Here is a 60,325-nt window from a genome sequence, read left to right on the forward strand (position 1 = left end):
GTTCTGATATATGTACTTGTCCTTGTATGGATGTTTACTTCTTTGTGTGTGCATAATCATGTCATTTATTTGTCGTAATTATGTTTGTTATGGGAACTGAGAGATAATATATCGATAAAATTAAAATGAAATTGATCTGGAATAGAAAAAATTCTTGTCTTGTGCCTTTCTATATATGAATATTTGAATCTCTGTTCTCTCCTCCAGTCATATAAACCCCTCAAAAAAAGTTCCGCAACTCAAGTTTGAGTGCTAATAAATTTCTTAGTGTGCCATCATCATATGTAAAAGTGGTATCATTGGAAAGTATGATTATTCCTCTTTACGATCATGTGTCATTTGTAATGCTAGTGTTATCATGAAAAACACAGACATGATAAATATGCAGCAATGTAAGAAATGAAATGTTGCAAAAACTCGTTTAATACCATGTCATGTTTGAGTTCTGCAACTCAAACTGCAAGTTTGAGTGCTAATAAATTTCTTAATGTGCCATCATCATGTGTAAAAGTAATATCTTTAGAAAGTATGATTATTCTCCTTTACAATCATGTGTCATTTGTAATGCGAGTGTTATCATGAAATACTCAGACATGATAATACGCAGCAATGTTAGACATGAAATGTTGCAAAATGCGTTGTTTCAAATGCGAATTTCAATTGTTTCGAGGATGGACCGAGTGCATTCACTGTGGTGGAAATTCTATAGAAATGGAGACTCTTGTTGGAAATCAATGCATTTTGCAACATTTCACTTCTGACTTTTCTCGATGTTCAGGGTGATTGCATATTCCATGATTACATAATCACAGCAAATGGCATGTCATTTAAAGATGAACAATTCAGCTTTCCAATGATACCAGTTTCATCTTTTATACTTCATTAACCAAAAAGATATCATCCCCAAATCCGAGTTGCAAAACTTTTTTTGAGGGGTTTACATGGTTTGGGAATAAGATTTTGGCCAAGGAAAGAATGATTGCAGCAAAAATTCATAGTCAATAATTTAAGCAATATTTAGTTTTATACTAAAACTCCCATAGGGTTTGGGTTACAGAGCCTTAATATATAAATACATTACTCTCACAATGTATCGTTGGAACAGTTCTTACATCCAAGTGTGAGGACTGCTTCAGAGGTAACAATGCCATATACATGTAATTGTTATAATTCCCAATCAAAATGATGAGTATCATATTTTTTTATAAAAGTGATGTGGATGCCTCTTATTTGATGAACCATTCTCATCTTGAAACCATGTCAAAAGAACTACATGGACATGTAGTCATTAGTGTTGCTCATTAAGCATTTTTTTTCTGTTAGCAAAAATAATATAACTGGTCCATGGCCGTACACAGACATGGGGGGGGGGCAAGACATACAAAAATTGTGTAGAAACTTGAAAGTAAGGGAGCATAGTCAAAAGTGACCAAGTTTTTCATTCATGTGGGTGTTTTTTCATTTTATAACATGAAATTGAAAGATTTTGTTCACACTTGGTGAATTGTGTCAAAATTTTCAGTAAAAATTTGCCAGTTTTAAAAAACTTGAGGGGGGACTGTCCCTACCCCCCCCCCCCCCCCCCCCCGTTGTGTATGGCCATGGACAAGTCATGTGGTAGATTTCAGAGCATCACTATTACAAAAACAAGAGGTCAACTTCACTCGTATTGGTCTACACCCGCTTCATCTAGTTTCCATTGGAAATCGGTCTCGTCCATTATGGTCTAATAATATTGTGTCAACAACCACTTCATCTACATGTATTTAATGTCTAGTCTAATTGCAATTTATACCATTTACCATTTTGTTATACTTCCAGTCAAGCTATAACCATTTTGGGATATAGCCTGTGATACAACTTGGTCTAGCACCATAGTCTAATCTGATTATGATTCAAATTCCCATTTGACAAAAAGCAAAAATTGTAATAAGACCATCTGGGTGTTGGAGTAAATGAGGACTGAGACTCAGAAGGTATAAATTTTCTTTTTAATCATCTCTTCCTGACCCAAATAAAAAATCATGACATGTTGGTGGCTCTAGATCAAATAATAATTAGACCAAAATTGATGAATCGGGTTGAGACTATCTGAGAAGTCTTATACCATCAGCTTGTAGACAAAGTGATTCTACACCCATGCAATGGTCCACAGCATCATAACCTGTCAATAACTGGATCGTCCAATATGGCTGGACCTTGCATGAGTGCCAGCAGGTTTCCATAGCAACAAGTTCAAACTGTTCACTTATTCTCCCAGATTTCGGAATCAGGGAATCTCTGCTTTAGTTTTAATATGTGACTCCTCCTCTTTCTCCTCTCCCTACCGCCACGCTTTATCTCCTGTTCATAGAAGCGGGATAGATAACGCCCGAAGAAAGGATCGTACCACTTTCTTTTCGTTGACCACTGCGGATAAAGACAAGTGAAAGAGCATGGATCATTGTTAGCAATATATTTCAACCAAAATGATTGATCAACGTGGAAACTTAATTCCAACAATCTACCGGTATTTCAATACACAAATGAAATACAATTTAATTGTTTTTGGTAAGCTTAGTATGGAAATTCATTTAGAAAGAATTGTGCAATCTCAAGCAGGCTTTCTGTGTACAATACTTGGAGGTATCAAATAAATTATTAAACCTAACAATTACAGACTATAAATCTATTCTAAATATATTTCCATTTTGTGTTTGAATCAGCGTTGTCCTAGACAAGGGGTATAATATTAGCTTTGTTAAAGTGCCACATGAGCATTCGGAAATCTGTGCTGCGCTACTATCCGATATGCATAGTGAGAAGCACAGCATCGGGTCAAGGGGCCCCTAATAAAGGTTGGAAGTTTTTTAATATGAAGCATTTTATTAGGTCCATGTAAACAACATAAAAAGGGAGTAAAAATTCAACACAATTCAATGAAAGATGAAATTGTATTGATTTAATTTTCTTTAAAAAGCACCTTTCATGAATCACTTTGCAAGGAATGCTGGGCCAAATGTGGCATGCACACCAAGCTGAAGACCCCCTATGACCTACAATGTAATAATAATAATAGTTAATAATAATAATAATAGTTATAACTTAATCTTAAATAGTGTTTTTCATGAGGACACCTCTGACCTACAACGTAATAATAATGATAATAATAGTTAATAATAATAGTTACTTATAACTTAATCTTAAATAGTGTTTTTCATGAGATCCATAGAAAAAGGGGAAGCTAGAAGAGAATTCCAATGACGTGGAGCAGAGCTTGAAAAGGATCACCCAAAATTTAGTGTTTGCTTCTTTGACAGTTAAACCTTTATTAGGAACTTACCATTTTGTTCATGTACTTTGGCACTTTGTACTCTTTTGGTTTGACGAATCTCTTGTAGCCAAATGGAGTATACTGCCATTCCCCTGGGTGCTCTTCTTTGTGGCCTGTCTTAAGTTCCGTCAAAGCTTCTTGTCTCTCCTTCAGAATAACCTTGAGGTTTTCCATAGAGACTTCCACCTAAAATCAACAACAAAGAGAATGAATGTTATTTGGGCAGGGCATCCAGGTGATAGTTCTACACTAGACCAAAAGCTTCGGACTCTGTTAAATTGGTTGTTCCACTGAACTCAGTTGGCTTCACTCACCAAAAACAGAGACCTGGAAGTTCTAACTCGATCTGTACAGGGACTCAATGGCCTTAAGTTTATGTATTAAAGTGATTGGTTAACATTGGTTTGACTTTGAAAAGATCTGAGCTAGAAGGTCACACTTGTCACCTGTATCTGTGATATGTTACAAAAATGAAGCCCAGAAAAAAATTGTGTTCGAAAATAATTATTTAGTGCTTCAAAAATTGAAATATAAAGTGACCGGAAACACCATCTTAATTTCATCCCATACACTTATGTGTACTATGTAGGTGTCTATAAGACGCCTATTTACAAAATCGGGGTTTGCCTTGTAGTTTTAGCTTATCATTCTCAATATTGGTTGTTTTCAGGGTTTATTAGTTCTAATACATGCACTTGTGCACTTGTTTCATCTTGGTTTGAGAATTTTTTAAATCAGCTGCTCACAAAGTTAAACAATACCTTTAAGTTCTGATAAACGAGGAAAGTGGGAGTTGCGCGACAGCCGAAGTAAGTCACTGTTTTTTTTTCCTTTTTCCCGTTTTGGTGCATTTCAGGCCAAAACGGAATAATAATCTTTATTTTGGTCCAGTTGTTGTTATGTATTTTTATGAAAAAAAGAAAATATTGATAAGCTCTGTCGGGGTATTTTGCAGTGTTAACCCCCTAATTAAATTATGAAATGTTAAAAAACTCCTCGAAACAGACGGCTGCCAGCTGTCTAGTTCTACACCAGCTTCATCTACTTTCTCATCAGACATGGTCTACATATAATCTTACTGCAGCAGCTCGAACGTGAAGTGGCGAGGTCCTTGGGCGCAGGGCTGGGTGTAATTCTACTTCATCTACAACCAATTTGTCTACTAAGGCCTGTATTCTGAAGTCGGGTGTAACTTAAACTCAGGTTTAAAGTTGTGGTTTAAGTATGGACAGCCAATTGTCACATAATCACTAACAGTAAAGATATCATACTTCAGCTCATTCGGTTCTAAAATCATTGACTAATTGTGTAGGAATAAATGATTGTCTCCATCATCGATGAATCAGGAAATAGCACAGTAAACATAAGAAACATACAACATGATGAAATTTTGATACTTTTGGCCTTCCATACTTAAACCACAACTTTAAACCTGAGTTTAAGTTAAACCCGACTTCAGAATACGGGCCTAACGCTTTGGTCTTATAGCCATTTAGCCCATTTATCACTTTAATAATTTCAACTTTAATAGGCTATAGCCACTGTTCTAGCTAGAGTCTTTTAATGGTGGTCGCAATTTCACAGTAATACAGTTTTTTATGGCCGAGTAAGTGGTCTTAAAGCAGAAAGCGAATGAATATCATGTAAAGACAACCTGACATTAGCAAATCTCTGAAAATAAACTAATAGTTATCAAATATAATGATTATTGTAAATTATGTAAATAAATCAAGGTCACAGATGAAAATCAACACTGTATGTAAAATTCTTCTTTGCAGAAGGCATGTTTGAAACACTTATCATTTGAAATTAGTGGTGGTCGGAAATAGTCTTTACGAATTATTGGGTGGTAGTCAAATATCTTCTGTGCCGTTTAGACAGACCACTGCTAACCACTGAAGCTACATGTACATCACTGGCTATACCCATTTTATCCATAACCCACTTGGTCTAATACCACTTTATAGTCTACGGCCCATATTCTGAAGTCAGGTTTAACTTAAACTCAGGTTTAAAGTTGTGGTTTAAGTATGGATAGCCAATTGTTACATAGATCTCTAACAGTAGAGATATCATATTCAAGCTCAATTGGCTCTCAAATCATTCATAATTGTTAGGAAGTATAAATAGATGATTGTCTTCACCATCGATGAATCACGAAAGGGCACAGTGAACATAAGAAATATACAAGTTGATAAAAATTTTGACACTTTTGGTTTCCCATTATTGTACCACAGAGTTAGACCATGGTCTAAGTTAATTAAACCTGACTTCAGAATACGGGTCTATAAGGCTACATGAACCACATATACATTTTATATTCAAGGTAAAAAGTAATATGTAGACAAATTGGGAATAAGATCAACTGGGCATTAGACTAAATAATAATTAGACTATGTGGGCATTAGAACAAATACACTGGGAACCAAAACATGATTTAGAGTAGACTGAAATAATAGTATACCAAATGGGTTTAGACTACCTGCAGTGTATACCTACTGCTTGTAGACCTAGTAAATATAACCCTATACAGTGCGTATAAAAAAAACGGGACAGATTTGAAAAGTCTATAAAGTTTTTGTTTCAAATCATAATATCTATATTTTGGTGTCAATACGTGCTTTGGAGTCTTATCCTTCAAATACCATTAAAATAATTTAGTTTCGTTCATGCTTGAGCGAACACGGAATGTTTTTTGTCTGGGGTAAAAAAGGAGGCTTGCGCCAAAATGGCATAAAATGATAAATATGATGGTCGGACTTCTTGCTAATCAGCAGACTTCCTCTTAAACTTTTTACTATCTTTGCCATAATTTTCGAATTATGCAGTCAAAATTCATTTCCAAATCTACTTATTTGCTTGAATAGTTATGTTGTTCCTTTTTAATATGTTCTCTTTTAGCTTTGAATATTCCTTCTTTAGGCAAGAACATTTTTTTAAACCAAAGTATGGGAGAGCATGTTTTTTTTTCAAATCCTTTCATTGTGTGCTTCAAAAGTTATGGTGCCTATGAACAGTGGCATACTGAGGGTGGGGGCTCGGGGTGCTCCCCCCCAAATGAAAAATTATGACCAAGGAAAAAAAAGTGGAAAGGAAAATCACAGAAAACATAGAAAGTGAAATATGATATCATTTTCTGAATATTATGTCAAAATCACAAGATTGGATATTTTGATAAAAAAGTGGAAATTTTTGCTTGCTCGCTTCACAACTTTTTAATACATTTTATCCGATCTGCCATATCTTGCTCCTTCAAAATTGACTCAATACACCATTGCCATTGAAAGACATGAATCCTTTCCTGTTTGTCCTGTCAAGCACATAATTAAACTTGGTGAAGGATTCAATAACCCCTTGAAAATAGGATTCATGTCTTTTATAGGTTCCATAGCATAATTTGTTTCACCTAATAATTATTAAAGGTACCATTACATAATTTGTTTCACATAATAAAAGGATTTGAATAATTACAAATTCTCCCAATTAATAATGCAAATCTTCTTACTTGGGTTGACAAAAAGTCTCTTCTTTTCTTACTTATGAAGGAAAAGTCAAAGGTAAAAGAAGTTTAAATGAAAAACAATATAATTCAGGTAAATAAATAAATTTGTAAATGAAATTTGACAGCATAATTCGAAAATTATGGCAAAGATAATGAAAAGATTAAGAGGAAGTCTGCTGATTAGCCAAAAGTCTAATCATCAAATTTCTCATTTCTGCCATTTTGGCGCAAGCCCTTTTTTTGAACCCCCGACAAAAACGTCCCGTGTTCACTCAAGCATGAACAAAATTTATTTTTTCAAATGGCATTTCAAAGAAAAGATCTTAGAGCATCTATTAACATCAAAATATGGATATAATAATTTGAAACAAATTTTTTTATAGACTTTTCAAAACTGTCCCATTTTTTTTATACGCACTGTATATGAGGACATGTCTTAAAATCTGTCAAAGAATTTTGCATAGAACTACTTCAGAACATCAATAAGATTTGACAAAGGTCCGTATTCTGACGTCAGGTTTTACTTAGACCATGGTCTAACTCTGTGCTAAAATTATGGGAAGCTTAAAGTGTCAAATTATTTATTAATTTGTATGTTTCCTATGTTTACTGTGGTCTTTCATGATTCATCGATGGTGAATACAATCATCGTTTATACTTCATAGACAAATATGAATGATTTGAGAGCCAAATGAGCTGAAATATGATATGTCTACTGTTAGTGATTTATGTAACAATTGGCTGTCCATACTTAAACCACAACTTTAAACCTGAGTTTAAGTTAAACCCGACTTCAGAATACGGGCCATAGAGTTTTGAGTCCTGTTGAAGCTTGAAATACCAATGACCAATGGGCACAGCCACTACCCTAGAAGTAAAACAACTGATTGTAGGTAAGTGTAACCACTCAAAACAGACCTTGTTAATCCTCTCGGGACTTGGAAGAAATTTTTCTTGCCTGTCAGCCTCAGTCTGCATGGTCAAGAGCATGTTCTTCTCTTTCAGCAAGACATACCAAAGCTTATGTAATGTGACATAGTCCTTCAGTCTCAACTCATCTTTACTCCATGCTCTACCTGCAATTCAAGTGTAACAAAACATACATTAGTCACCGTTTTATAAGTCAAATATTTGCCCAAGTCAAAGCACCTGTGCAAAGCATGTCATACATGTTGTAAACAAGTCATGTACCTCTTCCAAGTCTTATTTATCCTCAGTAGTCCGGTACGGCCCTGTCTTACAAGGAGTTGCGATCAACTATCATCCATCGTTGTCATAATTTTCGTATGGGAATTTTGCACAATGTCCATTGTCAACAAATAGGAGCACACTGGATTGTCGAATCAATGGTGAATTTATGGGTATACATCTTATCTAGAACTTTGAATTTTTATAAACATGCATTTTAGATGTCAACATTGCTGGCATTATATAGTTGTGGTTGATCGCATCAACCGCTACTCACTGGAAGGTGGGAGCCCAGATTTCTATGGTGCCAAAACATATGTTCTAAGAAATTTACCTCATTTAAAATGAAGGAATAATTTCTTGATTTTTCTGTTTTATTCTTGTCAACTGGTTCCAAGGGTTTCCCTCAAACAGTTGTTCAGTTACTGTGAGAATACAAACAGCACAAACAAACGCAAAACCCCAAAGTCTAATTTATCCCCGGCAAACACATACGATGGGCGAAGGGAAAAACGAAGCTAGTCTTCAAGAACAGAATGAGATTTGACAAATAATATGAGGTCTAGGATGGAGACTATACTATAAAACTGATGTGTCAAAAAAAGAAGCAGTCACCAGACTGAATCTAGTCTCACTACTTCAGACTAGCTTTAGATGCTTGATACTAACTATGCAAAAAACCAAAGGTCTGTGCCTGTAGACTAAAATAAAGGAGGTCCTGGCTTTTAATGCATTTCAAGACCTTCCAACCCATGTAACTGAATAGTGATGGTTTTGCTTAAAAGTAGGAAAAAGGAGGCATTTCCCATAGGATTTAGCAGTAAAGTTATCAAGAAAAATAGATTAATGGGTCATTCCATGCCAATTCACCCAATGAATGTGCAATTTTGCACCCGACCGTCTCAGAATTCGTTGTAATTTGGTATACATAAAATTCAACATGGCCCAACCACAAAACAAAAAAAATTAGTCCAATCGGTCCGTCGGTTCTCGCGCTACGGCCCGCCCTTTTCTCCTTGTTTTGACAAAAATGGGCGTGACCTTCAACTTTCAATGGCCACTGCATCGTTACGTGTTGACCAATTTTCATGAAACTGGTACCATTTGATAGGAAATTCAGAGAGGAATCCAAAACATGCATCGAATAATGTATTGGAGCAATTTATAAGGTCATGACCTTTGACCTTAACTTTGACCTTGAGTTTGACCCCCGGACAAATAATTTTTTAACTTGATTTTCGTGTATGTTAATTATTGGTATGATATTGACAAAATATGTTAAAATCAATGATGATATTTTATTTCTTCACCTTTAAAAACTCTTCCAAAGATACCATGAAATTTCACTCTAGTCCTACACACTGATATTCATGTTAGTAAAGTGTTTACCAGTTACATGATTTCTTCCAATCTTAAGTTACAGTATGCAAGCACATGAAAAGAAATTCAGCTTAATCAGTTTACAAATAAAAGACTAAACCTTTATGCTAATGAATAGGTATCTGTTTAGGCATTTTATGATTCAGCAATATATATCATATACATATATATACATGTATATATTTTGATGATAAAAGTGAAGACTTTACTACTATGAATATATATGATATATATTGCCGAACATCAAAATGAATATATATTGATGAACATCAAAATGCCTAAACAGATACCTATTCATGAGCATAAAGGTTTAATCTTTTATTTGTGAACTGATTAAGCTTAATTTCTTTTCATGTGCTTGCATACTGTAACTTATGATTGGAAGAAATCATGTAACTGGTAAACACTTTACTAACATGAATATCAGTGTGTGGGACTAGAGTGAAATTTCATGGTATCTTTGGAAGAGTTTTTAAAGGTGAAGAAATAAAATATCATCATTGATTTTAACATATTTTGTCAATATCATACCAATAATTAACATACACGAAAATCAAGTTGAAAAATTATTTGTCCGGGGGTCAAACTCAAGGTCAAAGTTAAGGTCAAAGGTCATGACCTTATAAATTGCTCCAATACATTATTCGATGCATGTTTTGGATTCCTCTCTGAATTTCCTATCAAATGGTACCAGTTTCATGAAAATTGGTCAACACGTAATGATGCAGTGGCCATTGAAAGTTGAAGGTCACGCCCATTTTTGTCAAAACAAGGAGAAAAGGGCGGGCCGTAGCGCGAGAACCGACGGACCGATTGGACTAATTTTTTTTGTTTTGTGGTTGGGCCATGTTGAATTTTATGTATACCAAATTACAACGAATTCTGAGACGGTCGGGTGCAACCACTGGGTGAATCCAGATGGAATGACCCCAATACATATTTAACCACAAAACAAGAGCTTAAAATGGTCAATAATTCATATTCTTTCCTCCAAATTCAGAATGTAGGTCTGCATTTAGCAGTACAGGGGCCCGTTTCAGGACTTGCAACTGTTGTAACTTTGACATTATGGCAACTAACATGGAAAACTTGATTATGATTGGCTGTTGAGCCCTGTTACCATGACAGTTGCCATTATGGCAAAGTTACAACAGTTGCAAGTCCTTATGAAACAGGCCCCTGAACTGCTCCATTAATCCAACTTACCAGCCTTGACAACAGGTTGTCCCCAATTCTTTGGGTCATCGAAGAACTCCTCAAGTCCTCTGATAGCGGTGGTCGAATGGAAGGATGCAGCCAAGAATGGTCGGGCTGCAAGAAATGAGTGCTGCGGGTGATTCTTCCCAGACAACAAGATCCGTTGGCTTTAAAGGAAACAGTTACAATTAGACTGAAATCACAAATAGCTTTTCTTTTGCATCATTTCTACCATGAAGAAAATAGATATCCATCCTTCTTTACTAAAATAGGTAACTGATGACATTTTATATTCCCTTTACTAGACTGATATATCCAGTGTTTCAGGGAGTTTTTAAAACATTTTGTTTTTTTTAGTCCTCCTATACAGACGGATGTCTGTCATTGGGCTTGTAATGGTGGAGGTTCGACTAACGTCTATCCAAAGATCGTCTATGGAGAAAAGGGTGCGCTAGCACACCCTTGATTACTTCATAATTCCTCCTTTTGATGGACAAAAAGAGGCGCAATTATTAATGAGAAATTAATAGTGAAATTGAAAATAATCAGCTTCAATACTACCTTTCCGAAATATATGCTTGAAAATAGCAAATTTTGATGACAAGCATTTAGGATCAGGTTCCTCTTGGATCGCTCGGCATCATGTTTGTATAACACAGCTGAGCGTACAAAGGCACCAGTCAATTACGTTCGTGGTACCATTTTCAGCACCACCCAATCAGGTTCGTCTTACTATGTTTTCTCCATAGATACTGTAGTTAAGCGTCAGTCCAATCTCCACCATTCCGAGCCCAATGTCAGTCATCAGTCTATTGACCGAGGGGATACCACAAAGCCAGACGAGGTCTCAGCGGAGCATATCCCTGGCAGAAATAGACCTATTTATCGGTCTTACATGTACCTTGTACTAGCTGCCGAAAAAATTGACTCTTTCTGTTCATAATAAGGCAAGTGAAAAATTTGGTAATAGAGACAAGAACTAGACTATCGAGAGAAGGGATGGCAGGTTATGGCAAGGTTGACAACTACGATATTGTGTAATGAATAATCATTGTGTATTTCCTCAAACATAGCAATGGAGAAAATCCAAGAGTTGATTATTTTCTTCAATTTCGTAACATTTTCACCATTTAACTTAATGAAGAGCTGGTTTGGGATTGGTCATTTAAAAATATGGCGTCGCAATTATCTTCTATTTTATGTCTTGATATTATCTCTTTTGCATTTATATTAAATATCACCCATGGGTGTATTACATGCTGCCATGCACAGGAAAATCGCAGGCATGGCACATGCAACACTTGCATGGGATTGTGCGAATTTAAGAATAGATTTCTTAGATTTTAACAAGAATAACATCATTCTACAAAACTTAACCAATGATATGAATAAAATTTTCGCTAATACTACATTTAAGCGCTGATTTCTCTTCTCATTGACCAACTGGAGTTTACTCGCATTTCCAAAAATTTTTGTCTATAGAGCGCGCGATTCATATTCATATCAAAGACACTACAAGGGAAAGACTAGGCACTAAATTTTTTTTACACGTAAATCGATGCAAAGCGTTACCCAAAGTCAGCGAAGTGTCCAATCTTTTTTTTTTGTATAGACTTTGGTGGAATGTTTGTTGAAAAATGAATGGTACAATGTAGCTCGCACTGCTGGCTTTGAGACACATAGAATTTTCGATTTTTTGTTTGTTTCATATGTCATTGCTTTGAATGTTTTCCAAAATATTTGTCGTCAACAATAATAATCTGAATGTAGTCTTTTTATTAAAGGTCAAGTCCACCCCAGAAAAATGTTAATTTGAATTAAAAGAGAAAAATCAAACTGGCAAAATGCTAAAAATTTCATCAAAATCGGATGTAAAATAAGAGAGTTGACACTTTAGTTTTGCCTATTTTTCACAAAACAGCGATATGCACAACTTAAATGAGAAGGTCGATAATGTACCTCACTCACTATTTCTTTCTTTGTTTTATTGTGTGAATTATACAATATCATTTTTCATAGATTTGACAATAAGGACCAACTTGACTGATTCATATAGTATGAAAAACAATGCTCATTTCATAATGTTCAGGGTCTCACTTGACAACTTGAGAAAAAAAGAATATTCTCTAATTCATATAATAGAATACAAAAGAAATAGTGAGGGGATGACGTCATCAGTCTCCTCATTTGCTTACCCACCAGGATGTGTATTAACTGTTTAGTGAAATTAAGCAAAACTTTAAAATGTCATAACTTTCCTTTTTTTTTATCCGATTTGGATGAAATTTTCAGTGTTATGCTTGTTGTTGGATTTTTCTCTTGTTATTCAAATTAACTCTTTGTTGGGGTGGACTTGTCCGTTAAGTCACTGCATTTATTGGTGTCCATATTTTATCAAACAATCACAGGAATTGTGTATACAATAAATTTAGATAAAATACTGACCAGCTGAATTAAGGATGTGAATTGTATTAGCGCCTCCATCGAGCTTCCTTTATTTCAGTGGAAGAGACATGCCAAGCCACTTTCCAGGCCAAGGTAAGCGATTTCGCTCTTTTTATGTACTTTATATATTGAAAAATAATTTTGTTAATAAAAACGGATAGCCACACACCGGAAACAGCCCCAGTGAGTAGCATGCAGAAGTAGTTTCTGCAAACATAATTCCTGTTCAGGCAATGCTAACCAATTACTAAAAATCCATAGTGAAATCACATTCATAGTGCGAGGTTATACATGTACCTACAGCATACTAACCTCGCAATCATGTGAGTGATTTTGGGTGCAGTTAACTTGCATAGATTCAGGAGGTGCCATTGCCGAGTGGTCTAACTTGGTTTTAAATGGAAAGTCCAGCCGCGTTCGATCCCTGGCCGCGGCACCTATGCACGTGAGCAAGGCATTTAATCTACAATGCTCTTTCCTCCTGCTTTCAAATAAATGGAAATGCTATATGCATTATTGGTAACTACAATGAATGTAGGTGTGCACTTGTTTTAATAAAAAAATTGCATTGATTCATTTCAGGGGTCCGGGGCCCGGGTTAAACTCGGCAGTTTTGAAATTGAAATACCAGTAGAGGCACTGGTCCAAAAAATTGGGATTGTCCCAGAAAACAAGGATATCCTCATAAACCAAGACAAATAATGTCTTGATAAATTGAGACTCCTTGTTTAAGGGGACGTTATTTTTTCACTTCCCCCTGCAGGACAAAGACAGTACATGAAATTATGGAAATTGAGAGTGCTAAAAATAGATTCAGGGTCCTAGATTCTCCCCAGTTCACCGTCTACTTTTTATGACTTGCCGTCTTCCAATAATCTTGTTATGAAACCTGATATGTTTACATTGACTAGCGCACTTGACTGGTGTCAGCCATTTACAGGTGAATGACCTTTCCTAGATTTCTTGTGTGGAGAAATCTTTGAAAAATGAGACAATCCCTGTAAACTGGGATGATCCCACCCATGGGTTCAATTTATCTCGCGTGCGAAGGATTATCATATGCACCTGGTGCACGCGAATATTTCATACCCTTTTTGCTCAAATAACGTATCATTACATTTATATAGCAAAGAATTCAAAATGGGCTATGACACTTACCGAACCATATGGATCATTTGTTGACTTCTCTTTGCTGTTTTTTTTAATATAATAAGAGCATTTTTCGTGATCTTCACGTAGAAACCTTCTGCTCAGCGCGGATATCAATTTTTGCCTAGAGGGCGCGCGATATTATTCACAAGCCGGTAGGCACTTAAGAACCAAGTTTGAAAGGATACTCGTAAAATACGTCACTCTTGCCTATGAATATTCATTAGATCGTGGTCGTGCGTGTTCAATTTACACTGAGTGCATGCATGCAGAGTTTGTATTGAATACGCACGACCACGATCTATGAATATTCATCGGCGAGAGTGACGTAATTTTACGAGTGTCCTTTCAAACTTGGTTCAATATTGTCACGCGACAACTGTCAGCGCTGATAGTTGTCGCGCGACAATATTGATGAAACACCCCCCTGGTTCAGTGGTTGAAGCGGGACATTTTAGCACTTGATTTTGCCGCCCTCTATAAGCGTCACGTAACTAGGTTGCATTAACAATGGATCCAAGATGGCGAAGACAACAAATGTGAGTAAACTCTCTTCTACTTTTATTTCTTCATCCCATTTCTGCGATTTTTGTTCCCTTTCATTTAATTCTATCATACCAAACTTTCCTAACCGATATTTATACCCATGTACAGAAGTGTTAACGTCAGATTCAAATTATAAGCACTCCTAGTACCAATGAGGTCCAAACATTAACATGTATGGACCTCATAGGCGACATTACCCAAAATTATGGGTTAGACAATTCAGTTCTGATTTCAAACCCAAGAATTTGGTAAATGTACGCCTTAATACAAATTGGAGTTATGCGATATGACTTTCATTTGGTGGGAAGACTTTCAATACTTAAAAAAATGAGTTGAAATTAAAATGAATTACTATTAAACTTACATTTCAGGCCCTTTTTGTTGATTTTCGGTGAGCATTCCACACAGCTGCGACGAGTGATCAACTCCGAAGTGATACGCGAACTGGTCAGCTGATCGGTCAGGTGATCGGTAGATTATCTTTTTGTCAGACGTTCATAATTTATGTAAAGCGTATCAATCTTCAGTATCTTGATTTCAAAGTATCAGTATTGCAGATAAATGTCATTATTAATTGGAATCAGTGGCGGATCGGGGGGGGGGGGGGGGGGGGGGGGGGGGTGGGGGTGGGGGTGAGCATTTCTGCCCGATCCCCCTATTGAGATTTGTAGTAAATATTTTGTAATTAAATACATTGTTCATACTAGTTATGCGACCCCTCCCTTATGATGATCACAGCATTATTTGTAATGGGGATATTTCGTTCATATTCTTGTCTCTTCTCTTTTTAGCCTTTTTTTTGCTTGTTAAAACCTTTTTTCCCTTTTTTTTTGGGGGGGGGGGCTCGCCAAATTTTACGTGGGTCAAAATTACCTTCATTTTTTTGGTGACAATTTTTTTTTCATTTGTCCAGTTCTACGCGAGACAAAATTACCTTCGATCATTATTATAGTTAAAAACTTTTTTTTATTTTTTATTTATTTATTTTTTTTTGGGGGGGGGGGGTTGCCAAATATCACGCGAACGTTTTTCAGCTTTTACTGTTTTATTCGACTTATAATCAAATATTAAATGGGGCTTACCACAGTTTTTTTAAAGTCAATTCATAAAAATATTCCTCCTCGGGATTTGAGCTTTCTTTCATGAAATATCAATCTTTTTCATGATTACCAAAAATACTTAAAATTTTTATCGGTGTAGGCCTATAAAGCTTTAGGTCATGCGTTGCGCCTGCCATATTTTAATGTTGATCAACTTTATGCTTTTAATGAATTCCTAAAAACACTAAATTCTCAGATCATCAATTTTGTCGCAATCGAATAATTCGATTGCGTCTCTCTATCAGTTTTGAATATTCATAAAAAATATCAGCTCGTGCTTTTTGCTCATAATATTTTGATTAGTAAATTCTTCTCTTATATAATCGAGTCGGATAGATAGATAACTAGAGAGAGAGAGTTGGGGGGGTCCCTCAGCTACTTGTCCTCGCTTATTCCCAATTTGTTATTATGCTCATGTTGTGAGAGCTTTGTGTTTTCATATTTTTTTTTTTCAACCTTTTTATTGTCTTGGAGCTTCCCTCTATTTCTTTACACTATGATGTAGTCCTTTTTACCTCATTGTTTCAATCATTGGCGGCGGAAGCCCCAAATTTTAGGAGGGGACAACCCAAAAAATTTTGACAAGCAAAAAAAAAAAAGGCTCTCAACCCAAACATTTTAGGGGGGGGACGTAGGAAAATAAATTGACAAGCAAAAAAAAAAAAAAAAAAAAAAAGGTCAACAACAAATTTAGGGGGGAACGTCCCCCCCCCCGCTTCCGCCGCCTATGGTTTCAATTCTTTTTTTGTTCTCATTTCAATGAAAACATCATTATTAAACTGACGTAGAAGACTTTATTACGAAATTTTGACATTGTTTTGTCTCATTTGTTTGGCTTTCTTTTTTTCTTCTCATCTTCTTTTTCTTCTTACTTTTTCCCTTTCCTTATTTTCTCTTTTATTTCATTTTATGAGGTATCCGCCAATTTATACAACACCAAGCATATAGAGGCGGATAATCAGTGAGGGAGCGTGACGGTGTGCCGCTCTAAAAAAAAGGAGGAATATTGGAAGAAAAAAAAAGAAGGGATGGGGAAAAAATAAAGGAAAAAAAAGAAAGATGATGATGGCAATGATGATGATGAAAATTATCTTGGTGATGATGATGGTTGTGGTGACGGTTGTGGTGATGATGGTGATGCTAATGATAGTGGTGATGATGATGATGACGAGATGTAATTTTGTTATTTTGTCTTTGAAAAAATTAAGTAGTGCAAAGTTGAATTCATTTAAAGTTTATTATGAAAATAGCAGAAAAAAAACTAGAACTGCAATCGTTTCAGAACGATGTGCATGCATTGACGCCTCTGATTTAATAGAGAGCAAGAAACAAAAAGAGATAGAAAGAAAACTGTAGATGATATACATTCTCAAAATATTAGAGGGCGCTATTTCTTAAAGGAATGGTCACTGATGCGTAAAACACAGTTAGATTATGTGAAATGATACAATTGGCAAACCCTGAAAATATGAGACAAAAATAAATTCAAAGGAAGTTATGGCAATTCAACTATTTTAAGACTTTGCAATAGAGGGCGCTATTTCTAAAGTTATGGTCACTAATTATGGATAACATGTCTACCAAATTAGAATGAATTTTGATGAGGAACGGTGGCAGGGGAGGACTAACAAATATTACATGTTAATCAAATTGGATATTAGCACATTTTGCTGTCCATAGGAAGTTACATTCTCGAGTAAAATTTTTTAGACCATATTGGCGGCCCATACGTGGTTGTTGAAAATGTGTGCATTGTGAGCAGTATACCATGTGTTCAGATTGACTTATCTTGAAATTTTCTGTTGTAACCTATGTCGTATTTGGTATCACTGGAAAGAGTATTCCAATGCGGTGACATTGATACCACTTTTATTTGTGTGGAAGCAATAGACCGGAAGTAAATGCCATATAAAGAAAGACATTAAAAATGAAGGTTTTGCACAATAATTTTAAGCTACCGTCAGCAATTTGTTAGTTTCTGTTACAAAACATTAACGAACTGTTTAAGTATATATCAATACTCATATCTGCCAAGTTAAAAAGAATAAGCTTCAATAATAAGGAAATAAGAGCAAGTTGAAGTTGTGCTGGCAGTAAAGTGCATTTTTGGGTATTTTGCTGATTTTCGGGAGCATTTTTGAGATATTTCGTCAGTTGTAAGGTATATATTTTTTTAAATGGCATGAAAGGGCATATCTTAAAGACCCTAAATCCAAGAAAGGGTACGGGTTTGGCCATGCATGACGCAATGAGGGGCATTCAAAGGTAAGCGTTTTTGAAACTTTAGAGGGCGCTATTTCAATGACGGAAGATCAATGATGCGTGAAAACTTAGTAGCATGTATGTTATGATACCGTGATCAATTTCTAAAAGAATGAGCGCAAAATGAATAAAAACAAGAAAATTATGGCCATTTTACGACTTTTAGACATTACATTTCAATAAATATGAAGTTTTTGAAGGAAGGCTATTTCGGATTTGAATTTAAGGCATGAAGATGGCATTTTGAAGGTCAAGTTATGCGTCGCAGATGATGGAGCAACTCTTGGACTATCTATAGCAATTTGTTAGAAGTCTGTAGCATGCAGGATAACTGAGATATGAAAGAATGAAGAATGGTATGCAAATGGACTTGAAATTGACAAAATGGCGCCTGGATGGTCATGCATGAGTGATTTTGGAAAATGGAAGACGAGAGGCACAACTAGGGATGCTGGACAACATGTGTACCAAATTTGGATGAATTTGGATGAGGGACGGAGTCAGGGTAGAGCTAACAAAACCATGTGTTAAACAAATGGGATTTTGGTGGAAGAAGAAGAAGAAGAAGAAGAAGAAGATTACGGAATAGGAATATGGAACAAGAACAATGCATTGTCGCCATTGGGCGTCAATGCAATAAAAAATTGGTATGCGTTCGAGGAAAATCCATCCCCCACCAATTTTTTTTTAAAAGGTAAGATGGTTTTTTTGTGACGGCGTAGGCCTTTGCAAGCAGCTATTATTATGGTAAAAAAGTAAATGAAATGTCAAGAAATACATGATAATGATTTTTATGGTACATTTAGTATATCAATAGATAACTTCATACTTGTTATCAAAAAGAAAAAAAGTGGGTACGGACCATTAAAAATGGGAAATTTGGGCATTTTATATTTAGGATAGAGCAACTGCTCGTTATAGACGTCACAATAAATCAAGCATTCTAAATTCTATCAACTCCATTTTTTGTCAAATAACACCTTCATCGATATTTTGAAATGATTTTTCTCATATGTTCATCATCTTTTTATCAGGGTGAAATTCCCCTTTAATTTACAAAACAGATTCGCAAACAATATCAAGAGTAGTGGGAGGCAAGGGCGGAAATCTAAGGTAGGGGACCAGGGGCTGGAAAACAGGCAAAAAAAACAACAAAAACAAACTAACAAAAAAAAAAAAAAGGAAGGTTTATCACCCCCAAAAGAAGGTCGTCTCGTCCAAAATACATGTTTTACTTCGATTTAAATGATGTAGGCCTATTTCTTTCCATCATATAAAAGAACAAAAATAGTAGGGGACATTTGATAATGTGCCCCCTACTATTTTGGGTTAGGGGGAAGTGTCCCCCTGGGATTTGCGCCCATGTGGGTGGGGGGTGCCCCGGTGGGGTCACTCAGCCGCAGAGGGGACACGTATGACCGTTACCACAAATGCAAGTGACCCCCTATTGCAGTCAATTTCAAGGACATTTTGTGAAATTTACCCCCCTATTTTCACGCAAAACAAGGACAAAATTGCGGTAAAATGGTACCTTGAAACACCCCTAATTATAAGATTGTAAGGACACTTTTGCCCATTTCGCAAATTTACCCCTATTTACCGTATTTCAAGGACAGGGCATTTACACCCTTTCCTCAGAGGAAATTGCAACACAGGCGCCAGAGTGCTCAGTCCTTAAAGATGACCAAGAGCCATGTCATACTGATACAATAATCCAAAAGAACTTTATTTTTCTTGAAAAATAAGAAAAGTAGAATTCTTTGTAAAAATAAATGTAGAGTTGTCCATATAAAGATACAGAGCATGATGTGACTCGGCGACGGATTTTACTTCCCGTAATCGTTCTCCCCTTTTTCCTGAGCCCTATTTCCATCAGATCGAGGACGGTGAGCACCCCTATTTTCACTACTTCGAGGAGTGTTCTGTCCGCGGACGTTCCGTGAAATTGACCCCTTTTCCCGCGATTTTGGTAACGGTCATGCGGTCCCCAAGTCATATTGAGTGACCCCACCGGGGGGTGTTGCACCTCCTTTCGGAATCATTATGGAACAGTGTGAATAGTCGCTGTGATTTTGATCTCATACCTATAAAAAAAAATAGAACAGAAGAACGCCTTGACCACAGGCCAAAATGCCTAACAATTTTTCCGCGGCATTAGCGACTCTCGTAAGGGGTGCTCCATTTATAAATAAAGTTGCATGTGTAGCTGTCTATGGCGACAGAATTTATCGCAGAATTGCAGCCAGAAGCGTGGGAAATTTCCAGAAAATTCAAGAAAAGAACCGGTGAGTACCGATTTAACAGTACTAATGTAATTAGTAACATTTATTGAATTATAAGATTATTCAATTTTTCGTGAAACAAAGCTTAGTTCTAAGCTAGTGCGGCCCAAATGCGCGTGAGTGGAGTCCCAGTTTCTTAACACGGGTAAGTATTGCGGTGTCGCCTAGAGTGATTATAAGGCGCTGTTTGGTGCATTTGTATAGTTGCATTTTCCTTTCCGACGTGCGGCCCTATACGGGCAAGTGCCTGGCGTTAGGGGTAAAAGGTACGAATAGTACTATGATTTTTACCCCAGAACGCCTCCTGGCTACCCACAACGCCCCTGGCTACGCAGGCTTACGTATAGTCGTTAGCATGCCTATTGAACGTACAACCCCGATACCTTCAAATGGGACTGAACCTAATGAACACTAGCCGTGAAAAAAGTCATTAAAGAATTCTACTCACAATGGATAACACGGTGAATATCTAGCCTCCTGGTCGAGCCTCCTGAACTTCCAGCTAAATAAGCCCAAATCGATACACCGAAAAGTATTGGATAAATTCGTTACAACTCGCGATAAATGTGTTCCTATCCTGAATCTGCAAGTGAGTGATGCCATTTTCTTGTTTCCGTTCGCCGATATGGTACAGTGTTCCCGAAACTTCAAACCGCAAAATGAAAAAGAAAAAAAAGCATATCAGAATGTCAAACAATTTCAGTAATGATTAAATTGTATTTTTTTTCTTTTCAACTTCGGTAGTCTCTGAAGATGTAACGGACGGCATGATGTATAAATGATATTGGCTTCATATGGAAATTAACTTGAAAGGCATATCAATGATAGTTCATACTCGGCCTATTTTTTAAATTTGGTGCTTGGCAGCCTAAATATTTTTGTGGCAATCATATGGGGGGAGGTGCTTACTTTTTATTTGTGGAGTATTTATTTTTCCTGTTGAATATGACTGGAAAGAAAATAATTTTTACTATTATTTCAGTTATATTCATTCATGCTTTAATTATTTCATTGATTCGAGTTCAATCCTATCCGTAGGACCACTAAAGCTGTGAAGGATCTTTATAAGGAAAGTATACAAAGAATGAAAACAGGGAAAGGGGAAGGGATTAATATGTAGGGCCTAACTAATTGTAGCATGAAAAAGTAAGAAAATAATTGTCAAACTTTAAAACTAATACCAGCACAATCTAAACTTTTGTCACGATATCTTGCTTGTATAAAAGGATTGCACGCATTATTTAAAGCCGCGTATCTTTGTTGCACGCTTAAGAGACGAGACAAAATTTTTGACAATTTTTTGTGACAAAAGTTATGACATCCACCGGAAAAATCCACTGAGAAAAGATAAAATACGGAGAAGAGACAATATTCAGAATACCGCCCAAGTTTTCTGAAATAATGACGTCAGAATATTGGTATAGCGAAAATATATCGAGGTCTGACGTCATGCAACATCAAAGTTGAAATATATTTGGTCACATATGATGCTATTTGAACCAATCACTATACAGGATTTAATCTCTGTAGGTTATAATCTACTTTTCACACTTGAACATTGTATTGTAAAATGTAATCAATAATAACATGTATACTTGTATTTTTAACTTTGTAATTCATATGCAATTCAGTTTGTTAACTGCATTGGGTGATTTTGGGGTGATTTCAAGTCCGGTGTAATTGACATTGATGTTGGAAGCACAATGTGGATTGATTTCCCCAGCACTAAAACATATTCTGAGTTTGTAAAACTGATCCAAATTTATTGACATCTCAACCGTATGGGGCGCCAAGTGTCCGCCAGTATATTCTGTGCAATTCAAGCAATTCCGTACACAAAATGTGTTTTTATTCAGACGAAAATCTTTTCGTCATGACGCTGTTTTATTTCGTACACGAAATTTATTTTGTGTCACACAAAATTAATTTTGTCTCAACGAAAAAAATTTCGTCTAGACGAAATGTAATTGCGTCCACAAACTTTTTTTGGCGTGCCATACTCCGTCCAATTCACGCCATTCCGTACACAAAAGTTCTTTTGTTCATATGAAAATGATTTCGTCATGATGCAATTTTATTTCGTATACGAAATTATTCTTGTCACACAAAATAAATTTTCGTCGAGACAAAATGTAATTTCGTCCACAAAATTTATTTCGTACACACGAAATGAATTTTGATCTAACGAAATGGCACCCCAAGTGTTCAAAGGAAAATTCTGTAGGAAAATTTGTGTTTCACTCCAACGAAATTCATTTCGTCATGATGCAGTGTGATTTCGTATACGAAATTTATTTTGTGTCACACTTATAATCAATTTCGTCGAGACGAAATAAAATTGCGTCCTCAAAATTCATTTCGTTGCGATGCGAATATCTATTCCGTCGATGAAATGATTTTGTGTCACATCACAAAAAATTCCGTCGACGAAATGATTTTGTGTCACATCACAAAAAATTCCGTCGACGAAATTATTTTGTGTCACATCACAAAAAATTCTGTCCATGTAAAATAATTCTGTCTCCTCTTTCTGGCAGGGTATATGAGATCGTCGCTGATTGGCTGCACCTTGCTCAAGCCGATCTTCGATCGATCGATATCCGGCCGCGGGACGGTCACACTCACAGGTCGGCATGTTGGTGAACCTTTCCTGTTTAGCTTAGATTTCACGTTATCATGGTTATTCATGCCAACAAGAGCTGCAAACAACTTCTCTAATTAGTAGAATGTGGACGGACATTGCATTCGTAAGTTCAGCTATGTTTGAATTACGTTGAAAACAAAATGGGAAATCGTAGTGGTTGCCATACCTGCTACTTTCATTTGCAAGAAGCTGTGTACTGTAAAAATTATAGTCCCATGTATTCAAGTTTGTGTACTGTAGTCAGACAAAGGGGGGGGGGGATTGGTCTTTTCTGCACACCTAAAATGGTGAGGAATTATACAGGCTGAAGATATTTTGGCCTAGAACTTAGCAAATAATGTAAAATTCATACAGAGCAAAATGCTGAAAATTTCATTGAAATCAGATGACAAATATATTTTTTTTTAATTTGAAATAACAAATTTATTCAACAGTTTGGGCATGTTGGGCGGGCTTGGCCGCAACTTGGCGCAAGTTTACCCAGCCTCACTAACCTCATACCCCGGGGCCGGGGCACTTGAACAAAAAAGTGGTGGGGGTGTGCCGCAGGAGAGACAAAAACGGGGGCCTTGGGCTTGGAGCATGGAGCGGGAGTATTGTAAAAAGGAGGGTCCTCGGAACGGGGTTTGGAACTAAAATTTTGTGAAATGGGGGTCCTTGGAAGTTGGAACGGATCGATCGCCAGCGTGTGAGTACGTGCGTATGCATCCCTATGGAACGGGCATCCGTGATGCAGCTAGCGCAGCCTCCGCCGGGTGCGCTCGCTCAGAGACGATGGTCGGACAGCGCTCTGTGGCCGCTTTTCACCAAAATTGCAGCAGATCAATGCGACCGGAATGGCGTAACGAAAAATATGCGAAGCTTTGGAGCGAATTTCTTCTTTTTTCTAGATAAGAACAAAATGCTTTGCCTTGGAGCAGCTTTCTTTGTTTTTTTCTCAATAAGACAAAAATGCTATGCCTTGGCTTGGAACGGAAATTTGGGTGTAAAAATGGGGGTCCCCTCCGCGGCACATACCCACTATGCATTATATACTGAGTGCCCCCCCCCCCGGGCCTCGTACTAGTGTGAGTGCCCTAGCCTAGGCTACTCCACTTACACGTATTGCGATGTTTCAGTCTTGATTCAGGCCCTCTTCAAATTCAGCTCCTCTGTAATTATGCTCTCGCAGACAAAGTCCGGAGGGGGCATTAAGCGTTCCATCTGTCCATTGATTTGCCTGCCTCCCCCCCCCCCCACCCCCACTTGGTTTCAGTGCAATAAATTGAAATGTATTTGTTTTTTTTTTAAATTTAGGTGTGTTGGTAGATGACACTCTAGGCACCGTGCCTATTAATTCCTGTGTTAAAAAAGTGAGTGCACGCGAATTAAAAGTTGGACTTAAATTACTAGATTTTAACATGGAACTCCATTAAGAAAACTATTTTTAATTAGTCCCTAGATACTACTTCTTTTCTTGGGGTATTGAAGCCTATTCGTCCAGAACTTGCTCAACTTTTGCGACTAGCCTTGTCGCCATAGGGTTGTACACATCCTCGTTTAATACTGATTGTCACGTGACACGGCAATGTGTGTGTGTGTGTGTCGTTAGGCTGTTTGGCCTGTATTCAAGGCGTTCTATCCGTTATGATTTTATATTGAAGCAGAATACATCAGGTATAGGCCCATGTCAAGTCAAATCGATACAGGGATCGAGGAGGGGGGAGGGGTAGAGCAAAAAATTCCCAGTCACATGGTATGAAAATGATATTTTTTAATGATTGTTCATGCATTAGGGCAAACCCCTGTGTGGCAGGAGCATGATGAGTAAAAAAAATGAAATAGTAGAAAGAAAGAGGCCGAAACATATGGCACGTGGGAATAAAGTTGCTTTATATGTTCCAAGCGAATGAAGCAAGCGAGAAAAAACCTTTCGTGCAAATCTAAATTTGAGACAGATATCTTACCTTACACTTTTCCTAATTTTGGTTTCTTTAATTCCCTTCATTTTTTTATATCTTGGTTGTACGTAGAACATTCGGGGGGCATGCACTGGGCATAACCCTGGCTTGTGTACCCCAGTGCTAAATCAGCAGGTGGGTTTTGATATCTCTGGATCTTTAGCAATTTTAAAACTTTTTATAGAATGGATGAGAAAATCCCTGCAATCTGATTGGTTGAGAGCAATGCAAAAATTTTACTGGGCTGCATGAACGATATCCCGATAATCAAAACGCAACGATATCCACTGTAAACAAGCAATCGCCCGAAAAGGTCATTGTGATGTCATCGCGCATGTACTGTTACCGGGACTGTTACCGTCACTTGTTTACGTCAAAATTTGAATTTCGATCAAAGCAGAATGAATCAAAGGATGCAAAATGATCTGTAAGTACAAATACGGTACCGTAATTGTCATTGGGATTAAAACTGCCCACATACTCGTTAGTTGAGAAGTCCAGACATACATGTACGATCTAACGTTAGATCTATACTGCCCTGGGCTGGCTGTGCACAGCGAAATATCCACTGCAGGCCCAGGCAGGCGCTGGCCCCCGGCGCGGCCCGCATACACACACACAGCTACATGTATTGGAGGTCGGAGGCTGCCTCAACTGCTCAAGATATAGTCAATGCAAAGCTGTATCTGGCATTTTGGGTATAACAATATCTTTGTGGCAACATTATCCAGTTAAGCCCATATTTATGTTGTCCAGGGTTATCAAAGTGTCTGCGCTCTGCATTAGATTTTGGAATTTTCATGCATCGATCCGGTAAATAAATCATGCGTCCAGTAAATAAATCATGCGTCCGGTAAAAAAAATCATGTGTCCGGTAAATTAAATTTACCGGACGCATGAAATTATCATGCATCCAGTAAATCATTAATTTTTGTGGTTTATTAAAAAAAAAATTCCATTCTATAAAACAGATGATGCATGGGTTTCTTTCGTGGGTCAGTGGAACTGTGTGCATGTGGTTACCTTGTACACAGAGTTCCTACTGACCCACTCTAACGCATCATTTGTATATAGATGGCTACTATTTTTTATTAAATCGCGAGTGTAGACCTAAATGTAATTATAGAAAAACATTTCGTTAAGGTTTTTATTTTTTTGACCCCCCCCCATAAAAGAAGGAAAAACAATTATAAATGAAGTTATAATATACACCCCTTTAATGATTTCGCTTTTTCTTCTCTCTTTTCCCCTCCTTTTTTTGGGGGGGACCTTTTCGTTTATTTCCCAGTCTTCCCTTTCTCCCCCCCCCCTCTCTCTTTCTTTCTTTCCTTTTCTCTTATCTGGATTTTTTTTCCGGTGAAATCCACTAGGGATCAAGGGCCAGCCTGCATGCCCCTGCAGCGGTTTACGCCTCTGCCGTGGTATACGCATGATCTTAACCCTAAAAAGACTGAATCAGCCCCCCCCTCGACATTTTTCGTGATAAATCCGCCGCGCAAATCTTTTTGACCGCGTTGCTCGCTGACTTTTTACTTTCAAGTCTCGCACAACTTTTGAGACCAAAATTGTGACCCCCGGGTACACAGTTTCGAAATTACGCAACATTTCGTTCGTGCATGCAGACCCAAAATTACTCAAAAACGTGAATTTGTGTACAAATCCAATACAAATAGTGTTTTTAGCCAAAATTCATAAATGTATTATTATTTTTCCTTTTACTGCTTAAGATCAATTTATTTTATCTTTTTCATGGTCAAAATAAAGTCCCTGACAATTTCCATTGAAAAAACAATGAAAAACAAAGTCGAAAAACAATGAAATACATAAGAAATTTAGAAAACAATAGAATACATAAGAAAATAAACATGATGTTGAAATTTTTTAAAATAAATTTGATCAGATGCCTATCTAGAGTAGGTGAAACAAAAATTAGCATTTCAGGGGCATTATTTTATTAATTAGAGCAAACTAATGATTTTACGCAAAAATTAGCATAATTAATGAAACATGAGATTTTTTGCATAATTTGATGTGATAATTTGGTAGATTATGCCATGGGTAATGTGTGCCAATTTTCGTCGCGATCGCGCAATCGACGTCCGAGATCATAAGGGGGCGCTGAATCAGCCCCCCTCCCCAGTCTTCTTAGGCATCGAAATAGCCCAGTCTATTTAGGGTTAATCATGATTAAAACTAGAGGTAAATCCAAGATTTTCCAAAGTAGGGGGGGGGGTGGGGTGAATTTTCTCAAGTACAATTAGACAACTCCCAAAAAAGGTTCTCACTTAAAAAAAACCGGTCATTTTGTCTCACGTAAAGTGATGGTCACTAAAAATGAAAGTCATTTCGTTCGCGTGATATTCGGCAAGCTCCCCCAAAAAAAATAAATAAGAAAAGGGAAAGTCATTTTGTCCATGTTATATTTGGCAACCCCCCCCAAAAAAAAATTAAAATTAAAAAAAAGGTTTTAACTGTAATAATGATCGAAGGTAATTTTGTCTTGCGTAAAATTTGACAAATGAAAAATAAGATTGTCACTAAAAAAATGAATGTAATTTTGACCCACATAAAATTTGGCAAGCCCCCCCCCAAAAAAAATGAAAAGGTTTTAACAAGCAAAAAAAAGGCTAAAAAGAGAAAGAAGAGACAAGAATATGAACGAAATATATCCCCATTACAAATAATGCTGTGATCATCATGAGGGAGGGGTCGCATAACTAATATAATTCCAAAATATTTACTATAAATCTCAATAGGGGGATCGTGTAGAAATGCTCACCAACAGTGAGCATTAATATAATCCATTTTAATTTCAACTAATTTTATAAAGTATTAAATGTCTTCCCACCAAATGAAAGTCATATCGCATAACTCCAATTTGTATTAAGGCGTACATTTACCAAAGTCTTGAAGTTTGAAATCAGATTCAGAACAGCATTGTCCAACCGGCAACCCATATTTTGGGTAATGTCGCCTATGAGGTCCAAACATTAACATTAATCATTGGTACTAGGAGTGTGTGTGTGTATTTTGAGTTTTTGACAGACGTATATCAATCAGGTTTGATTATTTACGTCTGGGACCGACCTTTAATGTCACAATCCGAAAGACGTGATCAGGGCTCGAACCTCTGCATCAATGTGTAACTTCCCCACAGCTTGGAGTGGGTGACACCATAGTAATAATAATAATAATATTCCACATATTTATATAGCGCTTAATGCATCGGAACGACGTCTCTAAGAGACTAAGCGCTTTCCAGACTCAGTATTACCACGGTCATCAGAACCTTGTATGCCTGCGTACAATGTATGCACCTTCTCCACTCCCTGGGGAGCACTCCAACAAGAGTTCCAAGACTCAATTGCTAGGCATACTACATTATACATAGGCTTTCACATCCTACCAGGTACCCATTTAACACCTGGTGGAGAGTGGCAAAGTGGATTAACGCCTTGCCAAAGGACGCTAGTCCATGGCGGGATTCGAACACACGACCCTCTGATAGTACAGGCCAAGTTTGAATTTGGAGTCGGCAGGTCAAAACACATTAAATATGCAATTTAGTTTCCGCATGATAATGTCTTTTTTATGAGTTATGAAATATTCTACTTATTTGAACAAATTTGGGTGTGTAGGTAGATGATACCAATACAGGCTAAGTTCGAATTCGGAATATGCTGGTCAAAGATCACAGCTCATTAAATATGCGAGTTGGATTCCTCACGATATCTTATCAAAAGTCATCAGATTTTTTAAAATTTGGGTGTGTTGGTAGATGATGATGCACAGCATTTATATAGTGCCATATATCTGTTAAAGACATTCCAAGGCGTATTGGAGGAGCCAGCCAATCTGGGTCGCCTACAAGGGTGCGCACACAGAACTGTGACCCGCAGGTATCTCCTCCCAATTACTGGTTGGGGGTATCCGGGTGGACCACTACACTGGGTCATTAAATATGCGAGTTGGTTTCTTATAAAATAACATCAATATGAAATAATCACGTAGGCCTTATATAAAAAGTGCAAAGGCAAGCAATTTTTTTTCTTACTTTTTTTGGAACTTTTATATATGTATTTAGGATGTATTTTGTCCTGAAAATTTAACATTCTAGGCACCGTTTGTGATCCTGAACAAGATGTGTGTGTTCTAGATAATTACTGAGAATGCCAAGCACGAACATAATTTTTAATAAGTGTTCTAGCATGATCCTGTTAAGGACTGTTTAACCATGAGGATGGTACATATTTCAATAATGGGAATGCGAAGCACGAGCTGAAAATTGTTGACATTCCGACCTAAAAAAAATGGTCATTTGTTCTATGCACTAGATCATAAAATGATAGGTACGTAACTAAATAATTGATGCGAGTGCAAATTGGGAATTTGAGTGTGGCAAACTGATTCTGTTTGGTTCTGCTTGCGTAGACTGGGGCCCGTTTCTCAACACCGTTAAGTCTTCTAACTTCTTAACTAAATTGGAAATAGTTAGCTACCTGTTAGCGAACTGTTTCACGAATCCCTCTTTGCCAAGATCGGGGACAACTTGACCAAATAGTTATGACATCTCCAAACCTGTCATAACTTACTTCTTTCTTAAGGATCAAGTCCACCTCAGAAAAAATGTTGATTGGAATCAATGGAGAAAGACCAGACAAGCACAATGCTGAAAATTTCATCAAAATCGGATGTAAAATAATAAATTAATGACATTTCAAAGTTTCGCTTATTTTGAACAAAATAGTTATATTAACGAGCCAGTTACATTCAAATGAGAGAGTCGATGATGTCACTCACTATTTCTTTTGTTTTTTTATTGTTTGAATTATACAATATTTCATTTTTTACAAATTTGACAATTAGGACCTCCTTGCCTGAAGCACAAAATGTTAAAATAATGTAATTCCACGTGTTCAGGGAGGAATGACACTTCATTTCACATGACAATGACGAGAAAATAAAAATAATTCATATTTCATATAATAGATTACAAAAGAAATAGTGAGTGATGTCATCAGTTTCTCATTTGCATATCGACCGAGATGTGCATAACTGTTTTGTGAAATGAAGCGAAACTTTAGAATGCCATAACTTTCTTATTTTACATGCAATTTTGATGAAATTTTCAGTGTTATGGTTGTTGAATTTTTCTCTTTTTATTCAAATAAAGTTTTTGTTGGAGTGGACTTGTCCTTTATGTAGTGATATCATGTGGATAGACTGTGACATTCAAATGAGCCTCGAAATTTGAAAATTTTATTACGTAATAATTTAAAGAAAAATGAATTATATAGCAAACAAGTGGGATAAATCATTTAATAGTAATTGTAATGCACAGAAATTATAACAAGTGTTAATTTAAGGTAGTAAAATAATTGAATTGACAAAGATTCTACCACTTCAGGTCATCCATAATTGGACTCGTTTTCAGACCCTTATCAAAATTTTAATAAATTCTTCCTCTAATATACGCATAGCATTCATAAAATTGTGCGTTTAGGTATCTAAAGAGTTTAACAATCCATGATAATATATTTTTTGATGATGTTTGGAATCCTGAAAATCTGTTTGATTATCATCATATTAAAGGCAAAAAGAAGCTGCTGAAAACTGCTTATCTAAAAAAAAAAAGAGCCAATGGAGTAAATTAGAGAGTCAAAAGGGGGCCTAAGCTTTCGATCCTAGCAGAATCTTCGTCGGAGGCAAAATGACAAACATAAAGTGGAACAACCATGATATAGACCACAAACATCCAACAGCAACACTAGAAACCATCATGTTAGGAAGAAAGCCTTATGGTTTACTTACGTAAACTATTCAAATTTTATATCTTGGGATAAATATCTCAATGTCCACTTACATGTGATTTTTTTTATCATGATATGAATTAGTGTTAATTTCATTTCCTCAGAAATTTAATGCCCATGTCTGCATGTTTAAGTACTTTTTAAGCATATTTTGCCTCTATTTTTTGCAACTTTTGGAAAATTTGCTATTTTGTGACTAAGGCTACGTCTGGTATGTACTTTCCACCAATAGTATCAATATGATATTAATGGATTCTAGTTAATCCTTTTGGGTAATTTTGGAACTAATTCTGTGTTTGGTAGATAAATAGGACTAACTTGTCCAGGTGTTGAGAAACGGGCCCCTGCTGATGAGTAGGCCTAGAGTTTTTATGCCCCTGCAGATGAAGCCCGGAGGGGGCATTAAGTGTTGCCCCTGTCAGCCCCCCCCCCCTTGGTTTCCGCGCAATAACTTGAAAAACATTCAATGGATTTTAAAAAATTTGGTGTGTAGGTAGATGTCACCAAAATACAGGCTAAGTTCACAGCTCATTATGCAAGTTGGTTCAAAATTTATTTTTTTGATTATATTTATATGCGTATTGATTTCTGCATGATATTAAGTTCAATCATATTGAATAGATTTCTGATCGCGTTAACTGGGGCCCGGGTTGGCACGTTTTAACCAGTGTGTTTTAAAACACATTTTTTTTACTTGTGTGTTATAAATAAATCCTCTTTCTCTTCCCCCTTTACTCTTTCTTGATTGCTTTGTCATGTTCCTCTTCTCCCTGTTCAATCTTGCACAGCAATCAATATTAAGAATATCATTTTAACAAACAAATCTATGTGATTAGCTCACTTTTATCTACAATAAATTCGTAAACATGGCAGGGCCACACAACATTCAAGACTATTTTTGGAATGCATGCATGGTTACGCAGTTATGATATACACAAGTGCATATTATCAGATTCCGAATTGCTTAAAAACTTGATTTCATGTACAACTCAATGTGAGTCATTGCCAAAATTTGTATCTGTATCATTATTTTCAGAAATTGCTGAAAATTTCTATTAGTAATAAATTTGAAAATCTGTACATAAGAAAAATGAAAAAGTAAAAAAAAAAAACATTACCAGTAACCTACATAGACTGGGCTATTTCATTTCCTAAGAAGACTGGGGGGGGGCTTTATGATCTGGGCAGTCAATCATGGGATCACAGCGATGATTGGCAAACGCATTACCCATGGTATATTCTAAAAAACTATAATCAAATTTTGCCTAAATCTCATTGCTAATTTATGCGTAAAATCAAAAGTTTGCTCTAATTAACTAAATAATGCCCCTGAAATGATCACTTTTGGTTCACAGACTCAATATATTTCAACATCACACTTATTTTCTTATGTGTTTATTGTTGTTTCAATGGAAATAGTCGGGGACCATATTTGACCGTAAAAAAGTTGAAATTAATTGATTTTAATCAGTAAAAGGAAATATAATGGCACATTTATGAATTATGGCTAAAAACACTATTTCCATAGATTTGTACGCAAATTCACATTTTTCCAGCAACTTTTGGTCTGCATGCACTTCCAAAATGTTGTGTAATTTCGAAAACACATACCAGGGGGTCGCAATTTTGGTCTCAAAAGTTGCGCGAGACTCGAAAAAGTGAGTGAGTGATGCTGTAAGTCTGTGAGTGATGCGGTAAAAAAAATTGCGCAGTGGATTTATTGCAAAATATGACAAGGGGGTAAATCAGCCCCCAGTCTCATAAGGGTTAAAAACATTATATAGGCCTACTGATTGTTTTTAATATACATTTGATCAGAATTCCTGAATTAAAAAAATAAGTAGTTCAAGGGCTATATTTATAGGTTTGAATTGAATTTGTATTTTATGCCCTAAAATTGGTATAATTGATTCAAATGAAATAAAGCATATTGATTTACCCGAAATGAAATTAAGCTTTGAAACCCAATGTATATCAATTTTTCCATTGTGCAAATTCTCCTCGCCCCCCCCCCCCCCTCGATTGACAAGACTCAGGATACCTAGGGACAACACGTATATAATCATGTATTAGGAATGAAATGTCATATTACTTATAAAGTGTTTTTTTTTGTAGGCATTCAATTTCCATGATTTAGTAATTTGGGGGGAAATATCAACTTTTCTGTTCAAAATTCATAAACAAAATTGTGGTAATCTCTTATTAAAACATCAAGAACTGAAATCTTATTTTATTTAGTGTATAGTTTAATTGATTTACAGAAAATTGCATCATAAAACAATAAAAAAACATTTTGTACTACAATTCTGCGGGGGCATCTGTTTCCTTTGGACACGTCAAACTTTCTTAATTATGTGTAATTGATTCTATGACATGTGTTTACATTTGCTGCAGATTCCCATTCAGCCATTGGACTGAACCGGTACCAAGACCGGAACTGTAACACAGTAAGGATGGTCAATATGAAGCGAGCTTCATTGAATTCCTCCAAGAGCTCTGTACTCTGTTCTGATCATTTTGAAGATGCTTGCTTTGACCTGGGCAGACGATACGTCTTAAACAGGATGCTGTCCCAACCATATTTGATTTCCCGCCTCGTCTTCAGAAGGTACAGTGGATCTATATCATACATGCGTTCTAAAGAAATATATATTCTGTTTTATCTACCTTTGTTTTGATAGAACATTGCTTTAATTATTCAATTTTCAGTAGCAAAATAGAGATGAAAATTATCCTAATCAGGAGGATAACCATGGACCGGGCCTATACTGTGTATTTACAGTAAACTACTAAATAAATATATTTTTTAAAATTTGGTTTAACTCATAATCCTGGGCTACTTTGAGATTGCATAGCCCAGGGAGGGGGAGGTGGGCTTTTTTGGTCCCCCTCTTCAGATCTTGCCTCTGATCAAAACGAAAACCAATGCACACATCAACATCAATGTAATCTGCAAGCATGGAACTAAAGGTTACAGAATTCATTAAAATTTATTGTTAATAAATTAGTAATGCTAATTTATGCGTAATAGAGAATTCTTTGTTTTAAAGGTTAATCTCTAAAGAATTCCCGAAATTCTATGATTTCTAACAAAGTTGCTCAAAAATAAATGGTAAATGACATTTCTAATCTTATGTATTTTATTGTTTCTATAATTCCATATGTATTTCTTTGTTTTGGGGCCTTATGTATTTTATAGTTTTTTTAATGGGATCTGTTCATGGCACTATTCTGATTATAAAAAGCAAAGATTTGATTATTTTCAACCAATAAGTGCAAGAATAATGATAAATTTGTCAATTATGACTGAAAATAGAATTTCCATTGGATTAAATGTGTATACAAAATAATATTTTTGAGCAATTTTTGGTCCGACATAAACTCATAAAATGTTGCGTAACTGAATATCCGGGTATCTCAAAAGCTCTGCAGAATTGACCAAAAAGTAATCATGGTACCTCATTTCTCATTGTGGACTTATCATGAAAAATGTGGATGGGGAGGGGAGTTTATTAAGCCCCCCCCCCCCCCGGGGCTAGATAGGGTTTATATATCATGTATATTTTTAAAAAAATTATCTTGTTGCAAGTCACTGCAAAAGGTTTGATTTCTAAACGAATATTGTTCTTCATGGATAATCGAATATTTGATTGAAAAATTATCTTTGAATAGTTATCTTTTCATTCTTGTATCTGTTTTTGTTCAATATTGTTTTTTCTTATTTTTTTATTAATTCGTCTCCTACAGAATTCACCCAAACCAAGGTATTTCCCAAAAGACTTTTCGATTCAGCAAACAACCTCCCAGATACTGCAAAGACACCAGTGCCAAAGTCTTCAGCACCTTAATTTCTCGAAGACCACTCCTACTGAATACCAGAAAGTCCAAGAGGGGTAAAGTGGAAGTCAACAACAATAATGGACTGTATTAAAACTTGGAGAAGAGGCTGAAAACCACACAGAAGTCCTACCTTATACATTACTTGCTTTTAAGTTTGGACAAACATTGATTTGCACAACTTTACAACAAAAAATTACGCTGTGTGGATTCTGATTATTTAAAATAGCTCAATGAAAACGTTTATCACTGGGCATGTAACAAAAATGAATTCATTGAATTTGAAGATGTCTTACAGTATATTCATTCTGATTTGAATGTCAGAAGAGAAAAAAGTTTGTGAAAAGTAGGAATGACGGCAAGCTGACAGAAGAATAGAATACATGTAGGATAGAACAAGGCCACAGTTATAAATGAGCTGTTGGATAGAGACAAAAAGATGAATTAAGAATGGGGGTGATAGAGAAATAGAGACAGGAATTGGGGAGCCTGTGATGAATGCCTGAGAAAGTAAAAATTACCATATTTTATTTTTTTAAGGATTTGAACAGTCAGGAAGAATGTGGTCTTTTTTCTGTTGTTATTTCTCAAAATACTGGTATGTTTTGTGTACAGAAAGGGGTATAATCCTTTGCAATAATCACTCTCACAGAAAATATTAACTAATCAAAAGAAAAGTCAAATATTTCACTGATTTACAATTGTTCGGTCACTCTCATATCTAAAGTTACCCCCCCCCCCATCATTTCAAGGTATTGGAGAGAGAGGTTGGGCAGGACATGGCTGTCAGCAGAAAAAAAATGCAGGGTGGGGCAAAACAATTTTGGGATATGTGCGAGGGAGCGAATGCGACAGAGCAGAATTTTGTGGGGGGGGGATATATGCGAGAGAGCAAAATGACAGAAGGAAAATGCAGGGGCCAAGAGATTTGAGGAATATGTAAGAGGGAGCGAAGTGACCAAGCAGAAGAAATGTAGAGGACAACAAATTGTTGGGTATGTGAGGGAGCAAAGCAACCAATTAAAAAAGGAGGTTAGTCAAAACGTTCTTGAATATGAGTAAGGAAGCAACTTGTTCACTTCCGAGCAGTAGGACTCGTTTTAAAATAGCTTAGGAAATATGTGTTTCCTAAGCATGGTAAACACATATTGTAGGCCTATAGTACAATTTAGGTGCTCTAAGAGTTAAATTCTGAATGAGCTGCATTTGCTGGTAAATCATGCGCAGAGGATCTTTGTCTTTTATCCATTTCTACACTTTTCTTTAGATTTCAGTTTTAAGGCGGGAAGGATCCCACCCTCCTGTGGATGCTAATATTTTGACTGACCCTGGGTAAATAGAATAATTACAAAAACAAAAATGATGTTTTAATATGAGATTTTTTAATGCCCCTTGAAAGTCCACCATCTTTCTCACTCTCTCCATCTTTGTTTTTATTCATTTTAACTTTCCAATTCTTTCTCTCTTGATATCTATAAAGTTCAGGTTCACCCTTTTAACTTGCACTATTCCAAGCCCCCAACCAATTGGCATCCACAGGAATGGGGGAGTGGGGCTTCCCCCTAGAAAATAAAGTCAAACAAAAGAAAAATGTGGAAAATAGAAATGGATAAAGACAAATAATCCTCTACGCATGTCTTACCTACCAATAGTTCATTCACAATTTAATACCTAAATTCTACTGAGTTTACCATACTTAGAAAATGCATATTTCCTATGCCATTTTTAAACAAGTCCCTATCGCTGGGAGTGAACGTGTTGCTCACCAGCACGAATTCGAAAATATTTTGATTGACCTGGGGCCCGTTTCATAAAACATTTGCCGCAGCGGCAACTCCCATTTTCTGCGGCAAATCTCAAAACAGCGGCAAATGACAATTTCTGCGGCAATATTTGATGCAGCTATTTGAGCTGCGTCAAATATTTGCCGCAGATACTTTCAGGGGCAAATGACAATTTCTGCGACAATATTTGATCTATTTGAGTTGCGTCAAATATTGCAGCAGAAACGGCTTTTTCATCAAAATATCAAAAATTTGGAGGGCCTAACAACCATATTGCTAAAGTTTTTGATGATATTGAATTGATAAATTGCTTTTTGTCATTCTAAATAGAAAATACAGGTATTTTCACTCATTGACAAATAAAAGTAGATATTTATTGAATCACTAAATTTATTGAATTGAATTTACTGAATTTATTAAAGTCAAATTTATTTCATTAAATAGATACATAGGAACATCCATTGTGTTCCTGCAAATTTACACTTTAAAAAAGTATTTCTTTATCCTGTAAAAGAATGAATAATTGTCTCAGTTTGTCAAAGATGTTGCGTCATTGGCTTTTGAGTTTCAATTAGATTCATTTCATTATTCATAAGTGTTTTTTTGCTGCTGTTGGTTTTTTTCTGATGTGTTTGTTGAAACTCCAGCTGAAGCTGTGGTTGCTGTTAACGTTCCCGGAGTGTTTGTTGGACACCTTGATGTTGTTGAGGTTGCCAGTGTGGTTTTTGCATCTCCTGCAGAAATTGTTGATGCTGCTGTAGTTGTTGCTGTTGGTCAATGTAGTGTTACATCTCCTGTGTGTTTGCTGCTGTTTTTGCTCCTACTGTGCATGTGATTGAAGTACCTGAAATAGTAATTAATTTATAATGCATATGAGCAAGATACTAAACTTATTCCTAATTTCAATTTCATTGTTAACCCTTAATAGAGTGGGGGGGGGGGTGGAGGCACCTCTTGGTACTTTGCAAGATTTATCCAAATGGACAAGATCCTCAGGCACTCCCGGGATGACCTACCAGAATAGCCTCACAGTAAGGTGTATTAACAGGATTTTGTACTCATAACATTCAGTTGATTTTGCATGAACTCAATTCATCAAATGAATGTAAAGGGTCTACCAGTAAAAAAAATTCTGTGAGCTTTTTCGGGTAATCTTTTTGACTCCTTTTAATGAAATATTAATAATAAAATACATGATGAAGTGAGTTTGACAGTTATTTGACATGTTGCATCTTATGTGCTAGTGGTGGGGTCAATCATTATAGAAATGCAGAATATACATGTACATGTACCAATTTGGCAAGAGAAAGCAAGTCACATTATCGACCAATGATTGATATTGGTTTGTTACTTTTGCAGCTGAAAAAAAAATCATCAACACCTCAAACTAAGAGTTTAATTCTAAAATTTGGATTCCTGACAAAGAGCAAATCAAGAAGACAAAAATCATTCAAATTGTTATTATGACTTACTTTCTATGCCAAAATGAATCAGAATTATAAATAAGTTTAACTTACGTTTAAATCACATTTCTAGGCTCTTTATCTGGCTCTTCAAACCCTTCAGTTGTTGATTCTGGCATGACTTTCTGATACTATTTTGTGTCCTTCTGGAACTGTGGACAAAACCTCACCTGAAGGAATAAATTAAAATTTTCAAAAAATGTTTGGCACTATAATTTTTTTTCTCACATGAATACATTACATGTATATCAAAAGAAAAGGAAACTTCATTTGACTATTAGGTTTTTGTCAGGGGGGGGGGGGTAAAGGGGTCAAGATGGGTCAATATGATGAACAAAAATGCAATAGTAAGTAATACATAAGGATCAATCTCTGGTTGAAAAACGTCACTTCATGCAATTATTCCTCATAATTCATCTTGCACACACATATACACATAGTGAGGATGGGTGAGAGAGAGCGAGCATCGTCATCGTACATGCAAAAAGTATTAAATCCATCACTGATGTATAGATGGGGGCCATGCCCCCCAGTCAGACTGCAGGTCCCAAGAGAGTGGCTTCTTTCATCCAAATGATATTCATGACTTGAGATGTTTTGTATATTTAATGAGCTTGACGCGGACCATAACACCTTTTCATTCGGTCATTGCTGCTCTAACTGTGCATCGAATTTCATGAATTTGGTACCATTGTAAAGAAGAAGAATCATTCTTTCATGTCATATGTTTGGATTTATTCAAAGATTTTGTAATATAGGTTCAAAGTTTGATCTAAAATATGCTATAAAATAAATATTTTCACCTGACAAAAGTTGCTATTTTCACACTTTATTTGTGTTTGAGCCCAAATGATTTTTATATCATGATAAAGCTGAATATGTATGCTTTGAAACGATATAGGTTTCAAAATAAGAATTGGTTTAATCGGGTCAAGATCACACTTTTCATTTGCCAAGTACATAAAGCAGTTTGAAAACAAGAATACTGCATTCTGATTGGTCAAATGGACCACCCAGTGGCAAATTCCAACGGTTCCAGTGCCATGGTTCGTAGGAAGGTCACACTTCCCATGTGGTAATCTCCTCAAATACCCTGTGCCTGTTGTTCTGTGAACCTTATCCAGCCAATCAGAACTCTGGATTTCATGCAAGTACAAAATTACAGAAATCTCGTATTGTACCTTAGTGGGAAAAGTGTGATCTTGACCCGATTAAAAGGTGCCGCATATCAAGAGTGGCATTGTGAGAAAGAAAAGAAGTTCAGCTTTATGGTGATATGGATATCATTGAGGCTCAAAATAAAAAGTTTGCACAATGTGCAAAAGAAAATGGAAGAAGAAAATTAAGTTTTGAGGCACACTTTCAGGCCAGAAATTTACTTATTTAACAAAATATTGTATACAAAATAAATGACCAATATGAAAGAGTAACTTTTACTCTATCTGATAGTGCAATAATATTTAATTTAACTTGAGGTTAAAAAGTAATGCCAGTAGTTGCAGTAAACACTGATTTCATGAGAAAGTCTGGCTTAATTGTCAGTATATCATCGAGGATCTAGATTTGGTAAAGTTACATAAACTGAACTTTGTGAAATCTTGAAATCTACGCTGAAAAATGTTCACACTGAAGATCACCAACACAGATAGGCACACGTGGGACAGTGTATTATTATTGCTGGAATATGAGCTTATTTCTCAGCAATTACACAATTTCTTCCAGAATCCTTTGGCACATATTTTTTATTCATACAAACAGACACTTGGGTGGTCATTATATTAGATTCTGTAAAAAGTCATTTTGAGATCGTTACCAATACTGGAATTTCTCTTTAAAACAGGTAAATTCTTAGACTCGAGAAAGAAAATCTCACGAATCACAAGATTTTGCAAGGATTCAGCCACGAGATGATTTGGATGTATCTGGACTTTTTGCTCATTAGCATAGGGACCTGCGGTCTGACTGCCCCCCCCCCCCAATGTTTAACGACCAAGAAAGAAAAGGAGAAAAAGAAAGAAAGCGAACGAGAAAGGGTGAAATAGAGAGTATTTACTGGATATTATTACGTCAAAATCTTTCCAAATTTTGATTTCTGTATTAAAAAGTTCTAAAATTTTGCACACTCCCTTCGCTCTCTTTGGAGAACTTTTGTTCCATTCGCCATATTTAGCCCTCTCAAAATATTTGGCTCATTACGCCACTGAATTCAATTGTAAGAATTTTATGTTTGCTTAATGTAGACTTAATCTAACCCTAATAAGACTGCCAGGGTATTTTGGAGGCAGGAAAGATGGGCGGAAGGGGAGTGGGGGCCCTCAAGATTGACCGTTAATTGCGCAATTGTGAAGAAATGCAAAATGCCTGCCACAGATGAAAAAATTGTATATTTGATCATTCTAAAATTATTTAGAATTATATATTTTACTAAATCATGCATGAAATTAGAATTTGGCTGGAAATCTATAAACACAGCCCTTGAAGTTTTTGTTCAGACACATAAAAATTAATTGATATCAAATACCTTTCATATGTATTTTTTTCCTTTCTTAAGTATTTCTTTGTTTTTTTTACTTTTTTTATATTGTTGACAAAATTTTCTGATCATAAGCACAATGAAATTAATTGATTTTAATCAGTAAAAATAAACATTAACCGGTATGATACAATTATGAATTCTGGCTAGAAACAGATTTTGCATTGGATTTGTCCATGAAATCACATTTTAGTGCAATTCTGACATGTGTAATTACACAATGCACAATGTTGCATAATTGCAGAACCGGGTACCCAGGTGTCACAAATTTTGTCTGAAAACTCATAAACTTTTTTTAAAAAAGGCTTTATAATGACGCGGCACAATCTTTCACGTTGTGGATTTATCGTGAAAATTTTTGGGCTCCCACCGCCTTTTTAGGGTTAAATCAGATAGCACATCATGATGGGTTTTACTGATATTCATTCTGCAACCCATATTTCAAAGACTATCCATCATATCTGACATTGATTTTTACCTGTGGCAGTATGTTAGTCTCTGCATTTCTACAACTGTGGCCAAATATTCTACTACTAGTTCATTAGATGGGCCCATGGCATTTTTCTTATTGTAGGAGACTGGCAAGCCCTGGCTTTGAAGTTCCTGGTATATCCTTCTCCAGCTGCAATATCTGGTCAGTTGAGGACTTGGGGGCTTTGTGTCAGGAGTGGTCTTGGTAATGGCGGTGGCAATGGTGATGGCAGTGACAGAAGCAGACTTGGTGGTGGTGACTGCAATTGCAGCATTGTTGATGGTGGTATATGCCTCATCACGACCAACATTAGCTCCTGCTGCCATGCTGCTGGTCTCCATCTATTATGTTTTAAATAGAATAAAACATTAAAACAATTGATTATTAACACATCAACTTCAGAACACTAGCATATTGATAATAAAACTTGTAGATTAGCAGTCAAAGCATAAAATGAACTTCCACAGAAGAGTACATGTACCTTCTAATAGAATTTCAGACCACCTTGAGGATGTTATGCTCAAAGCAAGGTTTTTATTTGACAACATTGGTCAGAGGGACATGGATTTAAATGTCAGAATACAACTGGTATCATTGGTTGATCAATCATACTGTACAATACCCCATTTAGATATATGTTGCTGTTATCTTCCACTTTACCCCTCTTAGATTTTTGGCATTGAGTAGTAGTCCCAGGGAAGGTGCTGAAGACTTTGGTACAGGTGTCTTTGCAGTATCTGGGAGGTTGCTTGCTGAATCTAAATGACTTTCTTTCGAGGGTTTCCCTGGTTTGTGTGCATTCTGTACGAGAAGAGTGAATAAAAAAAAAAACATTAAAAAAAGAAGAAAAATTGAATAAACCGAGATGCAAGAATGAAAAAAATGACTTTAAATTTGTCAAATTAATATTCAATAGTACATTTAGAATAATATTTGTTTAGAAATGAATCCTTTTCAATGGACTTGCAGCAAAATAAACATGTTTAAATATTCATGATGATTTATTAACCCTATCTGGCCCCAAAGGAGGAAGGGGGGGGGGTCTTAAAGGGATGGTCCAGGCTGAAAATATTTATATCTTAATACATAGAGTAGAATCCACTGAGCAATATGCTGAAAATGTCATCAAAATCGGATAACAAATAATAAAGTTATTGAAGTTTAAAGTTTAGCAATATTTTGAGAAAATAGTCATATCATGAATATTCATTAGGTGGGATGATGTCACATCCCCACTTTCCGTTTGGTTCATAAAATTATTTCATACATGTGTTGTCTCCATTATGATGAAATAAGTTTCAGCAATTAATATCTAATGTACTAAATCAGTTGTCAATCCAATTTTTCTAGTTCTTGGAGGATAAAATTTAATAAACATAATTTCATATAATAAAATTCAAAAGAACAATTTGAGATGTGACATCATCAGCCCACCTAATGAATATTCATGACGACCGTTTTCACAAACTATTGTTATAAACTATCAAATTCAATAACTTGATTATTTGTCATCTGATTTTGATGAAATTTTCGGCATTTTGCTCAGTGACTTCTACTCTATTTATTAAGCTACATGTATAAATATTTTCAGCCTGGACCATCACTTTAATAAGCCCCCCTCCACATGTTTTGCAATAATTCCACAGTTAGAAACATGTCCTTTTTTTTTTGTTGGTCAAGTCTCGCAGAAGTTTAGGGACCAAGTTTGCGGCATCCGGATACGCAGTAATGCAACAATGTATGAGTTCATGTCGGACCTAGAATTGCTCAAAAACATTATTTTTCTTACAAATCTAATCCAATGGAAATTCTATTTTAAATCATAAATGACAAATGCATCATTATTCTTGTACTTATTGGTTGAAAATTATAAAATCTTTGCTTTGTCTCAAAATATATCTATATTTTGATATTAATAGATGCTCTAAGATCTTATCTTTGAAATGGCATTTAAAAAATAAATTCATGCTTGAGCGAACATGGGACGTTTTATACTTTTAGACTTTTGGCTAATCAGCAGACTTATAATATATTCATTATCTTTGCCATAATTTTCGAAAAATGCTGTCAAATTTCACTAATAAATTTATTCATTTACCTGAATTACATTGGTTTTAATTTGAACTTCTTTTACCTTTGAATTTTGCTTCATAAGTAAGAAGAGACTTTCTTGTCAACCCAAGTGAGAAGATTTGCATTTTTAATTGGGAGAATTTGTAATCATTCAAATCCTTTTTATTATGTGAAACAAATTATGTTATGGTACCTTTGATAATAATTATGTGAAACAATTTATGTAATGGTACCTATAAAAGACATGAATCCTATTTTCAAGGGGTCATTGAATCCTTCACCAAGTTTAATTATGTGCTTGACAGGACAAACAAGAAAATATTCATGTCTTTCAATGGCAATGGTGTATTGAGTCAATTTTGAAGGAGCAAGATATGGCAGATCAGGTAAAATGCATTGAAAAGTTGTGAAGCGAGCAAGCAAAAATTTCCAGTTTTTACTAAAATATCCAATTTTGTGATTTTGACATAATATTCAGAATAATATCATATTTCACTTTCTATGTTTTCTGTTATTTTTCTTTCCACTTTTTTCCTTGGTCATAATTTTGTATTGGGAGGGGGGAGCACCCCGAGCCCCCACCCCTCAGTATGCCACTGTTCAAAGGCATCATAACCTTTGCAGAACACAATGAAAGGATTAAAAAAAAAACACGCTCTACCATAATTTGGTTTTAAAAAATGTTCTTGCCTAAGGAAGGAATATTCAAAACTAAAAGAGAACATATTAAAAAGGAACAACACCACAACTATCCAAATAAATAAGTAGATTTGGAAATGAATTTTGACTGCATAATTCGAAAATTATGGCAAAGATAATGAAAAGGTTAAGAGGAATTCTGCTGATAGCAAGAAGTCCGACCATCATATTATGCCATTTTGGCGCAAGCTTCCTTTTTTACCCCAGACAAAACAAAAATTTGTGTTTGCGTAAGCACGAACAAAACCAAATTATTTTAATAGCATTTGAAGGATAAGACTCCATAGCATGTATTGACACCAAAATATTGAGATCATAATTTGAAACAAAAATTTTATAGACTTTTCAAATCTATCCCATTTTTTCATACGCACTGTAGAACTTGGGAACTTATTTAGAGATTTACTTAACTGTACAGCAGAGAATTCTCTATTTATGCATAAAATAATTTATCAAAAATGAATTTTAATAAATTATGAAAAATCAGCAATACACCCTTAGCTTTGCAATTTCAAAGAAGCTCATGCTAATTATGTAGGGCTAAACCAAATTTTTAATTTGTTTGATCATTTAGTAAGCGTTAACTTAAAATACACAGTCCCCTGGTACACAGTATAGGCCGAGGTCCATGGTGACCCTAACGAATAGGATAATTTTCATTTCTCTTTGGCTACTGAGAATGGAATATTCAAAACATTGTTCTGTCAAACCAAAGGTAGATAGATAATACAGAGATTATATTTCTTTAAAACACGTATGATATAGATCTACTGTACCTTCTGATGACGAGGCGGCAAATTAAATGTGGTTGGGACAGCATCCTGTCTTAGACGAATCGTTTGCCCAGTCCTGTCAAAGCAAGCATCTTCAAAATGATCAGAACAGAGTACAGAGCTCTTGGAGGAATTCGATGAAGCTTGCTTCATATTGACCATCCATACTGTGTTACAGTACCAGTTCAGTCCAACGGCTGAATGGGAATCTGCAGCAAATGTAAACACATGTCATGAAATCAATTATATATAATTAAGAAAACTCTAGGCCTACTCAGCAGCGGCCCGTTTATCAACACCTGGACAAGTGAGTCATATTTATCTACCAACCACAGAGTTAGTTCCTATCTTTAGGATTTTTAACAAGAAATAATCCATTAATAACGTTATATTGAGACTATCGGTAGAAAGTACAAGAGATGTAGCCTTAATCACATAATAGCATAATTTTCAAAAAGTTAAATTATGATAAAACTTGCAATTATTGTGATAAATCAGGAAATACATCCAATCAAAAAATAGCAGAGCCAAAACTAGAACTAAAGCTTCGGTCTCTGTTAAAGGGGAATCCAACCCAAATAAAAACTTGTTCTTAGGGGAATAAGAAAAATCAGTCAAGTTGATAGGTGAAAGTTTGAACACTATCTGACAAATAATAAGAAAGTTATTTTTAAAGTTGTGAATATTGGTAATCCCTAGATCCACGAGACTGCAAATTGGCCACATATGTGATGTCACAGTGATGTAAGGCAAGGACTACTCTTCCATGTACTCCAATACATAAAATGGCTAATATGTCATTTTTTCAAATGTTTTACTTCAAATTTTTATTTTTCTTTCACATGAGGACATAAAACAATATACTACCAGGGTTATATTTAGATTACTGCCCCAGGGGAAGGGCAGTTAGGAGAAAAACACAAATCCCTGATAATTAAGTACATGGCCTATGGGAAAGTTGTCCTTGCCTCTTGTCATAATTTACTTACCCAGTTGCCACTTTGAAATCTACATAATCATAGGGATTTCAATTTTAAAGCAGCCATAACTTTCTTATTGCTGGTCCGATTTCTTTCAAACTTTCACCATTCTGTTTTATCTAATTTTCTCCTTTCCAACACTATATTTTATGACCAAGGCTGGATTCCCCTTAAGTGTAAAGGCATCTGGCCGAGCGTTGTTGGAGCGGTCGTGGAGCGGAGAGAAAAAAAAATCATCACCGCTCGCTACCGTTTACCATTTTCAAGTTCGATTTGTTTTTTTGTTTTCGATTTTTCCCCCATTTTGAGAGAAAAATTCTACCCTCTTTCCCTACCGCTCCAACAACGCTCGGCCGGTGTGACCATGCCTTTATGTTGGTTGTTCAGCTGAATTTCGTTGGCTTCACTCACCAAATACAGAAAAAGATATAAAAATACTCCTCGAGACAGAGGGCTGCCAGCTGTCTACTAAAGGCAAAACATGCATCAAACATAATTAAACCATGCAGACTTGGGATTAAAATGCCGAGAAAAATGAAATCATCACTAATTCATTTTGAACATGACTAAAAAACAAGGCAAAAGCAATTTTTGTCTCGCCCACTTATGAAAATAACCAGAAATATTGTGATTTGCGAGGGCACGCAAGAATTATATCGAAACTTCATTGTGAAATTACTGGGATGGAATAACACTTGTCATACCAGCCTTGCACGTAAACTTTAATATTGACCTGAAAATGACCTTTGACCTTACCATGTGACATCCGACTGCAGCATAAGTCTGCAAGTTTGGTTGAAAAGTGACTTACGGTTGCGGAGTTAGGTGTCATAAGAGAGTCTTGCATGTAAACTTTAACCTGTAAATGACCTTTGACCTTTCCATGTGACCTCTGACTGCAGCATAACATGCAGGTCCCCCAAGTCCATCTACCATCCAAGTTTGGTTGAAAAGTGACTTACGGTTGCGGAGTTAGGTGTCATAAGAGAGTCTTGCATGTAAACTTTAACCTGTAAATGACCTTTGACCTTTCCATGTGACCTCCGACTGCAGCATAACATGCACGTCCCCCAAGTCTATCCAACATCCAAGTTTGGTTGAAAAGTGACTTACGGTTGCGGAGTTAGTTTTCATAAGAGAGTCTTGATGTAAACTTTGACGTTGACCTGAAAATGACCTTTGAACTTATCATGTGACCTCCCACTTCAGCGTAACATGTGCAGGTCCCCCAAGTCCATCTACTGTCCATGTTAGGTTGAAAAGCGACTTACGGTTGTGGAGTTAGGTGTCATAAAAGTGTTGCATGTAAACTTTAACGTTGACCTGAAAATAACCTTCGACCTTACCATGTGACCTCTGACTGTAGCATAACATGCAGGTCCCCCAAGTCCATCGACCATCCATGTTTGATTGAAAAGTGACTTATGGTTGCGGAGTTAGGTGTCATAAGAGAGTCTTGCATGTAAACTTTAACCTGTAAATGATATTTTACCTTACCATGTGACCTCTGACTGCAGCATAACATGCACGTCCCCCAAGTCTATCCAACATCCAAGTTTGGTTGAAATGTGACTTACGGTTGCGGAGTTAGGTGTCATAAGAGTCTTGCATGTGAACTGTAACGTTGACCTGAAAATGACCTTTGACCTTACCATATGACCTCAGACTGCAGCATAACATGCAGGTCCCCCAAGTCCATCTACCATCCAAGTTTGGTTGAAAAGCGACTTACGGTTGTGGAGTTAGGTGTCATAAAAGTGTTGCATGTAAACTTTAACGTTGACCTGAAAATGACCTTTGACCTTACCATGTGACCTCTGACTGCAGCTCAACATGCAGGTCACCCAGGTCCATCTACCATCCATGTTTGGTTTAAAAGCGACTTACGGTTGTGGAGTTATGTGTCATTACAGGTTTGTGACGGACGGACAGACGACATTTGGATCCCTTAGTCTCGCCTTCACCTCTGGTGGGCAGGACAAATATGTCATACGGACGTTGAGATATGCCGCGAGAGCTTTTCTCGAAAGGGTGGGTTGAGGAGGAAAGTCAAACAAAACACACCTTTTCGGGACAACCGGGGAACTTTCCATGAAAGGCTGCATGTGTTTAATATTTTTTCTGAACCAATCGTTTCTATGAAAATTAGTCTTGAAATAACAATATAACAGTAATATAGACACTAGACAGAGGTGCATAGATGGGGGGAGGCTTGGGATGCTCTCCCCCCCCCAAAAAAAAAAAGGGAAAGAAAAATGAAATATAACATTTTCTGAATATTTTTATGTCAAGCTACAAAATGTGATTTTTTTTAATGAAAAGCTTGCTCGCTCACAACTTCTATTGAATTTTGCCTGATATGACACATCTGACTCCCTCAAAATCTTGGGCTCATTTTGTCTCTGATTATTAGGAGAAAAAGAGAGCTTGCAGTTTTTGTGATTCTGAATAAAATTTCATATTAATGAAGTAATTCAGGACACAAAATAATTACACAAAGCCATATGGAATTATGAGAAATAGTAAACAAATATATCAGGCTTTGAGAAAGTATAGTTGAATTATTTATCCGAGGTTGGTCTGACAATTACTTCCTGAGGGGCGAAGCCCCGAGGGAAATATAGTAGTTTTGCCAGTCCAACCGAGGATTAATAATTCCCACTATGCTTTCGAATGAAACGCCTGATATATTTGTTTTTTATCCAACTTTTTATAATTTATAACCAAAATCTATGTGATGAGCTTGCAAAGTCCGGTTACTTGAGTTGAATTACCTACTTTTCTCTGAGCCATCGTGCTCAGCAGAACGCAGATCAGTGCCTGTGCCGACACATCGCTGGACTTGCCCGGAGAGAGAGCGCGCTGGCCGGTGTGCCTGAGAGTTTAGCTAGATCCAGTTTTGTGAAATAATGATGTCAGACCTCGATATACTAGTATCCAAAAATATATCGAGGTATGACGTCAGAGTTGAAATATATTCGGTCACATGATGCTACTTGAACCAATAGTACTATACATGATTTACTCTATGTAGGATATAATGTATTCTATTCTATAGGCGTAAGTATTTGCATAGAAGTGTGATGAAACAAATCAGTGGCGAAGTGAGCCAAAGTTTTGAAGGGGCTAGATATGAATAATTGGGCAGATCTTTTTTTTGTGAGCGAGCAAAAAAAATAAAAATATTTAACTTTATAAATATCCAATGAAAGCATAATATTCAGAAAAAATATATTTCACCATTTTCTTTTCTACTTTCTTGGTCATAATTTATTTTTGTAGGAGAGGAGAGGGGGCAAGCGCCCGAAGACCCCCTCGCCTCATCTGTGCACTGAAGAAATTACTTTGAAACTGACTTTCCTTTGCAAGCTGCTGGATAATCTTTATATAATAGTTACCATGCAAGGACGGCTGCACTGCCGAGACTATTGAAAATAAATACATGAAAATGCGCAAAATTTGTGTTTTCCCTTCTTTCCTTCCGTTTTGTTTCACCTGCATAGGAGAGTAAAATTATATTATAGGCGCTGTTTTTCTGACGGTGGCGGCATCAACACCAAATCTTAACAAAAGGTTGTGTTTTTTAAATGAAAACTTAGAAACCTAGTTCATGAAATTTGGGCATAAGGTTAATCAAGTATTGCTAAACGTCCTGCCTGAGTTTCAGGTCACTCAGTTGTTGTGTGTCCGTACAGGTTGTGTGTCCACACGATCAATGTTAGAAAGTCATTTGAAAAAAGTTAGAAGCGAAGTTTCATCAAATTTTAGTACAAAATGTTGGGAAATATAAAGAACAAAATAGAAGATGATTACAAGTATTGAATTCATATTTTTAGTGTAATCCAAAGACAAAAAGGAAGGCTTCAAAAAGATTGTTTACATTCATAATTCCGAAGCTTCGTTATTCCGAAGGTTTGGATATTCCGGAGGTTCGTTAATCTGAAAGCGAAATAAGGTTCGTTGTTCCGAAGGTCGGACGATCCAAAAATTGAAATGACGTTCGTTGTTCCAAAGGTTCGTTAATCCGAAAAGGAATAATGAGAGTCATAATTCCGAAGGTTCGTTAGTCCGAAAAAAAATGAGGTTCGTTGTTCATTTAGTTTTTTCGGATTAACGAACCTCATTTCGTTTTCGGATTAACGAACCTCATTTCGTTTTCGGACTAACGAACCTTCGGAATTATCACTCATTATTCCTTTTCGGATTAACGAACCTTCGGAATTACGCCACAAATGTTCGGATTAACGAACCCTTTTTCGATTTAACGAACATTGTGGTTCAGGCAATAATGAATTCACGTGTTTTGGAATTACGAACCTTCTGAATTACGAAGTGTAACCAAAAGATAACATGTCCGGACACTGGACCCCCTCCTATATTAGTTTTGTTTTTAAAGATCGTGATGTTCCATGAGTTTTATATTTCCCCATAAAATCCCACCTTTGTCACTCGGAATATCAGATCGACTTAACGGACACGATGTTCAGCCAGATGGAGCGTATAGTAGTGGTGGTGAAGTGGAGCCGGCACAAACATCGCTCAAAGTAACTAAACTTGTACTAGTAATGAGTGGGGCTAGGACCTAGGCCAAACATACTTAGGCTACCACAACAGGCGATAGGCTTTCTTACCCCTCCAAAGATAACTTCTTAAATTGGAGATAAAATTTTACCTTCTAGGGTGACCTTTTCTTGGACTTGCCCTATACCCTGTACCATGAACCGTTTTGGCAGTGGATATCTAAGTCAGTGGGTCGCGCATGGGATCTCATTCTCACTTCTGGTGTCCATACCACATGATTTTTCTGTGCGCGGTGGCGCATCTTTGGGCCCGAGCCGAGATAGGCCTCGACTCTAACATTAGAGTCTACGGACAAGCCCAACTCATAGTCAAGGGTTCATTACATGCAGAAACAGATCTAGAGGGGGGGTTGCAACCCCCCCCCCAAAAAAAAAAAAAAATCTGGGGACCATTTTTTTTAATCTTATCTTTTTAAAAAACTTGTAATTTTATTTTATTCTATTTCTATGTCTTCATTTAATTTATTATTATTATTTATTTGGGGGGAGGGTTGGGCGAACAAATGTCACATAGTCCTTTTTGCCCCCCATCAGCTTTTTTGAGGACACGGGCCACCGCGGAAGTGACAATCTAGGCCAGGGTTGCCGATTCTCATCCCCAAACAAAAATCCCCCCATTAAAAAAAAAAAAATGGGGGATTGCAACTTAATTTTACAAATTTTCATGGGGGTTAATTTGGCAACGACCTCTATATCAAAAATAGTGGTGTTTTAGATGCAAGGAAACGCCATTTTCACACACAGATTTTCAAAAATTTTCCCTACGTGGGAGGGGGGACACCCCCCCAAACACCCTCGCTTGCTCCGCTCGGTTGGACTCGGTCGCTACGCTCCCTCACATACCACCCCAACCCCCCCTTTATAAAAGCTGGATCCGCCCCTGACATGCCACAGCGCACAGAAAAACCAAGCCATTACTTAGAAGTGGTGTGTTTAATGCCTTATGGACGTGGACATCACTTGCAGAAGTGGGATCGCAGCAAGCCAGCATGCGCGACCCACTAACTCATTAACTGTCAATTCGAAATCCACTGCCAAACATGGTTCAATGGTTTAATTTACCAGTATTAATACTAACCTCGCAATGCGTGTGGGTGCCCAAGCTAAAGCTGTTTTTAATAATCTAAAAATAAAATCACGTCAATCACTGACTCAGACAGTCAATAATTATATAAAATTTGTCATCCAATGAAGTTTCCAATTTCAACATGCATTTTGCTCTGAGTCAGTCTGAGTATGAATTTTACACCATTAATCAAAATCTAGGCCTAAATATCAGCCTGTATAATTCATTACCATTTTAGGTGTGCACAAAAGACCAATCCCCCTGGCCTGGCATGGGCATGGTCGACTACAGTAGGACCCTACACAAACTTGAATACACGGGACTATAAATTGCACAGCTTCTTGCAAATGCAAGTTTGGCAACGACTAACGAATTCCCATTTTGTTTTCAACGTAATTTTGAAGTCGAAAACATAGCTAAACTTACGAATGCAATGTCCGTCCACATTCTACCAATTAGAGAAGTTGTTTGCAGCTCTCGTTGACATGAATAACGTGCAAGCTAAACAAGAAAGGTTCACCAACATGCCGACCTGTGAGTGTGACCGTCCCGCGCCCGGATATCGATCGAGCGAAGATATCGGCTTGAGCAAGGTGCAGCCAATCAGCGACGATCTCATATTCCCTGCCAGAAAGAGGAGACAGAATTATTTTACATGGACGGAATTTTTTGTGATGTGACACAAAATCATTTTGTCGACGGAATTTTTTGTGATGTGACACAAAATCATTTCGTTGACGGAATAAATATTTGCATCGCAACGAAATGAATTTCGAGGACACAATTTTATTTCGTCTCGAGGAAATTGATTATAAGTGTGACACAAAATAAATTTTGTATACGAAATCAAACTGCATCATGACGAAATGAATTTCGTTGGAGTGAAACACATATTTTCCTACAGAATTTTCCTTTGGACAATTGGGGTGCTATTTCGTTAGATCAAAATTCATTTCGTGTGTACGAAATAAATTTTGTGGACGAAATTACATTTCGTCTCGACGAAAATTTATTTTGTGTGACAAGAATAATTTTGTATACGAAATAAAACTGCGTCATGACGAAATCATTTTCATACGAACAAAAAAACTTTTGTGTACGGAATGACGTGAATTGGACGGAATTTACCATCGGACATTTGGTGCGCCATTTTGTATGGCACGCCAAATGAAGTTTGTGGACGCAATTACATTTTGTCTAAACGAAATTTATTTTGTGCATTTCGTCGAGACGAAAATGATTTTGTGTGACACAAAATAAATTTTGTGTACGAAATTAGAAAAGCGTCATGACAAAAAGATTTTCGTCTGAATAAAAACACATTTTGTGTACGGAATTGCTTGAATTGCACAGAATATACTGGCGTACACTTGGCACGCCATACAACCGGTGAGTGACTATTCAGGACCTTCATTTTATGTTTGGTGTTTTACTCTTGTAAAAATGACCTCCAACACCAAAAGGTCAACAATGAACTTGAAATCATCTATCTATCTATTCATCTATTTATCAGGTGCGTCGCTCAATTTTTCAGATAGGGGGGAGGCAAAATCATGAATCAACGTTCCAAATGCGCTTGATCGCACAAAACAAACAAGCTCTCGCACCCACCCACACACACACATATAGGCCTATACATATAAATATGCATTACCACTTTGCCTCATTAATATTATCTAAGTCCAACACGCGGAAAGTAATATCGTCATATATATATATATATATATATATATATATATGTATAGCTTCCCTGATACAAAGCAATATGATTCATCGTATGTTTGAGACCTGTCGGTAAAAGAAGGCAAAATATAATTATCCCTAGTATCCTCGCATAAAAACTACGACAGTCACTGCATCAGTTTCTGACATCTGCCTCAATTACCTCTCTCCATAACTGATGGCACAAAGGAACAATGTTTACTAATATGCCCGGTTTCCATGGTGATATCCCTTTCTGTGATAGACGTTTGCTTGATCTCACATAACATTATATTTGAATTGAAGTGCAGCAATTTATTGCCATCACGATATTACCCTTTCGACCAGTTACTGGGTTTCTTATAAAAACAGATAATGATGAAATCTGTGTATTCAATTATTCCAGATTTGTTTGATATCCCATGACAATATGTTTAAATATAACGGTCACACTTACCATGTCCGTGCCCTTATATGTCATGTATGCTATAGTCACATCAAGGACTATTCCATAAAATATTCAACCTTTTTGTACGTCCGACCTCAATTTTCCTGAAGTTATACTTCACTTTATATAAACTTACCAAGTCATGGTCTTTGATAACATTATATACTTTCAAAACTAAGACTAATTGTGATTAAAGTGCAGGATTTCACTTTCATCACAATTAGTCTTCCGACCAGTTACTGGGTTTGTTATAAAAAAAATATATATATATATATGATATGGTCTGATTCGTAATGAACTATTCCAAATTTGGGATAGATGAACACTGACAAGCTTCCCTAAAATACCGACCAGTTACTACGTTTGTGTTATTAAAAAAAAGACGATGATACAGTCTGATTGTAATTAACCATTCCAGATTTGGGATAGGTAAACGTTGAAATTTTTCCCTAAAACTGCATGTTCATCAATAATGCAAAACACAATATCTGTAATGATAATGGTCACAACGCCGAAGCGTTTATGTTTATTCTTACGTACAGCCTTATAACTTCATGTCTTTACCTCTCTCATAATGTTTGTACCTTCTTTTCTTCTGACTTTCTACTCTACTCCTCCCCTTCACCCCCTCTCCCCCCCCCCTCTCTCTCTATCCCCATCCATCCCCCCCTCTCTCCCTCTCTATCTGCCTCTCCTCCTTCCCAAGTCTCTCTTACCTTTCCATATTCCACAATACCATACTTTATCCTATTATTTATTTTGTAATTATCTGCGTTATTGTTTGAATATTTTTTGTGTCTTTATTACCTTGTAAATACATCGCAATTCGGCCTTAGCCGCGATGATGTCTTGATTTTTATTAATAAACCATTTATCTATCTATCTTTATCTATCCAAAACGATCAATATTATGTTAGATATTTTCAGAGGTTTGGATCCTGTTTAATTGTTTGTCGAGGGCAATTCCATGAAATATTTTCGTCCGACCCCCAATATGTGGGACTTTCATGAAATTTATTTTTCTGTCTCTGATTTCTTGTTCTTTTGAAAGTATATAATGTTATCAAAGACCATGACTTGGTAAGTTTATAAAGTGAAGTATAACTTGAGAAAAATTGAGGTCGGACGTACAAAAAGGTTGAATATTTTATGGAATAGTCCTTGATGTGACTATAGCATACATGACATAAGGGCACGGACATGGTAAGTGTGACCGATGCCCCACCCCATCCCCCGCGCCAAAATAAGGGGGGGGGGTGAGAAAGAGAGAGAGAGAAAGAAAGAGAAACGTAGTGGTGGAAGAAGATATTATTGTACATTATTAATATTATGTTATATTACATTATATATATTAAGTAAGAAATATTTTTTTTTCATAACTTTCTGAAGCATAATTTTCTTTCTTTTTTTTTATTTATTCAACATATTTATACAGGATAAAAAATGGCAATTGATTCAGCAATGCTGTTTTTCAACGATGTCATGTTGAAACACATGTATACATACATAAAATTATTTCCAGTTATAACGGTAGAGATGAAAGTAATGTATGGAATACATGGATTAAAAAGGTAAGGTAGATTAAAACAGGATTAAATCAGACCAGTATCAGATTAAAAAAAATGAGAATAGACGTACACAAGCGCAGTTAAAAAGCACACACACACACTAAAACTCACTACATCACACACCATCTCTCTCTCTCCCACCCCCCCCCCCCCCCTTCATTCTAATTTCCATTCTCGTTCTCATTCAATCTTAATCTCGGTCACACGTAAGACACTCCCATGTGAGCAATGAGCAATCAAAAAATTCTCAACAAAAACAGCCACAAAAAAAAAAACCTCAGCGGATTAATTAAAAAAATAAATTTATACAGAAAAAAGATTAAGATGAGTCGCGAAAAATCTGGGTGGTCTGGCTAGCATTCGAAGATAATAGTTGATCACGAATATTACACAATCATAATAAGAAAAACTACTGCCCATCTGAACTGTTCAAATTTTACCTTTTCTTCCAATATATGTCTGCCATTCTATTCTTATTCAAGTTATGATTGTCTGCATTCTCCTACGGCAGTTGAAATTGTTTCAATGGCCTCTAATGTTTAATGTAATTCTGGAAACGTTAGGTATAAGGAACCAAGTTAGGACTGGCCTAGAGATTTCATGAGTCCATTCTACTGGATATCATCAAGAATGAATGAATGAATGAATGAAAAGTACACCTCAGTATATTTTACGCGGTACTGACGATTCTGGGTCACATTTCATTAAACTTGCTACAATAACTAATTTGCAATAACAGTTTAAAGCTATTGAAATCCATCTGTTTGATTCGCTGATAGTAGACTGGATGCATTTCTTATAATAACAACGTTTTTATGAAACGAGGCCTTCAATTCAAAGTGAACAATAGCTTCCGTTGGGTAAATGCATGTCTTTGGAAGATATGAAGTAATCTGTGGCCCGTAACACAAATCTTAGCAATGATCGTAAAACATTTGTCTACGATTTATTGCATTGACTACAATGAAAAATCAATCGTATGGAAATCAAGTGTACGATTAATTGCTAACCTTTATGTTAAGTGATCCTGGAGGGTGTTTCATAAAGCTGTTCGTAAAGTTACGCACAACTTTACGCACGACTGGAACATGTTCTAAGGTGCTAAGTCAACTGCACAGGCATGACAGAGATGTATCACATAACAGAAGAAAGGATCACCAATCGTGCGTAAAGTCATTCGTATCTTACGAACAGCTTTATGAAACACCCACCTTTCATCTATAGATAATGTTGTGAAAAATGCATTAAAACACGACCAACATGATTTGGAAAAACATGAAGTTAAAGGAAAATTATATTTTAAAAACGTACATGGATGTATCTTATATCGGCACGTACTACGTTCATACAAAATTACCTAAAAATAATAGTATCAAAAACTTCCTGAGTGAAAGCGAAACTCCTGCAAATTTTCAGTGTTATCCTGTGTGAATAGCAGATGGGATCAGCGGACTGGCTATTTGACAATTATATTGCCACGAGTCTACAGAACTTAACTGTGGTAATGAATTCGTAATATATTTCTGTTTATTTTGGGTTTAATACCATGGTCACATTTGCTACGGCCGCCGTAGATTCTAAAATTTCTACGGCGAGTAGCAATTCTACGGTCGCCTCAGAATTTCCACGGCCACTTACTCTAGCGGTCACATAAGTTACGGTCGCCGCACGGCGTATTTTTTTATTTATGGAGAAAAAAAATCTGCGGCTGACGTATGTCCTTGAAATCATGACGTACGGTCGCCCTAGGGCGACCCTGCGCTAGCCGTAGGTTTTTGACAAATACTACGGCAGACACAAGGTGGCCGCAAGGCGCCCTCAAGGCGGCCGCAGGGGGACTATACAGTGAGAAATAACATCATATTTTACATTTGACATTTCATTTCAGAAAGTTTTCAAAGTGTCGCACCATGCCCATGCACGTATTCTGGGCGGGAGGGAGGGGGTTCGGGGCCCGGGCCCCCGGGTAGGCGAAAAGGGGGCGCCATAAAGAGGGAGGAAAGAAAGGGAAAGAAATGGGAGATAAAAAGGAGGGGGAAAGAAGAGAAAGAGAAAAGGGGAAAGGGGGAGGAGTAATAAAAGTGCTGGAGCGCCAAATTGATGTTCGACTTAGGAAGGGGGGGGGGGGTCGCCAAATTAATGTTTGATACTGATCTGTATATTATACGATCAGTAATGTTCGACCTAGGAAGGGGGGGGGCAAATTCGACCTCCGCTTCGCGCTCGCATCGAACGATTATTTAGATGACATCCTGTTAATGATTACCTAATGATTACTTGCGTAGAATGTCTAGTTTTGGAACAGAATATAATCGAATAATTTTTAAGTGCCCATCCTGATCATGATTACCAATAATGCTTAGAATTTCCAAACTTTGGGTCATTTTGGAATATAGACAATCATCAGCTCGCCCTGACAGATAGATAGATACCCATCCTGCTCATGCTTACAAAACTTCTTAGAATATTCTATTTTCAGGTCTATACACAAGCTATCAAAAATCGCGTTCGCATTATTTATTTGGACTTATGAAATAAATCTCCCTTAACCATGTTAACTTGTTTGTATGAATAAAGTTAAGATGTTAATAAACACGTTAGTCTTAAGTAAGAACTACACCCTAGGAAACAACAACAAAAATCAGCATTTAACTCCCCATGATAATAATAATAATAATGATAATAACATCATATTTTACCCAAGTTAGCCGCTAGTGAAAGGTCAATATCTGTGCTTCCTGGTCACATTTGTTTTTTTAAGTGGTATTACAGTATATCATATTCATGGATAGTTTGCTTTTTATTAAGTCATAATTAAAAGTTATCTGCAGTTGTCCTTTTTCATGTGATTATGAAATAAGATAATTCAACATGCATTTAAGGCACCTGTTTGCCTGACGAGGAGGGGTCACCATTTTTTCCCGAAAAGTACACATGCATATGGGCCAAAATTATAGGGCGGGCCCCCGAGGTGCAAAATTCTGAATACGCGCCTGGTGGCTTCCGAGCAGATAACACAATAGGAGAAGGGGAAAGGAGGGAAGAAAAACACGAGGGCAGCCGCACGGCCACCGTACGCTCAACGTACGGCCGCCGTAGACCGTTCTACGCCATGCCTACGGCTAGTCTAATTTCTACGGCGAGCGTAGAAAAGAAAAAATGTTATAACTCCGAGTTAAAATTCTATGGCCACCCCTACGGCCTATAAAAAGTAGGAATCCGCCGTACGTCGACCATGCGGCCACCGCAGATTTTCTGCGGCCGCCGCAGAAATCTCTCGAATTCATGTATCTACGGCCGCCATACGGCTGCCGTAAAGCATATGTGACCAAGGTCAGTGGCGTAACTACGGGGGGGCATGGGGGGGGCACGTGCCCCCCAATCGGCTGGCCACAAAAAAAAAAAAAACGGGGAAAAGGAGAAAAAGAGGGAAAAGGAAGAGAAACGTAGTGGGGGAAAGAAGAAATTGTTGTTTATCATAGTGTTATATGATATTATATAACATACGAAGCATTTTTCACAACTTTATGAAACATTATTTGCTTAATTGTGTCTTCATTGTTCCTGGTGCTCGCGTAGACTTTTTAACGAGATATATAAACCTGCTGTACTAAAGCCTCCCGTTTTCAAATCAATATACAACAAAATAATATATTTCCTCGCAATTAGAGTTATTATTGTTTTAAGTAGTGATATATTCTTATTTTTCATGACTACTGAAAGTTATTGCCCTATTTTAAGGTCTTAATATAAAACATTTCTTGTCCGTGCTAACGTTCGCATTAGTGGATTGGTGAGATTTTTGCTCTTCATGAACTCCTAAAATCAGTCCTTAAAATGTCAATTTTTCTGATCTGAATATCAAAAAAATTTAACTCGCGCTCGCATCATTTGGTTAGTGAAATACGTGGGGTCTTAGTGAATTCCTACAAACAAGCCTTGGAATGCCCCTCTTCATGTCTGAATTTCCTAGATTTTCAGCTCGCGCTTCGCGCTCGCAGTATTTCATTAGTGAGATGCGCATAATAATCATGATTACAATGACTTCGAAAAGTGCTCCATGTGTTTAGATGTAATTCTAACAAAATCAGCAAGCGCTTGGCACTCGCATTAGATGACTATGGTGAGATATGTATACTCTGACTTAATGGATTCGTAACTATAGTCCTTAAAATATCCATGTTTGTGGTCAATATATACAAAAATTTCAGCTCGCGCTCGCATCATTTGGTTAGTCAAATACGTAGGGTCGTAAAGAATTCCTACAAACAACCCTTAGTATGCCCCTCTTCAGGTCTATATTACCTAAATTTTCAGCTCGCGCTTTTGCGCTTGTAGTATTTCTTTAGTAAGATGCGTAAGATAATCATGATTACATGACTACAAGAGGTGCTTCATGACTGTGTTTAGATGTAATTCTAACAAAATCAGCAAAGGATGGCAATAGCATTAGATGACTATGGTGAGATGATTATACTCTTAATGGATCCTAAAATATAATCCTTGAAATTTCCTTGTTAAGGGTCAATATGTACAAAAATTTTAGCTCGCGCTTCGCGCTCGCATTGTTTGTTTAGCGAGACAGTTAAGTATTAGGATTACAAAACAATTCGCTTATAATGTCAATTTTTAACCGTCAATATCACAAATTTTCAGCTCGCGCTTCGCGCTCGCATTATTTAATCAGTGAGATACATATCCGTTTGATGGCACTGCATGTCCTTAAAATTTCTCTATTAGGTCAGTATACCTGACAACTGAGCGCGCTTCGCGCGCTCCCTAAGTGACCCGAAATTTTTGCTGGTGCCCCCCCAATGCCGTGACCCACGGTACGCCACTGACCAAGGTATTACTAAGATAGTTCGCAATATCCCGGACACTTTTCCTACTGTTTCCTCAAAATACAAACCATATCAAGAAAGAGAAATAAATTGTTACTTATACCATGGTCACATTTGTTCTACGGCGGCCTTACGTCGCGTCGAAAACAGCCGTTTAATATTTTTACCAGCTGAATATATAGGTGGTTTGAATAAAAACGAATATACGGCTGTTTTCGACTCGCCGTACGGCCGCCGTAGAGCAAATGTGACCAAGGTATTAATACGGGGTCTGAAATTCTATTTATTCTACCCTCTTGATGACCGCAAAAAGCACATAAATATCGGTGTCTTAACTTTGCAACAAAATATTTGTTCATCCACTTGTACTTTGATTGTTGTAAAAACACAGTAGATATGTAGATAAAGAACACTGACGGCGACATGTTTAAGCCATTTGACTTCTTTACACCGCATTAATCTTGCGTTAGCTTTGAAAGATGGACAACTAATATAAGTACTATCATATTCCTGCAAATATACATTGCAGTGTGTACATGTAAACAATAAAAAGTTGTGTTCTCAATACATATTATGTGAACTTAGCCATGTTAGCAAATCTGCAAATGCAATTCTTAAATCACATATCAACAAGAGTATATATAAAGTAAGCACCGAATAATCTTACACTTTGCCACAACTGTTCGAAGGGTATAAGTAGTGACTACCCCCTTTTTTATCTGAGATAAGCCTTACCAGTATTCAATAAT

General features: G+C 36.6%; 3 protein-coding genes across 6 annotated transcripts; 1 reads left to right on the forward strand and 2 right to left on the reverse strand.

The window, feature by feature from the left end:
• Positions 1 to 1,573: 1,573 nt before the first annotated feature.
• LOC121427804 (39S ribosomal protein L47, mitochondrial-like) lies at positions 1,574 to 21,012 on the reverse strand. Its single transcript, XM_041624368.1, has 5 exons — positions 20,813 to 21,012; positions 10,590 to 10,747; positions 7,734 to 7,891; positions 3,323 to 3,499; positions 1,574 to 2,409 (listed from the first exon to the last, which is right to left on the reverse strand). Exons 1-5 carry the CDS (start codon positions 20,965 to 20,967, stop codon positions 2,245 to 2,247), a joined length of 813 nt encoding a protein of 270 aa, XP_041480302.1. The 5' UTR covers positions 20,968 to 21,012; the 3' UTR covers positions 1,574 to 2,244.
• Positions 21,013 to 22,900: 1,888 nt separating this feature from the next.
• On the forward strand, positions 22,901 to 36,607 carry LOC121427385. Of its 2 annotated transcripts, none has more exons than XR_005971689.1 (3): positions 22,901 to 23,111; positions 33,153 to 33,366; positions 34,506 to 36,607. XR_005971689.1 is itself a non-coding variant. In XM_041623749.1 (3 exons), exons 1-3 carry the CDS (start codon positions 25,369 to 25,371, stop codon positions 34,687 to 34,689), a joined length of 405 nt encoding a protein of 134 aa, XP_041479683.1. In that variant the 5' UTR covers positions 25,272 to 25,368; the 3' UTR covers positions 34,690 to 36,607. The 2 variants fall into 2 exon arrangements, 1 of the variants encoding a protein (XP_041479683.1); XM_041623749.1 differs by lacking the exon at positions 22,901 to 23,111 and adding an exon at positions 25,272 to 25,375.
• Positions 36,608 to 37,010: 403 nt separating this feature from the next.
• Positions 37,011 to 51,649, reverse strand: LOC121427598 (THAP domain-containing protein 5-like). Of its 3 annotated transcripts, none has more exons than XM_041624073.1 (6): positions 51,445 to 51,649; positions 44,396 to 44,601; positions 41,508 to 41,648; positions 40,854 to 41,188; positions 37,897 to 38,012; positions 37,011 to 37,223 (listed from the first exon to the last, which is right to left on the reverse strand). In XM_041624073.1, exons 2-5 carry the CDS (start codon positions 44,552 to 44,554, stop codon positions 38,009 to 38,011), a joined length of 639 nt encoding a protein of 212 aa, XP_041480007.1. In that variant the 5' UTR covers positions 44,555 to 44,601; positions 51,445 to 51,649; the 3' UTR covers positions 37,011 to 37,223; positions 37,897 to 38,008. The 3 variants fall into 3 exon arrangements, with proteins under 3 accessions (XP_041480007.1, XP_041480006.1, XP_041480008.1); XM_041624072.1 differs by lacking the exon at positions 51,445 to 51,649 and adding an exon at positions 50,045 to 50,295; XM_041624074.1 differs by lacking the exons at positions 41,508 to 41,648; positions 51,445 to 51,649 and adding an exon at positions 50,045 to 50,297.
• Positions 51,650 to 60,325: the final 8,676 nt, after the last annotated feature.

Source organism: Lytechinus variegatus, chromosome 14 (assembly GCF_018143015.1).
Source record: "Lytechinus variegatus isolate NC3 chromosome 14, Lvar_3.0, whole genome shotgun sequence".
Taxonomy (NCBI): Eukaryota; Metazoa; Echinodermata; class Echinoidea; order Temnopleuroida; family Toxopneustidae; genus Lytechinus; species Lytechinus variegatus.

Excerpts from the sequence above, each read along its gene's own strand:
- LOC121427598 (XM_041624072.1), bottom strand. The coding sequence starts at position 50,090 with ATGGTACAGGGTATAGGGCAAGTCCAAGAAAAGGTCACCCTAGAAG. Across the intron at positions 44,602-50,044 it reads AGAAAAGGTCACCCTAGAAG|ATTCCCATTCAGCCGTTGGA; the intron begins GTAAAATTTTAT and ends CATTTGCTGCAG. Across the intron at positions 41,189-41,507 it reads ATGCCAAAAATCTAAGAGGG|ATGGAGACCAGCAGCATGGC; the intron begins GTAAAGTGGAAG and ends AAAACATAATAG.
- LOC121427804 (XM_041624368.1), bottom strand. The coding sequence starts at position 20,967 with ATGGCATCACTCACTTGCAGATTCAGGATAGGAACACATTTATCGCGA. Across the intron at positions 10,748-20,812 it reads TATTCACCGTGTTATCCATT|CCAACGGATCTTGTTGTCTG; the intron begins GTGAGTAGAATT and ends TTTCCTTTAAAG. Across the intron at positions 2,410-3,322 it reads CAAAGTACATGAACAAAATG|TGGTCAACGAAAAGAAAGTG; the intron begins GTAAGTTCCTAA and ends CTTTATCCGCAG.
- LOC121427385 (XM_041623749.1), top strand. Across the intron at positions 33,367-34,505 it reads TCCCGCCTCGTCTTCAGAAG|AATTCACCCAAACCAAGGTA; the intron begins GTACAGTGGATC and ends CGTCTCCTACAG.